At 37.5% G+C, this 72,089-nt stretch overlaps 1 protein-coding gene across 1 annotated transcript; it reads right to left on the bottom strand.

The window, feature by feature from the left end:
* Nucleotides 1-28,170: 28,170 nt before the first annotated feature.
* Nucleotides 28,171-58,312, bottom strand: GNAT3 (G protein subunit alpha transducin 3). The gene is made up of 8 exons (XM_062598359.1): nt 58,195-58,312; nt 48,643-48,685; nt 43,402-43,543; nt 38,425-38,585; nt 34,306-34,434; nt 30,006-30,135; nt 29,649-29,802; nt 28,171-28,358 (listed from the first exon to the last, which is right to left on the bottom strand). The coding sequence occupies exons 1-8, from the start codon at nt 58,310-58,312 to the stop codon at nt 28,171-28,173; spliced, it is 1,065 nt and encodes a 354-aa protein (XP_062454343.1).
* Nucleotides 58,313-72,089: the final 13,777 nt, after the last annotated feature.

Here is a 72,089-nt window from a genome sequence, read left to right as displayed (position 1 = left end):
AAAGATTTCTTTAATTGAACTAAACATGTTTCATCAGTAATATTTGCAATCAGTAATGATACTGAAAATATATATGGTTAATTTTTTAGTATAATGGGCCAATTTTTTACTTTAACAGTAAGATCAATAGACAGCAAGTTATGGCTTCCTGGTTCTTTGCCCAACATTGGCTTGTGAGCTGTTTAGGACACTGAAGACATTGCTCTAAAGCACATCTGCCAACTAGAGTCCCCTTTTTCACTAGAGTGAAAAAATTAGAGCTGTGGGTTAGCTAAGTGCATAGTTTTCTAACCACATTTCCTCTCTGCCCCAATTTGCGCTTGAAATGACCCTTCCATTTGAAGAAATAGAAGAGAAGGGTAGAAAATAGTAGAAAATAGCTTATCCAGCTACACACAAAAGCAAGATGGTCTACTTATATTATCTGCTTCTATGTAAGCTTCTTTGGGTAAGAGACTCTTGGTCTTTTTTTGTTGTATTTTATTGATTCAGATACATTCATGATTTCATAATATAAATAAGGAGGAACTTGATTTTTGTGGGCCACAGGGATAGAAAGCTTTATGTGCCTTCCCCTCTATTGCAAAGTGCATGCCAACTAATCAGTGAACTACAGCATTAATTTTTATCTCCTTAATTTTAAAGGCCAGAAATGCATCTGTGTGATGGTTAACATTCTCATTTACTTTTCCACTTTCTGTTAAATTAAACAGCTCTTCAGCTCTGAGCTTTGAAAGGCTGAAGGGCTTCTCTGAGCATGTGCTCTGCTCAAGGCCACATTGGAATCTATAGCTTTTGCCAACAACATACTACAAGTGAGTCTTGTAAAGAAGTGCTTTCATGCTAGTTTTTTTTTCCATTCTGAAAACATTAACAATATTGGCTATTTTGAATAAAAAGAAGTGAAAGAAGAAAGAGCTATTTTTGACTTGATGGAAGTCTGAATTATCTGGATATTTTCTACTCAGTAAAGTTAAATGAAATTCCTCCCAAACTCTGTATATGCCTAGAAGAATTTAAGATATATTTAAGTTACTGATAGAAAATAGATTAGTCCTGTAAAGCTTTCAGATATACTAAAAAAAACAAGTTCTGCAGTAGATAATTTCATTTCATTTAGAACATGTCATTGCATACAGTAGGGTGCAGAAAGAACTGCAGATAACTAATGGCTTAATGGTGAAAGTAAAGTGATTCACTGATTGAAGCAGTGAAGTAAAAATCCTATTTTTAATGAATTAAAAATCTACAAGTTTGTTGACCTATAGATGTGAACATTTCTCTTTTAATGCAGAGTGGTAGCTCTAGTAGCAATCAAAGGCAATCCTACAAACGACTGAGGAGGAATGTCTATTATTACAGTTGTTAGGAGGTATGACAAAGCACTGTTTCTTTCTCATTAAAATGGGATGCTAGTCTGAAATCTAAGCATACTAACCATCAAAAAATAAGATTAGTTGGAGAATGAGTCATGCTGATTAGCAGGCCTATAACCAAAGGTTCTTTTAAAAGTCTATTTTGTCTCTGTGCTGATGTCAAGTTCTTGCATAGAAAAAAAAAGCAGTGGAGTTAAAATCAAAGGGTATTTTAAAATTTCCAAAATTAGTGTTCCATTTGTTTCTTTGCAGCTTTCAAGATATATTTGTTTGATAATGTAGATAATCAAACGAACACAACTTCTATTTCAATCATCTACTCCACGGGAAGACCCACTGATTATGCATTCACACTCTCTGCATGCAATAATTAACATTCTCACCCTGCTCAGCTTCCTTGTTTTCCCATAGTCTCCTTCTCCTAATACAGTTTCCTTGCCCTCACTCTGCATGCAATAATCCTAACCCCTTTTAGAAATTTAGTTGCTTCTCTCACAGTCACAGCTAAAATATATACAAGTAATCCATATGCTGTGACTCAATTCTTCTCAGTCCAAAAGAAAGTTTCTAGAATAGTTAGATGGACAAGACTCCTTCAGCTGCTTGAAGAGTATTTCACTAACTCATTTGAAAATAGGTGAACTTGAAGACTTCTATCAAAGTTTTTTTAGCTCCATCTACCATTTTTAAAAGTTTTTTAAAGTTTTTTTTACCTCCATCTACCCTTTCCCCAGTACAAGAGAGACATGGAGCTACTGGAGAGAGTCCAGTGTAGGGCTACAAAGGTGATCAAAGGGCTGGAGCCTCTGCCCTATGAGGAACATCTGTGAGAGTTGGGCCTCTTTAGGCTGGGGAAGAGAAGACTGAGGGGGAATCCTATCGAAGTGTGTAAGTACCTGAAGGGATGGGGACAAACTCTTTTCAGTAGTGCCCAGAGACAGGACAAGAGGCAATGGGCAAAAATTGAAACACAGGAGGTTCTGCCTCAATATGAGGAGGAATTTCTTCCCTGTGAGAGTGACGGAGCACTGGCACAGGTTGCCCAGAGAGGTTGTGGAGTCTCCTTCTCTGGAGATATTCAAGGCCCGCCTGGATGGAACCCTGTCTAACATGCTCTAGGTGACCCTGCTTGAGTAGGGAGGTTGGACTAGGTGATCTCCAGAGGTCCCTTCCAACCTTACTGATTCTATGATTCTGTGATTATCTCTAACCTCTGAAATGACACCACAGCCCTCCCCATATGCTAGCATGATGAGCCACATGGAGATGAGTAATTTTCTCACATTCATTACTAGCTATTGATATGCTTTCTAATTGTTAGTAGACTAAAAGTGGGTAAAATCACTGACGGCTTCTGTGAGAAGCAGTTAACTTCTACATTTCAAAAATTAGAAAGGAGAAAATCCCATTTACCTGCTGCACTTTTCCTGGATAACACTGCCTTCAGTAGTCTGTTTTCCTTTGAAAACCACAGAATTAGTGATATTGTTATGTTTAACTCTCTAATATGTTGGCATTAGACCTGCCTTCCAATAATCATTAGACCTGAGAGATGATCTGTGAAAGATATTTGGTAGAAGAGGCTCTGGAGGTATCTCGGGAGGTAAGACTCTAATCAGGTAGATCTCCTGATATGATTAGGAACCTTAATGTCTTTAGCTGAATCAATGAATTTGGTGAACCAATAATAGATTTGGGGAGCTATTGCTTTATGACTAAACAGCAGAACATGAGAGACATGTTCTATTATTATTAGCACAATCAGACAAAGAAAGGTGAAGTTTACGGATAAGGAGATTTGAATTAGCAAAGACAATTTGCTAAAAAACATCTTGTTTTGAAAGTTAGCTGGTAAGAGATATCATAAGTTCATATAATCATAGAAGACATGGTTTGATAATTGAATGGATGGTCTGGAAGCTCAGCAAAATATGCAGAAAGCTGATAGTTTCTATATCTTTTATTTATTGCTCACTGTAATATGATTCTATGGACAAGTGGTTCGTCAAGGACAAGGCTATTCCATGAAGGTTTGCTGGTGGAGATGCAGGTAGAATCTGAATGGCTGTCTCCTAAATTAGACCACACTACAGACCTGGTTAGGAAGTAAGCACCTTTCTCTCCCAAACAGTAATGTGTAAGCATGAATATTCAAATATCTAGTTACTTAGGGTTACATTAAGCAGAGAACTACTCACTAAGTTTGTGCTAGAAAGTTGGCAGATAACAGCACAAAACAGGCACATGCCTGTCTACTCAGGGCAACTGTTAAGAGATCACTAACTTCCATGTATCATATCTTCTAGTTAGGATCATTATAAAAGCTAAGTGGTCTGTACCTTTTTTGTGGTGTTAATAGGGATAGCTGAGCACAGAAAGACTGAAAAGTGATCAGTTTGCTTGGCTCAAGTTAATATGCATCTTTCTCTCTTAGGCCTAAGAGGGCACAAAGTATATCTAAAGCTACAACTTCTATTTTTAGCATCTTTAGGAAAGTATCTTTGTTTCTTGACACTGAAAGGGATCCCTATGAGGAAACTGAGAATTGGTATCTCTCAGTCCATAAAGTATGCAAAATTGCTACGAAATATAGTGGAATGTGGAGGCTTCTATGGACCGAGTAATATTTTCCACTAGCACCAAAAATCATACTTCTGAAATATGTATTACACTGTCTGCCATCTTTGTTCACTTGCTTTGCTTAGGGACCTTTAAGATAGCTGTCTTGCAAATTTGGCTGCACTGATGCCTTCTGCCATGGTGAAAGACCCTATTGTATCTGAAAAAGATTTGCCTTTCCAAATGAAGAATTGTGCTTAAATGGGTTACCTTTCAAACCCATAGAATGTTACAGGATATCTGCTGATCTTGCCTTGCTTTGCTCCAAGTGACTTTGTTTAGTCAAGGAAAAGATTTAGACTGTGACCTTTTCCCTCTCTAGTATTTACTGATGTTTTTGATTTTATTCTTTGATAAGAATAAAAAGTCCCCATACCTTTGAAGGGAGATGGGAATTAAGATATGGTTCGAATTTTCTTCTCTCACATAGAAATAAAAAAGAGTAAGAGCGTTATTCTTCTTGTATCTCTAGTGGGCAACTCAGAATCTGGACTAGAGCAAAATAAAATAATCAGAATACCATGACATCTTATTTCCTAGCTGAAATGGAAGAAGAATGATAAAGCAGCTGTACTCCTGTCCAAAAAGCAACATTTATACCTTCTGAAGGCATTTCCATGTTCCTTTGGTATACTTTCTACATATACTACATAGTGTACACATTACAGCTTGAAATTCTAGAAGAGACTGAAGATGGAGTATTCAAGAACCTTTTACATAAATTCTCATACAGGTCCTTCCATAGGTCAGAGAGCCAAAATAGCATGTCAGGAACTATTTAATTTCAGTAGCTCTTCGGTTAGGAGAAAATGTTAAATGCTTCAGAAGGGGGGCATTAGTTAAGTCAGGTTATTGAAAATCTTTCTTCAAAGAATGCAGTATAGATATACAGCCTAAGTGAATGTTACCAGAATTACAACCTCTGTGTCCTGTGGCACCATTCATGTCATTGTAGCTATTCAAGTGAAGTGTGCTCCTATTTCTTTTCATCTACAAATAGGAAAAACGGCACTATACTAAAAGGCTTGGTTCTGTGAATGAGGAATAAAGTGTGCAAGTCCTTGTACTCTGAGATCCAAATATAAAAGTTTGCAAAGGGAATTCACATTTGGAAATCCAATGTTTATATTAAAGTCATGAATTACCATTTTAATATTCAATAGTAGTATTGTTTTCAGTAGGCGTCTACAAATCACTGAACAAAGAGTTAAAGAAGGACTTTCTAAATGAAGCTGGTCATAAAAGAGGGAAAGTTTTTCTGCAGTGGTGTGTATCAAGAGCAGTTGCCAGCAGAGACCATTTTGATACTTAGCTGTATATTCATACTACAAATTCTTAGGGTTTTATTTTTGTTTTAGTAGTTGGAGGTCATGAAATATACAAATGTGAAAAAATTCCATTATGAGGTACTCTACAGCTGAGTCAAAAAAAGAGATGATAGCATCAGATTCTGGGAAATAAACAACAGAAAAACAACACCAAAAGGCTGTTGTTTATCTTTTAGAAGTATGTAACAAGCAGTGTTTCATACCTGTGTATGAAATTACAATGTCTATCTTTTCAGATAAAGTAATTAGCGTATATGTGTGTGTGTGTGTGTGTGTGTGTGTGTATGTGTGTGTGTATATACATAAATATATTTAAACATATAAAAAGTTTAAAGGATATATGCATATAAAAGAAGCATTATAGCCATATGGTGTGTATCACTTTGCAGTAGACCGTACTTTTAATGCTTTTCTGACTCACCAACAATTCCTAGGACAGAAACATTGTGTCTCCCATCAGTAAACAGGGAATGTGTATGACTTGAACAGCACCAAAATAAAGTAGCAGAGGTTTCATGGTCACAATAGAAATGTTTCAAGCACAGCATATTTTAGAACCTGGTATTAATAGCTGAACTCTTATTCATTAATTTTAGGCCTGTAGAAAGGAAAGTGGAACCACTTATCTTAGTAGGGCTGCTTGATCTGTAAAGTGCTGAGCTTAAGATTCTTTCATTGACTTTAGTCTTAACACCGGAATAGCTATTCCAGATCAGACCAGCATCTATCTATACTACCAGCCTGTCTCCAATACTGTGAATTTAACCTTGAGATAAGCTCAGAAATAGAGCTATAGAAGACAACAACAGGATTGACACGGCCCAGGGAAAGCTTTCTTCCAGCCTTTCACACCTGGAGATGGAGTGTTCCCCTAATGAAGGAATTATCAGATCTGTCTCAGACTTTGGTTGTTTTGGATTATTTTTAAAAAATCACTGCCAATGATATTGTTTTTCACAAAACTACCTAAATTTTTCAAACTGTAAGGTATCTTTTTACATGCAATTGTAGTTGACTGTGCTCCCCTCGTGCCCATTCAGAACACCCAAGTAAAAAAGCCAATCTGAGGTCTGGAAAATGCTTGAATACAGCCCATTCGCTGATGACTGTAAGCTAATGAGCCATTCTAAAGAATTTTTCCATCTGAAACACGATGCATATTATGACAGGCCAGAATACAGATTACCCCCTTCTTCCTTGTGCCTGTCTGACCACAGAGATATAACTTTATGTCATTTTAGACCTCTGAAACACGCTGTCTTTACTCCTTTTTATATTGTTTGAATGTTCCAACTTTTACTTTCAATTAATCCCTTGCTAGTTTTGAGATTGTTTCTGAAGAGTGATTTTTTCCCCCTTCTTCTTATAAAGCAGACTAAGCAGAAGTTTTTACTTTGCTATCTGTACCTGTATTTTTCTTTTGGAGGAGGGGGAGTATATGTTTTTGCATGTATAGTTTGGAGAGCATGGAAAATATGAATGTGAAAAAAAATCCATTATGATGTACTTTCTCTTATTCATCATGTTCCTTCAGTAGCCAATATCCTATTCATCATGTTCCTTCAGTAGCCAATATCCAGCTTTTTATACACAAGGTATTTTGGAAAGAATACTATCCCAGTATTCTGACATAGAATTACATCTTATGTGTTGATGGTACCAGCAGTCAGTTAATAGAGGGTTTGTCTTTTTAAGTGCATTGAATTGAAAGTAAGGCTGGATCACTTTTTTGTTTCCATTGCCATTTTTTCCAGATTCAGAATCAAATAGATTTAAACAAAGCAAACAAACAAACAAAAATATCCCCTACCCAGATGAAGCTTTCAAGTTTCTTGAGAAGAAAATTATAGAAAGTCCTTGATGCCTACAAAAACACAGAGGTCTTTGGGACTTCAGACAACTGAAATTCTGACAAGTGAAATGGAAAGACAGAGGTCAGACCTTGAGAGCTGCAGAAGCTTGGAAAGAATCTGGTTGCTAGGAGGCAGTTTATTTTTTATATTTACTTTATAAAAATCTATTTAAAAGATTTTTAAGAATTTTATATAAAATATGTTCTTAATTTCCAGTTATTTTGACTACATGCTCTGCTTTTATTCATTTAAAATGATATTGTATGTAGTATTAGCTGCTCTTCTATTTTGTAAATGTTGTGTAGTTGAACATCTATACTACTATGCTATATAACACATCAGAGACTATCCCTGCAAATTCAAGTTTATTCATCCCATGGGTCATCCCATGTAAACCAAAAGGAAAGTCCCCCAATGTGAGAAGTTAGGCACATGCTTGAATTTTCTTCAGAAATCTATTTGCTTTTATGTTAGAGGCCAAGGAGAGAACTCTGCTATCAGCAAATTCAGTATAAATCCAGAATAACTCTCCTAAATCCTCTGGAATCATCTGGTATTTACACACCAATATACAGGGAATTGAACTTCACTAATGGCCACAGCAGGAGGAATCCCATGCTGTGCTACAACGAGCGGAAGGACTGGACTATACCCAGGTAGCTGGCTGGGTAGCAGGCCCCTTGAATCTGCTCTACATATCCAACACAACTCAGGGGCCACTCAGGATGAGAAAAGCTAGCAGAGTGTACCCAAAGTATCTTCTGCTTAAAAAAAAATACAGTAGTACCAAAATCCCCACAAAACTGTGTGAAAATAAAAGAAAAAAACATGAATATACTTGAAATATTTTTATGAAAGTTTGAATTCATATTCTTCTTGCTATAGTCTTGCTGTAAAGTGACACCAGCAATTGAATCAGACTATATAGCTGCACGTTTGCCATCATGCCCAGAATATTCCCTTAGGGCAACCCTGTTTGTGTGATATAACTAAGAGCCTCAAAGTATGACTGATGGCTATCTGTCCAGAACACCTTTCAGATGTTAAGGATATGTTACTGTGACTGAAAAGAGGAAAAATAGCTTTTCAGCCTAAAAACTTCTGCCCTGAGAAAGAGTCCAGCAGTTCAGCCAGAGGAAATGAGAGAAAAAGTTACAGTGATCTAATATTCCTGTTATGTTATGATTATCTGCAGAGCTCTGGCTCTGCAGTCTTTCTCTCTTTCTCTTGCTCTAATCTATGTAGGTATTTCTATTATACCTCTCACCATAGCATCTGACTGCCTTACAAGCAAGAAGAAATACCACCTCCTTTTTTCCTCCATCAGCAAAATATAGGCTTTATCTCAGTTAGGACGGAGTCTCCAAAAATGTTAGTGTGCAGAAAAGGAGAACATGAAGAATTATCATAGATTTATCATATGCGCTTTGTTCTCCAGTCTGTTTTCTATTCTGTTTATGTACTGTGTTGGGTTTCTCTGTGATAATAAGAACAAGTTGATGACTGCAGTATTAATAGGGTGTTTAAATAATGAGTAGTTCTTTAAGTATAGAGACAAGGTTAAATGCAATGCAGCAATTCAAAAAGTCCTTTTGATAAAGTGGTAACTCCACCCAGAAGAAAATTGTCTGCTTTACTTTTTATACAAAGAGTACAGAAGTATAAGATATTGAACTATAATACCTTCAGTACTAGGCCTGCCTTACATATGATTTTATCATATATTGTCTTTGTAGAAAGACAGAGACCTACTACAAGTCACAAAACAATCACAAGTTATTGTGTAATAGAATCACAGAATCATAGAATCGATAAGGTTGGAAGGGACCTCTGGAGATCACCTAGCCCAAACCGCCTGCTCAAGCAGGGTCACCCAGAACACGTTAGACAGGGTTCCATCCAGGCGGACCTTGAATATCTCCACAGCCTCTCTGGGCAACCTGTGCCAGTGCTCTGTCACTCTCACAGGGAAGAAATTCCTCCTCATACTGAGACAGAACTTCCTGTGGTTCAATTTCTGCCCATTGCCTCTTGTCCTGTCACATGGGACAACTGGAAAGAGTTTGTCCCCATCCCCTTGACACCCTCCCTTCAAGTACTTGTACGCATTGATAAGATCCGCCCCCCCCCTCAGTCTTCTCTTCCCCAGGCTGAACAGGCCCAGCTCTCGCAGCTGTTCCTCATAGGGCAGGTGCTCCAGCCTTCTGATCATCTTCGTAGCCTTACGCTGGACTCTCTCCAGGAGCTCCATGTCTCTCTTGTACTGGGGAGCCCAGAACTGGACGCAGTACTCAAGATGAGGCCTCCCCAGGGCTGAGTGGAGGGGCAGGATCACCTCCCTCAACCTGCTGGCAATGCTCTTCCTAATGCACCCCAGGAGACCATTGGCCTTCCTGGCCACAAGGGCTCATTGCTGGCTCATCCTCAATTTGTCATCCATCCACTCCCAGGTCCTTCTCTGAAGAGCTGCCTTCCAGCAGGTCAGTCCCTACCCTGCACTGGTGCATAGGGTTCTGGCTCCCCAGGTGCAGGACCTTAGATGCAGTTGTGATTTGTATATTTAAAAACTCATAGAAAGAGGTTCACATTGTAAGTTATGCCGTCCTGAGAGGAATTTAATTAAAATTTCAAACCATCCACCCTCATTCTGCCACTGACTAGGGAAGCAGAGTAGAGCTCACTCTACCCACAGTTCACATGGAATGAACCTATCTGCTGGCAATGCTTTGCTTGCACTTTCACTGAGCACAGGGAGAGACAAAGAGGTAAAGGCCTTTATAATTTTAAGAACTTTTGCTTTACCTTCATCCTTCATACAGTTATTTAAATTGCCATACAGTATACTTCAAGAATGAGACAGGAAGAAGCTTGTTCACTTCTTTGTGCTTTTTTTTTTTTCCAGAACAGTGCTTTGATGCCTTCTTTGCGTTGAAAATACTTATAGCAAAGCTGTGTCTCATGTCAGGGTTCCTATTCTACTCAGAGGATGTAATTTTGCTTTGTAAATTGGTCTCTCATCTTGAATGAGTGAATAAGCATCCTGGTAGATGTCAATTAGATGAACTTCTGTATCCCAAGTAGAACTGCTGTGAGGAATTTTGATGTACTGATTTTGCATTTGAATATGCTTTCAACAGTCAATCTAAAACACATTGTAAAATCAGATTGATCTCTCCAGACTTTCTCTAATAAAAAAGATTCAAGTTATGTTTAGACATTTCGTTTGGACAGGTTCAGAGCAAAACATTTTGATTTTTGTTTTCGAATAGTTTAGTTCCTAAGTTTCTTTAACTATCCAAATATAATATCTTAAAAAGTCAGTGTGAAAGTATTTCAGTTTTGACAAAAGTAAACATTGAGAATGACTTGAGATTTTTGTTTATCTGCTTTTGAAACTTATCTTCAAGGAAAAAATCTGGAACAGTGATTCCTATCAGAATGCAGTCAAACATTAAAATCCTGAAATTCTTTTGAAATCTTACTTCCATTCTCACAGCTCATCTGCAGTGGGAAAGGCCCTGGTTGCTTAAAATGTTGCCAGCTGCAATAGCCTTAATAAGGAATTTGAAAACATTTTTGATAGACACTGCCTTTGTTAATGGCAGCACTGGATATAGTTACAGACAGGAATAGCACTGAGTACTGGCATCAATCAGAAGCACTTCCAGCTCAGACTGTCAGTCTATATAACATTTAGAACCAGTTCCACACACTTTATGTTATATGTAGTGTCCTTGAAACTGCTGAGATCTGCACTAGGTTTTCTGGTTTACTGGAATGCTAAACTAGGCTTTTACTGCTTCCTCATATCTGAAGTTGATGTTAAGAGAATTCTAAGCAGACCTAGGGAATCTAATTTTCAGGAGGAGATGTCAGTCTTCTACTAGCATGTAAGACGGGTACACACTTATAAAAACCTGTTCCGCTGCCTCTTAAACCTCCAAGGCACTAGTGAAAGCAATTCATCCCTTCATCTTGACTTTGGACTGGATATCCCTCTTTCACCTACTGGACAACAGATATACCAGTCTTGTACTTTAAAAATACATTTTCCTCAGCTCCCTGGAGTGACAGTCTGGTGCTACTGATGCACTGCTTCATTTTTATTAATTTTTACTTGTACATATAACACCTGGATGCAATTTTTGGATGCAGTTTTCAGAGAAGATAAAAGGTGCTGCACTTCCCTCAAAACTACTTACAAATTGTGAATTCTGGTTAGATTTAAAATAACAGATTCATTAGTGGTGGGCGTTACAGCATGAGGGCAAGCAGTGGTCCCTGCTGTATGATAAGAGATCATATCAGTTGGCTGCATTGAGGTTACAATGTTACCCAAGAAATCATTCTCATGTAGTTCCTTAAGTCTAAAATAAAATGCTATGTCAGTGAGAGGCATTGATTCCAGCATGTTTATCCACATGGTGGATCAAAAAGAAATCACTACAGGAAAAAGAGCTTGTGAGTGTATATATAGTTTCTTAATCTTTAAAGTAGCAGTGGTAATAGTTACTGTGCTTCACTGAAAGACAGCGAGAGCAGGAGAGACTTTCTCTTATTTCCTCAGCAGGCTGCGCTACACCAATCATTTTCTAATGATTTCCCAACACAACCAACCTTCTTTTTCTAATGTTAGAACTGAGGAGTCCTGTTTTTTCCTGTGAAAATATTTGGTTAATAGTGTTGTTTCATGCAACCCTGATCAGAATAAATATAACTGAACTTAAAATTAGCAACCCGAGGCCCAGCTGAAGGAGCCACTCTAACTCCTGCTGTGAATGAGAGTGGCCTTATCTTATGGCAGTCTGTAACGAGCAACTAAAAGACTGCTCTGCAATGCCAAATGTCCTGAGAATGATGTCCTTCTCAGACATCATGTGTACATACATGATGTCTGAGACAACATACCCTCGGTGTCCTTCATATCCTTTACTCCTGCTCCAGCATCTTTTCTTGGATGGAGTTTGCAAGAGATACTGCAAGTAACACAGGCCTTGAGGTGTTGTATTGCTTCCACTGCCTCTTACAGCACCTGTGTGCAATCTGAAGAGTTGAGGAGGACAGAAAAAATGTCTTTGCTTTTTGCCCTTTCTCTTGAAGGGGATTATTTCTTCAGTCCCCACCTTTACAATTCCTTCCATACTTTGTCGTGCATTACTTTGTAGTTGAAAAGAAGATGAATTTACCAGCCTGTAAGTCTGTACCATGCTTGCCCACCACCCTGGGAATTTGTTACTGAGTTTGTCTGGGATAAAGCTGGACTCACCAAATACTGAAGTGCTTTGAATTGGAAGACTTACTGCACTGGATAATTTTTCCAAGATGGGAAAACAGCGGCGGAAGAAAACTATCTTAGGTGTTTCTTGTAGGATTCTGATTTTCCCACAGTAAAGAGGCATCAGTAAAGATTCTTTGCACAGTAAAGATTCTTTGCACAGTAAAGATTCTTTAAATTAAACTGTAGGCTGCACATCAGACATCATTGTTTCCATAGGATTTCCAAATCTGTGTCCAAAACTGGTGATTTTATCCCTGGGCTTGGATAATAAACCAGAACATTTCTTTGGGACTCTCACTAAATGTACCTCTAAGATAGTAAATGTTTTTGTAGACAGTCAATAAAAGACAGTTAATAATATGAAGGGAGGAAGATCTATGTAAACATGATGTCTCAAAGGGCCACCAGTTTCCAGGACTAAAGACAGTCCTTACTCCTTCCACACCCTCCCAGCTACCAGATCACATCTAATCTGTGAAGGAGATCTCTACATTTTTAGCACTCTTTATATAAAGATCAATGCACACAAATACAGACCTGTGGCTGTTTATAATGGTAGTTAGACAAACCTACAAACAATGTCTCATAATAGCCCAAGTTCACAAGAAAGCCTAGTCTTGAGGGAGCCAGAGGAGAAACATGAGTCTGTGTTGTTCTTCATAAATATTAAGACCACAGCCTTAAATAGGAAGTTCTAAGGCAAATAAACAGTCTTGTCTCTTTAAAAGGCTGCCTCACAATTTTTGGAGTGTAAAATTTAACTATTCTAGTTTAGGAAAAGCACTTGAAACACTTTGGCTGCAGTTAAGAAAAAAATTTCAAACCATTATGAGTTTTAAGTTTTGCACTGCTTATGTTGCTGGGTTAGCAGCATCTTAATTGTGCTGTAATTTCTGCGACTGTAGAAAATGGGTTTTACAGTTCAGAATTGTTTGAGAGAAAATATCTATTACTATAGAGGGTTCGGAACTCTTTTCCCCCGGGAAGGCTCAGTGTAAAGGAAAATATCAAGAGCAACCCATAACTTTTCATATTTTCATATAAAGATGCTTGAACGTATGCACACACACACATTTTGGCATGCTACTGTGTTCTGACTTATGTGAGATGACTCTCTGTGCTTCATCTTGTAGGCCAAGATGTTTTAGCTAGTTCTTTTCCAGACAGAGATGGCCTAACATATAGATCTCACTTCGGATAGCCTGCTGAGAGATCAAAGGTAGAAATATAGTTTCCAAATCCTCTGTGTAATCAATACTAAGATCCAGGCACATTCAGGATTATCGAAGACATCTTACCCACAGGAGAATTAGAAAATGGCAAAAGAAAAAAAATCCTTTCCAGAAGGTTAAAAAAACCTTTGGGTTGCTTGTCACAAAGTGTGAGGGGAAAACCACCAACCTATAGCTCTACTTGAGCTTTTTTTTATGGCTGGTATTGCTGACTTGGACCCTTCCTCATACAGCTGGAAGGGTTATCTGTCAATAATTGTTTAGCATTTTGAAAACATGAAATGGTGATTTGATGCAGTCCCACTGGAGGCCACAGGCTTGTGTGGGAGAAGCTGAGGGCAAGATCTGGCCTCATCACATTGCATGTTTTTTCCTTCATCAAACACAATTGCCTGAATGTAGAATGTTTCACTGCAAAGCACCTTGCTCTGAGGAAGAAAGGGAAGACAATGAGCCTAGGAAAGAAAAATTCTATCTTGATTCAGTATTAGCAGTACAGAATCTTTCCTATTCATGAGGAACCCTCTGTTTTAGTGGTTATCTCAGCCTGCCAGATAAAACAGTCATTATTAATCTAATTTCACAGCGCTGATTACATTAACACTGTTCTTTTGTATTGCACCATACTATACAACATTGAAACCTTGAGGAGGTAGAAGCTAAACAGTGAAGCTAACAAGACGAATCCATTAATGCATAAGTGAAAAAATCTGATATGTGCGTGCTGCAATTTGAGCAGGAAAGATCCACTTCTTTAATAAACTATTTAGAGAGAGAAAGAGAAAGAGAACAGGATGAACCTTTCAGAAATCTGATGCTACAAGTAAGCTTTTTCTTGGCTAACATTTTTTTCAGTTATGACAGCTCTGAGTCAAATCCAGATGAAAGCAGCTGCTTCCCTAGAACGGGCTGTAGCTTTTCCTGACTTCTGTCTTAGTTTTATGTCTGCCAGAATTCGATATATGAACTTTCACTGAAAGTATATGTAAGCCTTTTCTTTTTCAGTTATGAAAATATTCTTGCAATCATCTCTAAAGCTACCACATCTTTCATCTCCTCAGAAATATGTTCTCTGCAGTACTTACTTTCAACTATTCTCCTCTTTGTAAATACTCAATGTAGTGATTTTAGAGCTACTTTGATTGGATATGTAAATTACATGATATATTGCTGTTCCCTGTCTTTAGGTGGATGTTATGTGATTTTAGTGTTAACATTATATATTAAAAAAAAAGGGAAAATATCCAAGCATACTCAAACTTATGGCACTTTTTTTATTTTCACAAATCCTATACACTGTTCTTTTTAGAGAACCCATTTACCAGGTGAATATATTTCAGGGCCTAATTCTAGTAAGTGCTGTATACTTGTAGCAAAGTGCAAGAAGTAGCATTGTTCATCTTCATAAACATGCCACCTAGCAAGCGAGACCTGGCTTTTCAGTATTACACTCTTCTGCAGAGAGGTGTCTGGCTATCATTTAAGTCTAGAAAAGTCAATTTGTTTCCTAGCAAAACCGTTTCTACAGCATTTCCTGTTAATCGCATTGAGCTCCTTCTGCAGCATACTTGCTTTTGCAATCTCACTCTGACTTGCCCTCTCCCTTTGTAGGGAACTTCACCACTCTACTTGGAGGAGTGACTTTGCTTCAGGAGCTGCCTGTCTGTGTCTAAATCCCTTTGCCCTGTGTAAATAGTGAGACAGAAGCATTTCCCAACACTCAGGTCTGGATGTCTGCATGAGCTACCTGATTGCACTGCAATGTGAGCTGTCACCTTATTTTGCATGCTTAAGAACGAGGAATCTAAAATCAGAGGCAATCTTTTAATATGGTGTACTTTAAAATCAGTAAGTCTGTTTTTGCATTTTGCTTTCTGCCTCCTACTCCTTCACAATCCATCTGTTGGCTCTGTACCAGCAGTCAGAACCACATGACTTGCACTACAGGATGAAATGACTTTAAATGGCAACGTGGCTCAAGCACAGCATTAACATCTCAGCAGCAGGCAGTGCGAGATTAATGTCACAATTAGCAAGTGGATGTTTGATATCTTAACCTCAAGGATTCATTGCTCTTGTAAATCTGTCAGGGCTCAGCTGGGTGTTCTGTTGTTACAGATCACAGAGATAATGTAAACAGCCATTTACTGGGGCCTGGTGGAACCAGAAGGTTTCTGTTTGCATGAACAAGCTTTTCAAGAGGTAGAAATCTTCTTATAATATAAACACCAAACTATATATATGCAGAGATTGTTTTATGGATGAAAATCTAATAAACCTAAACTCAGTAAACAGACTATAAAAGCAATTCCATACTAAATACTGAAATGCCAAAACAGCAGTTCTTTCATATTTGTTAGCTGAGGGATGGTAATTCTAAGCAAATATTGTGAGCAGAATTCCTCAGTTTCTGTCAGCCTAAATAAACGCATAACTGAGGACAGCCAAAAATCAGGCACTATCTCCTATGCTGATCCTGATTAAGGAGGACTAGGATAAAGCATGTAGCCCTGATCTTGAGACAGCTTTATGATTCCCAATGGTGAGTTAGTGCCTATAGGCCCCATGGAGTACCTACACTGAGCAGAGAGTAACATCTTGCAGTATCTAGCCCTTAACTATGGGGGTGCTACTGCTCTCTGCTGGTGCAAAGTCAGAGCTATTAGAACATTTCTGAGAATGTCCTGCTGATGCAGATCATTCCAAAAGCACACAAACTGACACTGAGAAAATGAGTGCTGTTCATTAGAGCTGTGAAGAGAAAGGATATTTCCCATCAGTGAAGGTTCCGAGATTTTCAGCATTTGTCTTTGCCTGTGTTTGTAACAGATGTTGGAAGTTCTTCACATGTGAAAAGGGAAATTCTGACATCCATCAAAATGTTTCATCTCAACAAAACCAACAGGCTTTGTCTCAGTTTTGAAACTTTTAAAGTCATAACATGCACAATTATAAAAATAAAAATGGTTTTCCAAGAGGACAAATAGGTATATCTTAGTCTGGGAATGTACCTGTCCTTCCTTTCATTCCCTTTCCTTTGACTCTTCCTAATTTCACCTTGTATCTCTAGTTTCTGTTGTCTGAAGCCCTGTATCTGTTATAAAGTATTCCAAGTATTTTATCTGCCTCTTGCAGATTTTCAGAAGAAGTTTTATTTAGAATTTAAGATTACATATAATACAAAAGTGGTTATAAATGAGCTGTTAGATGTAAATAATAACTTGTTTCGTCCAAGTAAGTTTATTTTATTAAAATCTAGCTTTCATATTATAAAAAGCTAATAGGAAAACACAAATGTTGCTAGTATCACTGCTTACAATCTCTATTTAAATACTGGTTTATTTTTTAAAAGAGAGAAACAAATGGCCCTTGTTTTTCTAACTATTCTCTATTCTAAACACTGAACTGAGGCACCTAGATTAAACCATTAGGCACACTACTCAACAGGGTTTTTACATTGATCCATGTAAAATAAAAGCAAGGAAACAGGAAAGAGAATAAACTTAGGTATTGACATGCACATACACATAAAAATCCAGTGGAAATTCTCAGAGACAACATATATACTAACTGCTAATTGCTATTCTATTACTAATACAATATATAGTGAACATCAATTTTAAGTAGAACTGCTAAATGAGGTTTATATTGGCTTTCCAATAATAGCCCAATAAGAGAAAAAAAAAACAGAGTTATTAGATCAACCTAACCATGAGGAAAAAATACCTCGGAATACATCATGTTATTGACATTGAACAAAGCAGTTCATTAACTTTTAATTCATGGTGAGCTTGATCAAAACTCAATGGCATGACATGATCCATTTATAACTGCAGCTGATGTCTTGCAGATGATGAAAACTGGGAAGAATGACTTATACATCAGAGAGTTGTGCTGCCAGAGGGACATCCATAGGCTGGAGAAATGGGTGGAGAGGAACCTCAGGAAGCTCAACAAAGGCAAATGCAAAATCCTGTACCTGGGAAGAATAAATTCCTGCACTAGTACAGGCTAGGGGACGACCTGCTGGAGTGCAGCTTTGCAGAGAAGGACCTGAGTGTAGACAAGTTAACCATGGGCCAGCGAAGTGTCCTTGGAGCAGAGGCAGCTAATGGTACCCTGGGCTGTATTAGGAACAGCATTGCCAGCAGGTAGAGGGAGGTGATCCTTCCCCTCTACTCAGCACTGGTGAGATCACACCTGGAGTGCTGGGTCCAGTGCTGGACTCCTCAATACAAGAAAGACATGGAACAAGTACAGCAAAGGGTACTAAAATGATTAAGGAATTGCAGCACCTTTCATATGGAGACAGGCATGAGACAGCTGGACAGTGTAGCCTGGAAAAGAATGGATCTGATGGGGGGGAGTGTCAAGAAGATGGAACCACACTCTTCTCAGTGGTGCCTAGTGACAGTATGAGAGGCAATGGGCACAAACCGAAACACAGGAAATTCCTTCTGAACATAAGAAAATACTTCTTTACTGTGAGGGTGGCTGAACACTGGAACAGGTTGCCCAGAATGGTTGTGGAATCTCCATCTTTGGGGATATCCAAAAACCTGACTGGATACAGTCCTGGGCAACCTAGCTGATCCTGCTTGAGCAGGGGAGTTGGACCAGGCAATCTCCAGAGGTCCCTCGCAATCTCAACTACTTTGTGTAGTTCTGTAATGTAGCTCACAAAATGGATAAATGCCTGTTTTAGAGGGAGAAAAATGTATTTAAGAAAAGTGAGAAACAAAGGTTCCCTTTTCACAAATCTCTATTTGTAAAATGAATGAATATGATGGGATGAGTCCTTTCTTCCCTTATTAGAAGGGCTTACAGGATGCATGGAATTAGGAAATGTTTTCTAGGTTACCTGTGATCTAGAAAAAACAGAAACATTTTTATATTTCTTACTTCAAAGTCATGTGCTGTGCAGACTAGTCGCTAGTACCTCATACCTCTGAGGGAATACGTAGGCTACAAATAAATACTTACAAGCTAATCTGTCCTCAATTCCTCCAAACCCACAATAGCAAGGTATCTTGGATTTTACTATGAGTGCATGGACAACTTCTTGTTAGGTGAAATGATCAGAGCAGGGCAGTTTTGTCCCATCCTAAGAAACCCCACGGATATGCCTATCTTTTTCCTTTTGATACAGAGGATGCCTACATGCTTGGTGAGAGCAAGATGCTTAAATTTAAGATGGTAACTGCTAGATGCAGTTGCCCCTCTGGTGACAAGAACTTAAATTACTCGGCATTCCACACAAACTCTTACTGACTTTACTTTTAGAAAATAAAGTAACTATTTTTATATTAGTTAAAATACTATTAAAAAACCTTCAAAACATTCAAAATTATTTATATGATGCAAAGAACAACAGGTCACATGTTAGAACCTGAACTATTAGCACAGGGTTTGATAAGAGGGATGAACTGATCTCCCTTTGGAGTACAGCAATCATAACAGCACATAAGTTGCAGAAATATCCTAATCTCTGCTATGCTTCTCCCTTATAAAGCAAGTAGGGTATCAGTCAATCTCATTCCTCTCTATGTATCCACTGTCACAGATACAGCCACAGAATAGTGCTGCTAGGTAGCAAATTGTAATTTTGTATCTCTGAGGCAAGATCACATACAGATGCATTAATTGTCTGTATCATTTTATTGTACAGATTTTTGCTGTTTTGTGGGCAAGATTTGTGCTCCTGGATAAATACAATTAGAAATTTTGATCAGTGGGTGTTCAGCATGTAACTGCCCTTGGGTCTTGAATGATCCTTCTCATGCACTTCCTCATAATTTGTTTTCTTTTTAATGGACTGTACCAAGCATAAGAAGCTTGTTCATCATCTGAGTCTCAGTCTCCTGTGATGTATATGCTACTCTTATGCTTTTGAAATGCTATAGAAAGGGCTGTATTTATGGCTGGTTTTCTCCCATGTTACAGAAATGGTTTAGGACATGTAACTCTCCTTACAGATATATATTATAAGAAGTGTATTTTATCTTCTCTGAGAGGCTTACAACCTTTATTGACATTAATAAGATTTATATGTCCTAGTGGACTAAGAAATGGACTGCAGAGTATTTAATTCAATTTATTAGAATGAGTGGCTGACTCAGAGTTGAGAGGGAGCATGACCTTTTGACATCTGCTGTTTGCTCCTACGATCAATGTAGAAAAACTCTTTGTAATTCCCAAGCAGAAAAATGTTCCTTGTTTGTTTCTTGAGTGGCATCTGTGGCCATGCTGGCCCCCATACAGCAGCTTTAGTACAGCAGGGCAAAAAATGCAGAATAATACCACTGGTTTCAATGGGACTTTTCACATTCTCAGTGACTGATTATTTTGCTCTATCAGGTCTTGCAATCGTGTTTTATCTTCCAAAACAAAGCAGTGTAAAAGCAAGTACATCACAGAGTAACTTTTTTTTTTTTTTTTTTTTTTTTTTCTGACATTATTTATTGCCAGTTCGCAAGGGCAGAATAGAAGTTTTCCCTCTGTTATGATAAAAGGAGCCCAATACTGGTCTCTTCATCTCTTTGGATGCTTACTAGGATTAGATGCATGAAAATTTAAAAATGAATAGGGAGGCAGGAAAAACAAAGAAATAGTTAAAAGGGAAAGAAAGTAAGACTGACAGAAACCTATGTAAGGGAAATATAGACTGTTTGTAGATGTATCTTGTTCCGTAAGCAATCCATATGTCATGCTTCATGTCCTTTATGTAACAGAGGGATACAATGTCAGTACAATTTGTACACTGATGTCAACATGGTAAAAGTAGTGCAGTACATAAACAAAATGATCCCACACGACCAGCTGAGTCGGATTTCTAATTCAACACAGAGAGCTAAGATGACCTGTTCATTTCCTGACACAAAGGATGATGAGGTTCTGGGTGCCAGTTTCACACCAGAATATAAGTGAATCATTCAAACATTCATAGACTATCAAAATCACATTTACAGTATTGTAACAATAGTATCAACTAAAAATGACAATTTAATCGCAATGCACTGAGAGTCATGAGCCTTGAGCACTCCTTAAGTAGGTTAATGTTGCACACTGAAGACTCCTCAAAGTAAAGGAAATAATATTCTATGCAACATATTCCTTCTACTTTACTTTCTGGAAGAGTCTGTACCAAAATCAATGCTGAAGAAACTTAGGAAAAACTTAGGAAATGGAATTATGCAGAATCAGAATTGTAGTTCTTAAAAAGAGAAGCTTAAAAAGACTTATGAAGAGATGTGATTATCTCACTGGAATTCATAATTACTAGAAATTATCTGAAGTACAGGGACAGGGGTGAGATTACCAGTTGGATGCATGTCAACCCAGAAAGTGTGTCTATGCCACACATGCTGTGCTTAAAATCTTCTTATGAGCAAAGAGGGGACCACATCTTATATTTGAAGCCAAGATTTTATTGTTTGTCTAATTTAAAGATTCAACAGTATAACCAAAGTGCAGCAAACAATTAATGTTATTAGCCCGGACAGAGTCTACATTATCTATTTAATAAAAAATAAATCTCATCCAAGTTACACTAAAAAACCTTTCTAGTATCTATGGCTTTTTCTCTGGGTTCATCCACCCCTTCACTACTGCTCTGGGTCCTAATGTCAGTGGTTATAGTCTGTGGGAGGGGTGTTACAGGAAGTTGTCAACTTGACAGATTTGCTGGAAGCAGTGTGATGTTCATGGTAGGGGACTTTTCCTCTTCTTTGCAAGCCAGATGTGATGTTGATGGCTACTTCCTCCTTGCTCTAGGAGCCACTTGTTAAACATAAAAATGCTTGTCTGTGTATTCTGCACTCTGCTTTTTCTTCACTGGCTTGCAACTATGTTCCATTTGTCTTTATATGGTGGCGTTTGCATATGCAAACTCACTTGCTCTTTGTCCTTTTTTTTTAATCCCTAAAACTCCAGCTCCTAAGTCTGCAGTACTATCACTGGTGAGTGAGCCCTGGAGCCTCCAGTAACATCTTATGTCCAAACCTTCAAGATACTGCTATTGTACCATACCTTTACTTCTTTATGCATCAGTGGACTAGAGTCATAGACAGTTCATTCTCTACAGTAGAATTACTTGATATTCCTATTTATATCAAAACTTTTAGCAATAGGCATTACACCACACAATTATACAAAGCTACACAAAACTAAAACAAATGAGTAACAGCCACCTGGTCATTAGACAACTGCTGCTACAGCTGAACAAGCCAACAAAAAGCTCCAGCAAGCTGAGACAAGACCAGACAAAACCTGACAAGCCCTGAGACCTGTGTTAACTTAATACAAAGCCTGTGGCCTGTTACCAGCAATGGCAAGGCTGCATTTACTAGGATATGGTGATAAGAAGTGCACTATAAGAAGTAGAAGTGATAACAAGGAATCCAGGCTTTTATTATTTTCTTTTACAATTTAATGATTATTTTTGCTCCTTTGAAACGTATAGTACTTAGACTGAGAGTTAGAGTGACAGCTTCAAACTGTTGAAGGTGGCTTTTCTTTTTCTCATCATTCTCTGCTCATGGGATCAATATGATTTCTAGCTAAGAGAAGAACTGCAACGTGAATTACCATAATTCACAGTTATGATTTGGGAAGTTAAAGGCTCGGGAGCCCAGCTTCCTGCTGCATTCTAGAGCTTCCAGAACATCAGGAATACGGCTAATAATAATAATTGAAGGCACTTCCTCATTTTCCCATCATTCATGGATTGAGGGCTTAACCTGATTTTTAGCCTAGAGTAGGCTTATGGTGAGGAATATGTTTACTGCCTGGAACAGTGCATACTTGCATGCAGGTTCTTGCTGCAGCTTGGAGGTTATGCGTCTCCTCCTTTGCTCATTCCTTGTTGGCTCCTGCTATGTCACTTAAATCTAGCCTTTGGATTCAAGATATAATGAAGGTCACACATAGGACCTGGCAGAGTACAGGCTGAGAAGCCTTCATCCCACTGTGTCTTGCATGGCTTTTCAACTCGTAAGACATTATGTTTTTTCTTCAATTTCACTTTTCATTCTTTTGTTTTGTTTCTTGTACTAACATTGTCAATCATATTATTTGCTTTAGCATTCTGACTGAGAGCACTTTTGTTTATACTTATTTTTGCTTTCGTTTGAGCTCTTTCTCACTATGATGTTCTCTAAATAGTCTCATCAGAAGACTTTGTAGATCTCTAAAATCAAACTGCCTATTGTAGTCTGTGTATTAAGTCTTGTATGTATTGGCTTTATATCTTTGATAGAAAATAATTCTTCTGAAATCATTTTTAGTCCTCTAACTCTGAGAGACTTCCAATCCCCAGTACTGACTACCATTCCTGAGGATGTAATTTACTGTACTCAACACTAGCTCTATGATATGCCCTCTATAATGCACCATGATCTTGGTTATCCATGGCCATACTTTTCCAGAACTTAACCCTAGCTCAGATCCCAATCCAAATCAGAGGACAGGACAAAACTTGTGTGACAGGAACCATCAATGAATGAGGAAATAAAAAATATAATTTGGGTGATATGCACACTCTCTATTCTTATTCTGAGGGCCCTCGGACACACAGTGGAAACCTGGATTTCTAAAGCTGTGTTTTCCAAACTCTGATCTTTGCCCTGACTCTAACTCTATTCCTGTCCCTCAGACTACAGATATTCTCCTACTCTGCTGAGAGCAAATGAGTCCTGAAGTTCAGCCCCCCCACCCACCTAGAACAGCTGTTCCTTTTTTCCTGTTATTTAATGCTTTTCTTATGCAACATAGAGACAAATTTCTGGGAAGATTGTCTGGAAACCCATGGCTATCTTTTCTCTGAAAGTCATGTTTCTCCATCTGGCCTCAAAGATTTCTTTCTTCATAATAAGCCTTTTCCAACAAAAATGGGAAAAGTATTTCCCTCTGTGATAACTCATAGCCTGATAATGAAGTCATTTGCACAGCTTTTTGCAGTTTTGGATTAAAGTGTCTTTCATCTGGGAAGAGCTTAGAAATGGGTGTTCTTCCTCAGCAAATGCTCAGACTATCTGCTAAAATGCAAAAAGTACACAGTAGATAACATCGTTTTCCCTCTTCCTCCTCCCCCCAAACTACAGCCTCTTTACTGTAACCCTCCTCAAGCCTGAATTCTGGCTTTTCCTGGGAAGTTTGGCAGAGTTCAGGTGAACACTGGCCTAAAAGCAGGGTTAGGCATCAACGGTAAGTGCACGTTACTGCAGATCTGCTGCTGGTGACTGCGCATCGGTGCCCGAATTCAGATACTCAGTGACTCCACAAGTTGGGCAACACTTAATGAATCCAGGCACTTAACAGATTAGCCAGTCTTGAAGAGTGAGTGATCCTGCTTGCTGTCTGGGGCAATCAGTCTCTAGTGGGGTATAGGCTTACTGCAGTAACAGTTTTATTTAGGAATGTTATGTTCCTTTACTCTGCATTCATCTGAAGGACATTAGGTTTGGTGAGCGCACCACATTTGCACTCCAAGGCATTAAATCTTCTTCTAGCTCACAACTATTTCCAGAAAAATGAAAACAAAGACTCATCATCCTCCCCAGTGGGACTGCAGGCTCCCTCCCCGCCACCTCCTCCCCACCTCCTCGAGCGCACCCAGCCCCGCGGGTGCTTCACTTGCAGGCTCCCCGGGGGAGATGCAGGCTTTGGGAGGTACAACACATTTCCGCAGGGGAAGAAGAGATACATATTCTCTCTCTGTGAGGGAAGTAAGCTCGCCACCCTGCTGCAGGTCTTGCTGAAGTCAGGCACGGGCAGGCACCGCAGCCTGCGCCCATTTGTCCCGACGAGGGCTGCTTTTCTCCAGGAGCCCAGCGCGGGCTCTCACTCCCGCTACGCCTCTCCGGCAGGCGCAAGAAGAAACCAGACGAGGCTGCCGCGGGGCGGGCGACGCCGTCGCCGCCGGGGCGGGGCGGGACTTCCCGGCCCGCCCGGGCCCGCGGCGGCCGCCGTTGGGGACGGCGGTGCCGCTGCGCCCCCTGGCGGCCGCGGGCGGCGCGCGCCGCCGCCGTTAACGGCCGCCGGCGGGCGGGAGCGTGAGGCGCGGCCCGTCACTTGCTCTGCTTCTGAAATTGCTGTTACTCACCCTGAACTCTTTGGTGGGGTTCTGTTGGCTTATTGTACTTTAAATCGGCATTTCTACATATGCCCCCGAGCAGATGTAAAAATCCTGATGAGCCTATGTAGACTTTTTGGTAGTTAATATTCCCCGGATGTTGGTTGCTGCCTGCTGGCCACCGAGGTGCGAATCAGTATTCCGCAGTAGTTGTCGATGGCGTAAATTATGTCCCTTAAGCATAAAATTAAAATGATTATTTGGGATTTAGCCTCCTGTTTGTGTTGGTCTGGCCCTAGCAAATCTTCTAAGTGCATCTGCGAACAGAGCTGGGCCCACAAGCAATCCCCTCTGTGCAGCAGTCTGCTGCTGTGGTGAACGCTGGCTCCCTGGGAGGGAAGGCTCCTCGGAGCCTCAACCGGTTGGACTCGAAGTGAAGCTCTTCTTGTAGTAAATATAAATATGCCAATGAGTTTGCACAGAAGGCAAGATGAAGTGGGGCTTTTCTTTGTTTGTCAGCAAACAGCTCCATTTTGCACAAATTGATGTTAGGTGAAGATTGTAAAGATTGTGTCTTGATGTTTCTGCTCCAGGGAGAGCCCTGCTGCTGTCACCAGGAGACCTGGCATTGCAGGCAGTGCATCTCTCACCATACACTGATTTCAGCTTCAAAGGCTCTTGGGCCATGTTTGCTACCAGATCTTGTGCCTAACAGAGTTGGAACATCTACAGGACTTTCCACGTAGAGCAAAGCACTCCAGTTACACACTTTGAACCCTGCCCTGCCCTCACAGCTTCAGCCCTTTTGGCACAGGAACCCCAGTGACACCTCCCACCTTTACTCTCCGTGGAGGATGCAAGATAGAGCTCACACTGTCATTGATTTGCCAGGAACTCATGTTCAGAAAAAAAAAAAAAAAGAAAAGGGGAATCAGGCCAGTAGTCATGTATCTAGGTATTTTGTTTCTACCAGTGGCCATTTGAACTTCTTAAAAAGCAAAGTAAGAAAAAACATCCTGTACAGTTTAATATTTATTAACTTTCAGGCTACTGAGTAAAGTCCATCCAGTTTCTTAGCCTTTTGCTTGAAGTGTGTTAAGGGAACAAAGGAAAACAATAACGTGTTTGTTCATGGATGGATTATTTTTTTAAGATCTTGGCTTTTGTTATCACAGAGTGCCATCAAGCCATCCAGAAATTAATGATGATGCCATCACAGTTGATTTTAAAGAAGTTTATTGTGGAAGTGAATCTAGAAACATTAGGAGTGTAAATTTGTTATTTTCAATACAAACAAGGAATTAATCAAGTGAAGCATTACAGATCAGGAAGTAATAAAAATCTAGACAGTAGAAATTGTTGTTGATCATCTTTCTGGCTCAGGACTGTTCCATGCATAGCTCTAGCTAAGGCTTTGTGCATATGATTTTCAAAATCAAGTGAGGAGAGACTGGCCTTTAGTCTAGCAGGTGTGAATCAAGGTGCTATTGCATAAACCAAGGCCTATCAATGCTTCTGTTAAGTTTGTCTTATTATTACTGTACTTAAATTCTGACCATTTTTCACACTTTCTCCCTCTCATATACTATTTAATTTCTACAGGTATCTATACACAGTTCACATGCAGTTTAACCAATACCAGTATCAATCTCTTTAGTCTATCTTCAGTTGTCAAACATATTCTTGGTAGGAGGTAATAATTTTCCCCATTTATTTTGTCAGTTCCGATTCAGCTAAGATTGCCTGTCCTAGTCCCTTGTATCCACTTGGGGCATCTCATGTCTTCACACCATCGAAGTCATCCCCATTGCTGGAAATCCCATCCACTGGTTTAAACCATGATCAGAAATGCTTGCTGTTAAACAGCTGATGGGAAATGAGAGAAAGACTGGTGAAGCACATTAGGAGGCACTAGTGACAAGTTTTAAGTTTTAAAATTCAGCTACATTTTCCAAGATTGTGATATTAAATGGTTTTACAGTGGGGCTTTACCTCAGGATTTGTGCTGTTTACAGTGTTTAGCATCAACTTCCTAGTTCTGCTGAGAGACCAGCACAATGTCTTTACTTACGTGGAGGGCTTGCAAGATTCTGCTATTTAGTGGTGGACTAGGTTCCTTATTATAGTGTTTTCAATAATGAGCTTAACCAGAGTATGTTCAATGCATGGTGAAATTTACATTGAAATGTTGTAAAAAAATCACCTTATTTTATCATTGTTCAAATTTCAAAAGTGAGTCTTTTTTTCAAGGCCAAATTTCAAAAATCAGTACAATAATTTTATTAACCCCCATTTCATTTGAAATTGTTAAATATTTTCAGAGTTACAATCACAGTAAACCAGGTAGATAGAGTAAAAGTGGAGCAGTTCTTCATTAGAAAGTTCTTTGCAAAGAAAATGGCTCTCTGTAACAGAGCCTCAAGAATGTGTTTTTACCACTGGGCCTGATAGGTTTACATCTGATCTATACTGGTGAGGACGACTATTTCAGTCACAGAGCACCAGACAAGCTGTCCAGCAGTGAGACTATTAATTATTAAAAAAAGGTCATTAAGTATTAAAAAAATGTTTACACTTGCCCTTATGGCATATGCAGGAATTGATAGTTGCTGTAATATTTTTTTTCTCCCTTTCTCCCTTAGGTATATTTCCAAAAAATTGCCAGCCATCTGCCTACAACTAACCATTTTTTTTTCCAAACAGGATGGCAGCTCTTTGAAGAGAACATGAATTTTATACATGTGCAGTTTATGTGTATGTGTCCCTCAGCTCTTCTACCAGAACAGTATAATATAAGATGCAGATTTGCACTGTTCTCCATCATAAACCAGTTAAGCCTAGGGTTTGCTTCTGCTGAATTAATGTAATATCATTTTTAGTTGTGAGTGTAGCATGAAAACACAAAAGTAATGAGCTGACATTATCTAGTGATACTGTTTCTTTTTTATATTATGGCTTTTTAAAGCTTTAAATATAAATAAAACTCCACTATTGAATCTCTTTTATATGCTTCCCCCCCCCCCGCCCCCACTGGAGAATGTAGCATACTGAGTTATCCCCAGCTTCCTGAGAAGTGCTGTGTACCTTCAAGTTGTATGGATTTCAGTGAGGAATTCGCTTTGATTCCAGTAGGAATTATCAGTGGTTAGCATCTCTGTGAAGCAGGAACATGTTTTTTAATCTTATGACGTGTAGAAAGTCGTTAGTGTTCTGCAATGCTCAGGCTTCAATTGACAAAGCTAACTAAAGCCCAAAACTTCAACTGACACCTAACCAGAGCCTAATTAATATTGTTTCTTCCCTACCATTTTTACTACACATTTACTACACTACTATACTGTGTGTGTCAACATGCAGGATGAGAGAGGAAGTAGACAGAGATGAAGTAAAACTGGGAGCAAGGGATTGAATGGCTAGAAAAGCCCACAGTCTTTCAGATTTTCTTTGATTATGATGTCTGTGACCGCATCAAAAACAAACTTGACATTCTGCGTATCTGTGGCGCATGTCAGATGAGAATATATCGCCTTGTCCTTCCTTATGTTCAAGTCTAGGAACTGTTTCTTGATGTAATTTCCTGCATCTTCAAATGTATTTAGTCCTATTGAAGATAATAGTAAGAGACAGAGAAGAAACTTTTTAACTTGGATTTTCTCACAGTTACTAAGAAACAGGAGTTCTTTAGGACGTTAGCTTTAGGCCTTAGGCGTGAAAGCCTTATATGTAAACTGCCTTCCCAAATTTAAATTTCAGTGCCTAAACAGAAGGCCTCATTCTGAACTGAAATGCTCACAATTGAGTAAAACAGTGTGAAATAGTTAAGATTCTTAGAGAGCAGAATGTGAGAGAAACAGAAGAAAAAATACATACAGAAGTAGGGAGATAACAGGCAGGGTTGGTGCAAGGAGAAAAGTGATTAAGAAATAAAGAAGGAAAAATAAAAAAATTAGAGGCTTATATACCCAGTCAAAACTTTTTTGCACAGTTTTCCTGGTTTTCAGTAGTACTTCCTTAGCAACAGAAGCAACAAGTCTGAATACTGATGCGGATACAGTAATTCACTGTTGGTCCAGAGCAGGATGTGAATGAGATACTCGTTGCTGAGAGCCCTTGGTGACTCCTATTTCATTTTTGAAGCTTCAGCTAGTGTAAATTGACATAGCTGCACTGAGTGTAGCACATAATGATTGACCATCCCACTGAAACACTGCACAATTTTGAGTTGCTATGTTGACGTGTCCTAGAAAAGTGAGTGGGGGGCAGCTGTATTTAGGAAGTGTACACAACCCATCTTCTAATAATATATATATTTTTAAAGTGTATGTTATTCTGGACACTCTTCATAATAAATAGATTAGTTTAATACTAAAATACTGATAGCTTTTCTTTTTTCTCCAGGACTTTATGGCACACCTTTATATATTCTCTTGCATGAACTTGAAACTGCTGCTGTTTTCTATCTCCAGTAGATACTGTGACATATAAAAAGAGGCGGACTTCCTTTATAGAGTATACTACAATTAGATACAAAAAGACTTGGATTTAGGTATGGTTATGTGAGCAACTGGCTGCTGACTTAAACTGATAATGCTGTCTGCCTTCATCAAATCTAACTTTAGCTATCTAAATATTTTAGCCTTTCTCCTCCCTATATAAGCTAATGGAAAGAAAAAAAGCATCTATAAAGAGAATTCATCCCACCATAAAGTGCATCAAGAGCAGATGCGATAAACTGGATTCTGGCAATGTCTGTCCCATTCCATTCTTTTGAGAGAAAGGCTAGTGCTTGGACAAGATGAAATATCAGTGACCTGAGTCAAATTCACCACCTTCACTGCGTGGCTGACACCCATCATTTGAACGTATTTTCTTCTGGAAATCCCAGACTTACCATTGTACTCAGGAAAGCAGATATTGAGATGAACTTTTGTTATTTTCTCTTGAAAGAGGTCTTTTTTGTTTAGAAACAGCACAATTGAAGTGGCTGCAAAGCACTTGTGGTTGCAGATGCTGTTGAACAGATGAAGGCTTTCATGCATTCTGTTCTGTTGAGATGCAAAAGGTGAGCATGAGAGTCTGACAAATCTCCTCATATGTCATTTTTACTGTTATGTTCTTTTCTAGCAAGAACCAGTACAACATAATAGCCTTTAAATTGTTATCAGAGGAGAGGAATAATTCTGATATGCCATCAGAGAGTACATTAAAAGTTAGTAGCGAAAAGGGTTGTTTATCCCTTCTGACTCACCACTTCTTTATCTTCCACCAGAACCATGTCATAGGCACTGAGTGCAGCACAGAATATGATGCAAGTAACTCCCTCAAAGCAGTGAATCCACTTCTTTCTCTCTGATCGCTGTCCACCCACGTCAAACATCCTTTGCAGGAAAAATAACATATGGACAATGTAAAGCACTAACTAATAAGGATGCAGCCATGCAATCAATATGCAGAGTGCAACCAGAGATGAACGGCACTCAAGTATCCAGCTTTCCTGAATACTGGTCTACTTCCATCCCAACAGGTCAAGGAGAACTATGTATTATTTACAACATTACAGAGGGCACAAAATGCAAAGTAAAGGCTTAAATAAGTGCATATAGGAGATACTGTCAGGCAGCACTCCCTGTTGAGGGAGTGGGGCTCTGTGCAAAAGCTTGGTGCAGACTGAGCTAGTGCAGACTAGACCCTGTGGGCAAGGGTGTTTCAGGACAAAGTACATATATATTGACAAAAGTCTCACATCTCCTTAGTCATTGTCTGTTAGTATTGTTTGTAGAGAACTGACATGTTGATCAATATGACATGATTGGAAGCCAGTTACTAGTTAACCCACTAGTCATGTTTAATTGTCTGGCATAGATAAATATTTAGTTATCTGTTCAATGTCCTTATGTAATTGCTTAGATAGTTGTATAATCTGCAGGATGTGTTTGTGTATGTGAGTCTCTGCCTTATCAGTCTTGCTTAGTTGCATCAGCTGTTCAAACAATTCATGGAGAGCAGGAATCCATTCACCTGTAGAGAAGGAAATGCTGAGCCGTCCTCCTCTTTATTAATTTGTTTCAGTCTTTGCCAGAAGTTACCACCTCTGGGTAAAGTCATATGGATTTCTACCCATAGATAGATATCCATATCTATTTTTACAAATCTGTATTTCTGAGGGTCGAAAACAAACTGAGCATACCTAGTTTAGACCTTCAGTGCAATGGGAAGTTTGAGGCCCAGCAGAGCTGGATCTGTTGTCAAAGCTACCATTGTTCTTCTTAACACTAGCCTCAAGAACTCCCACTTATCTTTATGGCTCTTTAGTGATAAGGCTTTATTTTTCGCTATTCTTCTGACACAAAATCAGCAAAACCTGAGTATTTTTTTAAGTGCTTTAGAAAGGAGAAAAAACATGTAAAAAGCCAAATTTATGTCCCAGTTGGTCTTACACATTATGCAGCCAATTTTACCCTTACTTTTTGTGTTTTCTTGTGTACATAATGATTTTCTAGATATGGTATGTGTTGTTGAACTTAAACTCCAAAGCCTCCTAATCCCATGTTACCCTATCTTTTCCTTAAAAAAATACATTACTTCTTACACTTTGGATGTACATCCTACAGGATCTGAGAATTAAATGCAGCTCAAATTTTCTAGCAGTTCAAATCCTGAGATTCAGTATGAGAATAAGTTACTAATAAACAGACCAAGAGTAATTTGCTACTGAAACACCATTTTTGCAGTGCCTTAATTCTCTGTTTTTATTCACTGCTAATAATGCAGCTCATGGAAACAAAGGTTATTGTTTATGTTATTCTTCCTGCTTAGCAGATGTAAAGACCTTCCCAATAGTACTGATGAAATATTTCTGCAGTTGAGGAGATAGAGATTTTTTTTTTCTTGTACATTCATCAATTTGTCTGATCATTAGGTGTCTATGAATATGAGTTATTAGGAAATCAGGATGCTGTTGTTGAGTAGGATCCTGATATCGTTAATGGCATTCTTCCAAGCGTATCTCTACACTGAGTTCAGTAGGCCTACTGAAGAGTGAGGTCAGATGAGTAAAGCATCTTGGCTGAGATTAGTGCCCCAAAGTCATCTGGTATTATGTGCCTCCCTTGATTTGTGGTATAGAACTCTTAAAACAGGTTTCTAGGAAAAAAAATCTTCAAAATTTAGTTTCACAAGCACACATAGTCACATGAATCTATTTTCATTTTCTGCAACCTTTTTTGCATTGTCCTGTGAATAGTCATGAGAAGTCAGTTAAAATAGGACAAGATGAAGGCCAGAAGTGATGCTTACAGACATTTTTTATGTTAAGATAAGCTTGCTTAGCTCTTCTCATATAAGCCCAGAATTTAACTTACGTACATGTAAAACTGAAGTCACTCTCTGAAAAGTGTGAAGTGTAGTTTTGATATTATATTTTTCTTTTAGCAAAACATCCAAAGTTTGGCTTAGAAGCTCTGTATTTTCCCAACACTGCTCTTGGAAAATCTACCCATGGATAAGGCACTAATAGTATATGCATTTGTCTTAATGTTATATATAGTGAGACCTGAAGACTAAACTAAAACGTGCCTGATATCAGTAATTATTCCTAGCACATCAATGGAAGCTACAGCAAGAGAGGACTTATGAATATCATTTTTAAAATGTTGAATATGTTTTCATCTCTGAAACTCATAGTCAAAGTTATTAGTGAAGTAAGTTGAAAAGTACAGCAAAGTTAAATCATTTTAAACAACAAAGCAACCACTAAGAAGTTAACAAATAACAAACGATGTTGTCCATATAACAAAAATTAAACCTCTGGAGCAGTTTAGATTTTTGAATACAAAATGTTTTTCTGCCTGAATCAGTTTGAAAGACAGACAAGTGTTTACTTGAATGAGACTTTTTTTAAATCCATGTTTCATTTTGTGACCCTAAAACCTTGTTTAAGTACATCAAACCTTATTTAAGTACATCAACCAAAACTTGTTTTGAATATGGAAGTGTTCCTCTCTTTATAGATTTCCCTATGGCACTTATCAAAGTGAATGCAGAGTCATCAAAATACTTCAGCTGTTTTGCATTCCTCTAGCAATGCAAAGTAGCTGTAATTTGCTAGTTAAGATGGATTTATACTTGCTGTGCATCCCTGCAGCGGCTCAAAACCCTCAGACTGCTTGTAGTGATTTTGCCTAACATTACTTAAGTGCATAAAGACACCGATTAGTTTACTTATATGCACCACTGTGATGCATAACAGAGAGGACAAATACAGTGCTTTTTAGTATTTGTGGTGACATTAGGAATCTTTCTGTTGTCTATAGACACTCAAATAGGTAACAGTTCTCAGCTGTTCTGCATTTCAGTTGCTCCTAGGTGCTAACTCTAATATTAAGCTTGGTAGAATTTAGACCTTAGGGGATTTATAGTCTAATAATTTCCTCCTCCATTCCTATTCAGTGTTTTTCTGTGAAGGTACTCAGATTTCCAATGTATAAAGCTATCCAAAATATATTAACTGGAGAAAAAGAGTATAGCATCTGTGATGTTTTAATGTAGCATTTGTGTCCACAAGTATTGAATTTTCAGGAGTGATCACTATATTTATAGGGTGATAATTATTTATTTAATGGTTATATACTTCAGAATCTCATTTTGAAACTAATCTCTGTTGTTTCAAAGCATCTATTTGGTATGATACCACATGTGGAAAAAAAAACCCCACTGAAAATAAATACAAAAGTTTAATCCTGATGCCTCATATGTCCATTTATCTCTACAGACAGTTTTATGTCTAGACTACTTTCCTCAATATGCACTACAGCCTTTAAATTAAAGATTAGGTGAAAAGCAGAAATAAAGCAAAGTTAGAAAACACAGAAACTGACATAGTTCACTCAAATATGGTTTAATGTGGAAATAAATGGTTTTAATTGGATCACCAAACAAAAAAAATGGAGTATTTGAAAGTGTCAGTTATTTTCAACCAAATTTCTCAGAGACATTATTTTCAATATTTTTTTCTTTTTTGTATTTTGCTTTTTATCTTAAATGAGGATGAAGGCATGCATGCTAATACTGAAATTTCTCACGGGACAGGAATTGTAATTTTTTTTTGAAAATTGTAATGAATTACAGTGTTAAGAGCAGTTCCTTTCTTTCTCAAGAGACTGAAAGGTTGAGAGTACATGCAAATTAGTAGTCATCAAATGTTTTGCATGCTGTTAAGGACATTTAGGTAGGTACATTTCATAAATGTTGCAAATAATTATTCAAATGGAAGGATATAAATAATGCTTTTTAGACACTTACAAATGTAAAAACATCCCTTTAGATCGTGATATTGTGAGAGCTCTTAATAACAGTCCATTATATGCTTAAAGTTGGAATACTGATATTAAAATATCTTGCTCTTTGGTTGTTATGAAATATTAAATTAGAGTGGATTCACTGACATCACGATGGGTTTAGCAATATTATAATAGGTCAACCATATTGAAAAGAAAATATTTTAAAATAGCTAAAACCAGAGAAAACACTGTTAAATATGGCTTTCATACCTGAAGTTCAAATCCTTGAAGGAAAACTGAGTCTCTATAATCCCAGTTGTCGTCACTCGGGAGTGCAAAATATCTTGCTCACTAGGCACGTAATCTGGCATTGCTAACCTATCCAAGTCATTGAGATAGCTAAGGAGAGTAAGCAGAAATAGTAACCGGTGAATTTAAAAGGTGAATTGATCATTACATGGTTATTGATCCATTTATATTGAGCCACTTCTATATATTTTATGTGAATTATACATTTAAATCAAATAGTAATTGTTTTTTTATATGATCTAGATCTATGGTCAAGATCCATTTTTTTTTCTTGTATATAGAAGTGGTAATTTAGTTCTGTATAATAAACATGCTTCAGACGATTTGAGTTCAGAGAAATCATCTCCCTTAGAGATGCTAAGAAAGTATATTAGGCAGAAAGGGGAAAGGGTTTTTGTTCATTTGACTTGAAAATTGACACCACATGGGAAAAACTACAAACATCTCTTAGAAGCAGGTTTGCTAGAAATTATCTCAGCATATCAGACAATGCTACCAGTCTGTTGCAAAAAATTTATTTTTACTAAATGAAAAGAAAGAGCATGACAGTTTGGAGGAATTCACAAATAGGGGCTGTTTTACTTAGAACTATAATTTACAAGAGAAAAGCACATTATTTTTTACATTATTATTTAATATTTATTATATATTTAAAATATTTATTTTGCAATCATAACCAGAAGCTTCAATCAAGCTGAGGACCCTCTAGGTTAACATTTTTACACTCCCCAGGAAAACAGTTGGTTATCTTGTTTTATGTCCAATGAGACAGAAGCACACACAGATGAAAAGCCTTGCATAATCTCAGACTTGAAATTCTTGTGAAATGAGAAACTGAACCAGATCTTTGAATCCTGTCCTTGGCCACCATCAGCTCTTCTCCTGTCTCTTCTAGAGAAATGACTGAACAATGCCTATGAATCTTACCAGCTGAACTAGGAATTGGTGGAAAATGGTTATAATTTGGAAAAAGAAAAGATGATGTTGGAGTAACTTAGCATATATACATATTAACAACTGACATTCAAATACTGGGGAAAAAAAAGAAAAGAAAGAAGCCATATACAGTAGTTGAACCATTTTCAAGCCCTTTCAATGTCTCGGTTGGAACCTTTCCATTTGTAGTATGTCCCTTGTTTGCTTTTGACCAAAAAAAAAAAAAAAAAAAAAAAAAAAACCCACTAAGTCTTTGTAATGTTTTATAGGCTTTATACATTTTTTTTTCTTTTCTTACACTCTACTCAGCAGGAAGTTTTGGTGTACAGTTTAGCTAGAGAACTATCAAAACAAATCTCACAGCTCATCATCCTTGTCTGCAAAATTTAATATATCTGCAAGTAAAAAAAATAGTAAAAAGAAAGTACCAGAATCTTTCTGCATTAGATTAGTAAGCAAAATTTAGAAATGGGATTTTCATATTTTAAATTGAATAGTCTAAATCTACTCAGGAAGGAGTGCAGAAGCTGACCTCAGTAATTCAGTGTTCACCCATCATTTCACTCCAGTAAACAATCTATTTTTTTAAAACTGTAATGTAACTCTGGTTTTCTGAGCAGAGCCTGAAGCAGACTCATCTCAGCTTAACTCTGTGGGAGGCAGAAACCAAATAAATTTAGCAACTTATAAAACATGCAAGCACTAAAGTAAACACTTGTACATAAAATTCATTATAAACATCTACTAGCTTCGATTCACAAGTATCTAAATTCAGTCAACATGCCTGATTGTAATTGCCTAAGAATTAGTCCAAGTTAATTATAGTTAATGGAGCAAGAAGGGCATCTTCAGATTCTTTCCACAGCTTTAGACAAGTACAATGGCATGCTCTGCAGGTCTTCTTGCCACTGACACAAGAGGGAACACAAACTAGTAGACCAATTTAAACGTCTGATCTTTCCTTTGCTAAAGTTAGGTGACATGAGGCACCCTGAAAGGCAGGGCTGAGAAATCAAGAAGCACCGTATACTATTCGTAGTTACAGGAGAGTGAAGGCCACGATTTGTAATGCTGATTTTACTGCTTCCTTCATTTGCCCGATTGATTCACTTTGAAACTAGATCAATTAATGAATATAAGACAGAAATTCCAGCAAAATTTGACATACAGGAGAGTTACCGTTATTAAGAAGATCTCATTTTGCGGGGTAAAAACATACATAGAAAATACAGTCATCACAATTATTAGCAAGACTTAATAATGAAAAGACTCACAGAAGAATCTATTGACCTCAGAAGGTCAGAACTTACACGGTGTACAATACTCTGTGCAGGAGCAAGTAGAGCTATGATGATTCGTAAGAGCTAAGAAGCAGGCTTTTGGTTTTAGAAAACAATTCAGATGTAATGTTAGGTGGTTGATTGACTCTAAATGATTTTGAATGGATCACTATAAGCCCAATAATAATGGCAAAAATGAAGTTAATCTAAATAGTTCAGAACCAAGGGCTAGATTTTCAAAGATCATTTAGATACCTGAAGATGAAGGTAGGTGATTAGTGGGATTTTAAGAAGTAAAGCATATTACTCTGTTGCTCTTAATGGAACTGGTGAAATAAATGGTTGTTGGCTCCTCTAGAGTATGTACTAGCTTCCTTAAATCTACCTCAAATTAAAAATCATGACACTGGTAGGAAATTATTTTAGACTACTCTATTTTTCTTTTTAGACAATAAAAATTAATCTCCTTGACATACTGCGCACACAAAAATTTTGGCTAATAAGCAGGTAATCATTTTAGATTTTTACATTAGTTTCTTTATTTTATTTTATTTTATTTTATTTTCTATTTTTCCTTATAAATACTGATTTGCTATGGGTTTTTAGTCCTGACAATTGCAGTGTGGCCTTACAGACAATATGTGAAAGGAAACAGAAGATTGCTCTGTACTTCTGTTAGTTATTCCCTTAGGAATACAATGCTGCTATAAAATACTGCCAAATAAAGCACAAATCAACTCAGACTATATTTTCTAGTTACTTCTGTTCAGGGTCTTGCAGAAAGGTCTTCATTCTTATTTTGAAGATGTAAAGAGATTAGGAATTTTATAATTTTTTCCATGGTATATCACCTTTAATAACTAAAATGAATGACTTATTACTAGAGTCAGTTTGCCTGGCTCTTGCCCAGATTCTTATCATACCTCTCACTTCTAAATGCAAGTGGCACCTGACACCTTGTGCAATTTCCCTATACAGGTACCCTCTGCCGGTAGGAGGAGCTGTAGGAGCAGCAAAAATTCATATCGCAGCTGCTAGAAGAAAGAGATGAAGCTGACTTCACCTGGAACTACTCTTTTCCCCAGCAGAAGCAGAGCCTGACCTTTGCGCTCCAGAAAGTGAAGACCTAGATGACACCTTTCCTGTACCTCTTGTATGACCTTATAGAAGAAACTGCAGAGCAGAACCACCCAGAGGCTCTAACTTGTAAGAACGGCTAGAAAAGCAACCAAAATAGGAACTATATGATTACATTTAAATTGGAGGTGGTACCTCAATTGAATCCTAATTCTTTATGGAGTCAGAGCTGAGCAGCCCTAGTCCCCGACTTACGTCTCTGTCACCTCCTAGTCATAGAAAGGAAAATGAGGTGATGTGTTAGGACAGCAGATACAGCACCACTGACCGAGACCCTCTGGGACACTGAGATGGTAACTGCCCAGGATACACTACAGCATGCAGCCAGATTAGCTTAGAGGAGATTTTTCATAGCTTTGACCAGACCTATTAGAAGCTTGAAATCCACCAGTTAGACTTGAATTCAAACTACTACTCTAGGTAAAATTAAGCTGTTTCAATGCACTTTTTTGAATCATTTCATCAGAACTGGCTAGGGGTAGAAGACATTTTTTTGCAGTTTAAGCATACTCACAGAATGCAATATTTTTTGTTTTGCTGTTAAATGTTGTTAATTAAATGTTTCTTATAAACCCATCAGCAATAGGCCTAGCTCCTTTTCAGGTTAACATTGAATGTTTTTCATATACAGTTCTATATTTGAGGAAGTGTTCTAGATATAACAGTTTCTATACGGTTCATCATGGTAATTCCAAGGTGCTCTACACCTGTAATTTTTGTCACTTACTAAGCTGCTGAGTCGTTGAGCTGATATTCTGTTGCCCTTGCAAAGCAGGTCTGGATCCCTTGGTCATTCCACAGTTGTTTAATGAGGTCAACCAATTTGGAAGACATGGCACCACCATCCTCTAGAGTTGTTGCCATGGCACAGAGTTGTCTTTCATCTTCCTAAAGATAAATTTGAATAGATATTATGGAAACATACTGTGCCTCTCCATCTCCTTGAAGATGAGCTTGTTTTACAATGAATTGCAAGGGGGGAGATATTTCTGATTTTCACATTTTTTTTTCCATTTAGCTGTACTCACTATTGCGTGTAAACATAGATCATAATAGATTGTAGAATTGGTAAGAGACTTGTATCCCTTTTTTTTTTTTTTTTTTTGTGCATACAGGGTCTCAGTTTCATCTCACCACAGGTGTTCAGCAAAGGTTCAACCTGCAAGGAAGGCTTTTATTGTAAAAGAGAATAGTTATGTATCATAAGTAAATTAAAAATGATGCTTAAATATATTTTAAATATATTAAAGCAGAAATATATTCCTATTTTAAAAAAAATATATTTAGGAAAAAAATAACATTTGGACTTATTTAAAATCTTTTTGCTAGCTCTAGAGCACAATAAGAAATGTGGTAAAGTAAATTTAGCTAGTGAATGCGTTTCCTATCTGATTTCCTCTTTGAGGAAGAAGAAACTTGTAATTGAAAAGAATTCCAAATATTTTAAATGAATTATTCTCTAATTTCTTCCTTTTGCAGTCAACCCCAAAAGACTTCATTACATTAAAAATATTTCTTTTCAGTAGTTAATGGCTTAGAAAAGTATTTTAAATAAAGAGCATGATTAAAAATAGGGTCATTTGGTACACTCTTACAGCAGTGGATAATTACAGAAAATAATTGCTTCCTAGCCAGAAGTAGACAACTGAAGGGACTTTTAGTCAATAGTCTTACTAGTAGAAATATATTCTGACAGACACTATTTTGACATGAAGCGTGCTTTATTCAAAAACAGAAAACATCTCAATAATTTTTTTACAAATTCATATTAGGAATGTAATTTTTATTTATATTTCATTAGAAACTGCAGTTTCTGGAAATTTTGTAAAAGTCAGAAACTGACCAAAAATAAACACTACAAGTTTTTTAAAAATTGGGGGAATTTGTAAATGTTAGAACGGAGAAAAAAGGAAAAAAATTAGAAAAATACATTCATTTGAAAGAAAAAGGAGGAGGGCAATACATTAAACAAAATGTTTCCTTTTACATTAAACAAAATCAGCTCCATTCTATCAATCCTTGCTAGTTCAGTGCTCTGACCAAGAGAACTCACTCATACTTTCTTGTGTTTGTTCCTCCTTGCTCTCCACAAATGCTCTCCAGAGTGCACAGTTGTTCAGCTTCAAGATAAAAGTTGGAATGTGCTCAGGATATAACATATCATTTTAGGATTATAATCCTATGATGTTGGATTTTGAAAGCTGAGTAGCCTACGAGCCTTGAGCTCAGAGTGTCCTAGTTAATGAATTCATTGATTATTACTCAAAAGCTGATAATTGTGGATTTTTTTGCTTACGTAAAAAGGAAAGATAGTAGCAGGTTTAGTTTATTGTAATCCTGGTATATATAATGTTTTGATTATCTCCGGCATTTAGAGAGAATTCTAATGGTTTTCATAGCAAAAATAGACTGCAATAGATCTTTAGGAAGAAACTCCCTTCTTTCCAGAACAGATTTTGTTCAAATCACATTCTGAGAAACTTAAAGGCTTGCTAAGAAGTACTACAGGCAGCCCTGGAATGTGGAAGAATCTATTGCTTCTGTGCTGGTTTAGTCAATGCCTAAGTGACTTTAGGCAACTAAATCTGGACCTGAACTGGGCAAGAACAAAGTCTGGCAGAAATCAAGGCTCATATCAAAACCACACAAGAATGCCTCATGGCTTTACAGAAAATGTAAATTAACTTCATTTTTGGAAGAAGGGGCCATGTTTAGTTGCCAGTCAAGTGTATGTGACTGAAATTTCCACTTTCTTTAAAATTCATATCTAGGCTGTTCTTATGTGGTTCTGGGGCAAAAGAAGGCAGGCACTGCAAATATTTTATACAGGCGTAGTCAGCTGTTTTCCTCAAATGTTAGTGAGAGTAAGGGTAGGCTTGTGCTATAAATGATGAATTTAAAATAGCTGGGTTTTTTTTTGGATTTGGTTATGTTTGATGCCTAAAGATGATCTGAACTGTTTAAGACACATTTTCCCAGTTCTCAACGCTGTGAAATCCTAGAAGATCAGTTCTCTGAAACCAACATGGATTTCTGCAAAGAATTTTGTAGCCTACTTGCAGTGACCATTGCAACTTCAATTTTGTAAAAGTAAATGCATACAAGGAATAAAAAAGTTTATATCTATATTGCATAGTGGTAGACAACACATGGATATTCGTCAAACTGTCAACACTTTTTTTTTTCATGGACTTCCTTTCATATTTTAAATTTCATCTTGAAATTGTAGTCTTCAGATCATATTGCTGTCTACAATGTGGGTTAGAGCAGTCACCTTTTAGAAGTGGTTGATACTTGGTTGTTGTTTATGACCAAGAAGCAGCTCCATGGTCAGCTCGTAAACAATGACCACTCTGTACAAAAACTTGAAGTATGAAATTGCCTGAAGTTCTTAGTTTGGACATCTGGGAAAAAAGTTTTATGATTTTGATAATCTCTGTAACTATTTGTTCCAAGTGAAAAGAAAGTGCTGGGAGAAAGATTAAGTAAGGATTACCCAACCCTATGGACTCTGATCAAGCAGTTATCTCATATTGGACTAAAGAAGTGTGGATTCAGAACTTAGTGTTGCTGCCAGTCACTTATGTGTGCACTTGATGTGTTTTAAGACAAGATGATTTGGAAAAGCCAGCATGGATTTACCAAAGGCAAATCATGCCTGGCTAACCTGATGCCTGATTCTACAATGAGATGATTTGCTTTGTGAACAAGGAGAGAGATGTTGCATATCTTGGCTTCAGCAAGGCCTTTGACACATTCTCCTGCAATATCTATATAGCCACTGAATAAGTGGGCAATAAGGTTGATGAAAAATTTATTTGATCTTTGAGCTCGAAGAGTTGTGGTGATCAGCAGTACAGAGTCCAACTGGCACACAGTTACCAGTGGCATCCCTTAGGAGGTGATATCAGGGCGAATACTGTTTAATGTCTGTTTAGTGACTTCGATGGTAGGATAGAATGAACTTCCAGCAAGTTTGTAGAAGATACAAAATTGGAGGGAGTGGTTACCCTAGAGGGCAGGGCTGCTATTTAGAGAGACCTAAGCAGGCTGCAAATATGAGCTGACAGGATCCTTGTGAAATTGAGCAAAGGTGGTCAAAATCTGGAGTAGGGGCCCGTGCAGGCTATGATGTGAAATCTCTGTACTTGTCAAGATCAACTGAACAAGACCCTGAGCAATCTGATCTAAGTAGTCCAGCTCAAAGCAGGTTAGACCAGAAGATCTAAAAATTTCTCTTCCAACCTGAAATTTTTTTATGGTTTTACGATTTCTGTGGCTAAAGAAATAAGTTTGATAAGTTGGTATACCCTAAGTTTGTATTTGCTTATGATATCCCGAGGGAAAAATGACGAGTGAACAAATACAAACTTCTCAGAAGGTTGATAGGGCTGAGAAAGTGGGCTGAAGTACCTGAGAACAGGTAAAACATATATCAAATACAGAGGGTTAATGCAGAGTCTGGACCTAGTAGTGAATATTGGAGACTCTGAGCTAGGACCTGTGGCTAGATTCCCTAGGCCATGGTGCAATGACCATATGTCACTGTAATGAAATGTAAAGTGCTGTAACTGAAAGCGCATTTCATATAATTGGATGCGATTCACTTTAAAGGAAACCTCTATGGAACAGGCAGAATTTGCCAAAACTAGAACCAGTTAATAATCTGGATATTCTGATATTCTTTGAAAAACTTTCAGGAAGATCTGTATTACAAGCAATAGACTGATCATCACACAACAGAAAAATACATTTTTCCCTTTACTTCTGACCCTGTCGTTCCAGCTGATCACCCCGAGAGTTCTGCATGATAGCCAAAAGGTTCCTTATAGGAATGAGCTGGCACTGTCAGTTTACTTGTCAAAAGAAGCCAGAAGTTTTCTGTTCTGATGTGGACCATTCATATCTAATGCAACTATGTGATAGCTAACTTTGCTCAGGGAAACAAAAGATAGAATTAAAGAGCATCCCCAAACTTCTAGTCTCCCTGATTGAACTTCTGATTAAAACTGTTCCCTGACCACTGCATGGATCATCATATTTGAAACTTCTTAGTAAAATCTGCAAAGTGCTAGAATCAGTGTTACTGGCCACTTTAAAGAGGCTGGAGATAAAAGAAGGTATGGCTTTTTTACTGTGCACTAGCACACAGAATTGCTAATGACATAAGGAAGAACAAACTATACTTCTCTGCAGTGTCAATGACAGTGCTGCTTCCATATAGTAGAAGTCTCTGCCCTAAGAGCAATGCAAAACTTGACTGTTCCCAACATGTCTAAATGACCCTTCCTTTCATGACTCTGCCTCAATATTTATTCATAAAATGGAAATATTCATTAAATTTCCCAATAGCAATGAATAAATGGCCAAGAATCCATGAAAAGGCTTTTTTCTTTCATATGTCTTTGCAGGTTAAACCTTATCTTTTGTAACAGAAATGGTAATTTATGCATTAAGTGCATTAAATTATTGCAGAAATGCAAGTTTATACAAAGATTATATCTCAGGCATTAGTGCCTGATCTCTCAGGCATCAGTCTCGAGAAAATGAAAATAAAGAAGATCTTGTCAAAGGTATAACTCAAGTACTACTTAGTTTCCACTAAAATCCAATAAACACTGAACTCTCTTACTCTGTTCTACTAGTCTCTAATATTATATTACCCCCCAAAATCCTATTTCCAGAGAAAAGACATCATACTTACAATTCTAGCTGGGTTTTCATAACTGATCCCTAACACAGTCATTGCTTTCACAATAGACAGGATAGACTGCAATGCATTACTGTAAATCACAGGTCTGAACTCCATGCGTTCCTGGTATGTGAAACCATCTTTATGGATGATCCTGTTGTGAAAATAGAAAAAAAAAAAAAAAAAAAAAAAAAGGAAAGAAAAGAAAAGGTTTATGGTATGCACAAAATGAGAAAGTCAAGAAAAATTGGATTAGATGCTTCTGAGGTCTGTGTGAAAAACACAAGTTGAATCCATCTGGCCCTTGGAAAAGTATTCCTCAAAGGTAAGAGTAGATCTGCCTATTGTGCTGGCAGAATTAAGGAACAACAGTTTCTGTAGACTTATGTGGTTAGACTCGCAAAGCTGAGTTTTAACTCCCTAGTCTAAGTGAAAAGATACTTGTTTACCTGTGGGCCAGTAGAAGATAACCTATGGTATGTATCTAGCACAAATACCAGATCCATTTCTGTGGATGGGATGGCAGTGCAAGTTGCCTAGCTGCACTTAGGCCCCTACTCTTTTTGTTATGGGGAATCTGTTAGGTTAGTCCTGGGTTCTCACTTTGTTTATTTAGCCAATCTCATTTTTAACCTGAATCTTATCTAGACTAGAAGAACTACTGCAATTATATTTATACACTGTGACATACTTCCTCAAGAAATTATTTCATTTTTCGTGTTTCTTTGTAAGTCAGCTTCAATATGTAATAAAAAATTCCAGTTACTGAAAGGTGTCCAGAGAGTTTGTTGCAAATTCCAAATCATGGATGAAGAAATTAATAAGTTCAATTAATATAATTCTGAGAGATGGATTATAATTTCATAGTCTTTCCTGGCTGGGGAATAACATATGGTTAAAATGCTCCAAGATCAATATACAGATTTTACCATGACTCAGAGAGATCTCTTTTTTCATTCGTTGTGAAAAGGAAGAGAAATTAATCTGTTCTGGCATAGTTTACTTTCACTGAGCAGAGTACAAACTGCTTTGGCTGGGAAATACCTACCAGAACCAAGGCTCTATTCTTCCTCACCTCAGTTGTTCAATGGTGAAGGCCATATAATTAAGCAAATAATTCCTGAGGGGAGGGTTTTTCTGTTTGTTTTGTTTTGTTTTCTCTTGCCAGAGATACAGTCTGAATGGACTTATACAAGCAGAAGGTGGAGATGTGAAAGGATCTGACTGTTTAGCCCAGAACAAGTACACGCGTCTGTCATGGGGAGACCTTCCCTGCAAGGGGAAAAGTCAAACATATCAGAAAACAGTTCCCATGCAGTCCCCCAAAATTCTCCAAGAAAATCACAGTAGAATATGCATGAATCTTAATGTTTCTGTGACCCATATATGTCAGAAAAGTCAAAAGATATGTTCTCATTTCTGTAGGAGTAGCATCTGTAGCACTGTAGTAAAAAAATGTTCTTCATGTGTTTCCACAACTACTTTTTAGAACAGCCAAATGTGTAAATTCCTTTTTGAAACTCAGTTTTCTGAGTGCTGTTTTCTGCATGAATTCAAATGAATCTGAGAGACTCAAATGAAACCTTTTGAACTTGAGAGAAAGATTCAGGGGAGCTGTCTCTGTTTTGCAGTGTGGTATAATACTGCACATTTTTTTTTTTTTTTGCCATCATTTGAAACATCCAGATGTCATTGTGTCAGCAGTGGTTTGAATGAAATTACAGACTTGCTGGGTGGAGACACTTATTCTCTTGGGAGAAACTAATGTATCCACACAATAACGCACTGGCTATTTCTAGATTATCACTTGGAGTTAATCTGTGGCCTGTGTATCTAGTACCGTGTAGCCCAGAGCTTCCCAGTGATGTAGGTAATATCTCCTTTAACGGATCAGATTGCTTTTAATAGGAAATCAATTCAAGCCGTCATCAAGAAATGTTGAACCTTATACTGCTACTTAAGTATAAATTGCAAATACTGATACTTAAGTGTATTCTCCTCAGTCTTATCCTTCCTACCTGTAAAAGCAGGTGATTTTCTATAAATAGTGGCGAGAAATGCACAGAAACTCAACACCTCAGAACATGCAAACCTGAGCTTGGCTTAAATACGTTATGCATAGTGATGCAAGTAACAGGATCTATGTGGAAGACATGGTGTTTTGGATGTGATTGCAAAAATCTGGGATGAGAGAAAAAGAAAGGCCTCAACACTTACAATCCCCAAATCACTATTCTGTATGGTCTTTTTATACTTTCCTTTTGAAGAACAAAGGGAGGAAGAAAATAAAAATCCTGAAATAAAATTGGATTCTGTAATTACAGAATGAAAACTTGTTTTTCCTTGAGGCTTTGTATGCTTTTTTTTTTTTTTTTTTTTTTTTTTTAATGTCCTCTGGCAGAATGTATGGTAACCAGTCTGATAAATCAGTAGTGAATTTTGCCACTCTTTTTAAAGATACAACATTCTTAAGAAAAGATTTTGAAACAGTGATGTCATCTTGATATGGCTTTTTATCAATGGGGAATTTAATTACCTGATTGTCCCTGCAAAAATGTATTAAAAAAAAACACTAAAAAAACGCAAGCAGGTTGGTGAAGGAATGAGATATTAGATTACCAGTAATAATATCTACATTTTGTTTGTATTAGAGGAAAAAAATTTAGTCTTCTGGGCTTTTTTTCTCATGCAAGTGGGACTTCTCATCAGCTAAGTGAAGCTGGTTCAGGTATGATGAGTTAACAAATATTTATGCATTTCATGCTTTTCGTTTTTTGAGCTATTATAATTCTGAGCTCTATGAAATAAATTTGTACTGTTAATTTATGGCATAACAGAGAAATACTCAACTTGGCTTTAAGTAAGTTAGCTCACATGTTGGAAATGATCCACCTAGAAGCAGAGAGCTCTGTAGAAGCTTATTTTTCCCTTTTTGGTTTTCCTTCACAACCAACTTTGCTTTCCTAAAGCTCTGCAGCATAACTATATTTCAAGCATCATAAGATATTGTATAAAACTTAGTGGAAGGATTTAACTTTGATTAAAATCTTGAGTCTGGAAAGAATGACATTCATGAATTAGAAGAATATATTAATAGTGGTAAAAATAAACCTGATGAACTTATTTTGGTGGAAAATTGTATTTTCAGCAAAATCATCTTTTTTAAACAGTTTGGAGTCTTCTCTGAAAAATGTTATACTTTGCTTAAAAAAAACCTAAAATAGTATTCTTTACTGAAAGGTTCCCCTTTTTAGAAAAAGAAAAGGCCTTTATTCTGACTGAAAGTTGACATTTTCTATGAAAAGTGATAATTTCTATCCACAGTTTTCTTGGGGAATAATTCATATTTGCAGTTAGATTGACAGGTCATGTATGCACGGAGCTTTAGTGGTAACTCTTAGCTTTGCAGTTTTCTTCTCCTTCCTCCTGTTTAGGGTTATCAGCTTTCTTAAAATCCTCAATTTAGAAGGACATCTTTAATCTATTCCTACTTGGTGAGGTGTTCAGTACAGTTTAAATGGGCCTAAATATGTATTTCATTGTTTTGCTGAAGAGAGGCTCTCCTAATTTACGCTCAGAACAGAAATAAAATCATCCACCAATTAACCAGAACAAAAAAGTTGGCAAAATATTTGATAGACTCGACTGTGCCATTACTGAATCTATCTTATTAGAAAATGAGCTGGTTAAATAATAGAAAATTGCTCTTATGAAATAATATTTTTTACTTCACTCTTTAAAATTTGTTGGTGAAGATATGAAATAATCAGGAGAATTTAAATTAGGAATCATATGACCTATTTAGTAAAATATCCTATTTAATGTTTACATGGGATTAGAGCTTTGGTGCTTACAAAGTAGGGTCATGTTTAAACAATTACAATGACTGTGACTCTGCAGTTTCGTGATTTCTTTTTACATTTGTCCAGTTCTAGGAACAGACCTGAACACTGGCTGTGAAAATAAAGTTAGATAAAACAGTGATACAGTGAACAGCTTCCTTTTAGCAGCTTATGTAGTAAAGGAGGCTTTTTTTGTTGCCTGTCTAGGTATGATCTCTGGAATTCAAGTGGATTTTCTCCTTAAACCAGATACACAATCAATATTTTGGCTGCCCTTATGAATTTGGCATGTCTTTGAAGCTAAGCCATACAGGTGCGGACTGCAACCTATGTGCACCTTTTCCATGCCAAGATGCTTGCATCTACCACAAGTATTCTTGCACTAGACTTATATACAGTCATATCTTCCTAGCCAGATGCTCAGTCAGAATTTGAACAGATTCTTGCATTTGAGATACTCCAGCCTACTTTTACGCAGCTTGATTGTTGTATGAATGCTTTTTGGGGTGATTCTTTCCTTTGTAAATAAGTTCTCATGACTGCCACTACACCAGCTAGATAGTGGGTACCAGGTGTTCATTGTATAGATCTGTGGCTAAATATACTGTCATCTGGTCTGTGGGAAGCGTAAGAATAATCTTACTGGCCACAGGCAGCAGCTCAAATAGTATTGTGGAGACCAAGAAGGATCTACAGAGCTCAGCTTGGAAAAAATATTGGCTTGGCGCTATTCTTACAGAATGTGAATATTCAATATTTTCTCTTGAAATACAGTGAAATCAAATGAAACTGGTAGGGACCACATTAACATTGAACAAAGGGAGATAATTCGCATAATGTGTAATTAAACTGTGGAACTGCTTGCCATGTAATACTGTGGTTGTTATTAGTTTTAATGGGTTCCAGAAGAGATTCAGCAGAAATGTAGGAACAAATTATCTGAGGATTATTAAGCACAATGGTACTGTCTGGTTCAGGAAGGTGGATGAGTCACAGATCACCGGATACTGGCAGGGTACACGGGTGAAGTGTTACTGTGTGCTTGTTTATCTGTTCTCATAATCTTCCAGAAACATCCTCTATTAGCTACCACTGGAGACTGAATGCTAGTCTAGGAGGATCCAGAATGGCTGGTTGTCTTTGCACTTGTGTTCTCACTACAGTACTGTAACTTCTACGGAAAACAGTAAAATCAGAATTGGAGTAGTGCATGATTTGATCAGACAGATTTGATTACCGGATCAGCTGGGTGTCTTCAATCACTTTGTATTTGTTTTTATCTGGTTGAATGAGAACTTGATTTTAATGATGTTTCTTTGAATTTTATTCAAATAAATATAAATATTGTACATTAGTTACATAACTTATACTACAAATATCCAAATCCAACAACTGATATTCATATACTTACTTCATTTGCTTTACAATAGTGCTCTTTCCTGACTCTCCAGCACCTGCAGAAGGGGAATGTCAAGGAAATGTGATACATGAATAACCAGCAAGTATTTAAAATAACTCTGTGGCATATATGTGTGCATTTATGAAGAAACATACAGATGTTTTAGATCCTTCTTTTTACAACAATAATTCTTCCTTGTTTTAATTCAAAGACTTAAAATGAACGAAGTCTTGATACAAATATTAATTCTGAAAGGAAAGGAACATTTTAAACGCATATTTAGTCAATTAAAAGAAAAAATATATGCTCTTTTTAATTATTAAAAAAGTAAAATATGAGTCACAGTTTGATTTCATCCCTGTCAGCTAGGCAGTTTGGTCAGGAAGACGTGGAAAAGTTTGATTCAGTGAACAAAATATAGCTTCTGATAGTGTGTGTGAATGGATTCTGATAGTGTGTGTGAATTATCATACACCTTTTGTAAGCCAAAATAACCAGTTCCATTCTCTTTAGTGAGTTTCTTTAAAGAGCTGGAAAATGGAATACAGATATTTGTACGTGCTGTAGCTCATGATGCAGAAGCAGCACATGAGCAAATAACACTGGTATTTTGCCACTTCTACCTCACGGTCATCTGCTCTAAAGTAGTGTGGGCAGAGATGGGAAACCCACATAGTCTTGCAGTAGACTCAACTTGGGAATGATTCTGCAGTAAACCTCTGTACTTGTCAGAGATACAGTCATTTAATTGAACAGTCAATTACAGAACGAGGGCTTCAATTTGGTCGGATATGGAATTAAGTACAGTGACTTTGGCCTTCCTGCCTGTTGCAGTGAGTGATAAGCTCAGCACAATCCTTTTCCTTTGGAAATCAGTGTGAGTGGCTATCAGAGGGCTGCAGTGAAGGCAGTGAGGAATGTGACCCAGATTTGGAAAGCACCTTACAAGAAGATTTAATTTTGTATATGAATCTATGAGACAGTGTTCTTCATTGCCGACTATCATTTACCTTATTGGACAAAGGATCAGATACAAAATCTGGGATATACTATTCTATCCGCAGGCTTTTCAATGAATGGAATGAACTCATTACCAACTTTCTAAACAGATTTTGTAAAGCTGATATTTAAATGACAGAGATTAATTTAGGCAGATGCATCACAACAAAGAGCAAAACATAAGCAAATCATTTTCTAAATCCTATGATGTGAACAGCAGAGTATGCTAGAGAAAAACACCAGGTCTATGCAAAGTGGGCTGCTGCTGCCATCTGCCATGGTTTAGAAAAAATGACCACTTTGTCAACAGTGGCTTTGCATTTGCAGCTTGTAAATTTGCTATATCACTCATTATCCTCCCAATACCTTCTGAAGAGCTTGGTAAAGCCCATCAGCAAGGCAGCCTTTGCTAGATTTTTTTATAGGTTCTGAAACTGCAGACATTTACCTCATGGAAAGGTGCCAGAAAACATAATATCCAAGTGAACCTCTCTTCCAGATTAGAAAGACAAAGTTGAAATAGAATAGGAGGAAAACTTGTATCTTATGGGTACATTTTTCTGCTGTAGAAAACCTCTGCCTTAATTGAAATAACAAACAACACACAAATTTTGACTTTGCTCCAGAGTATCATGTCAGCTGTAGCTATATTTGCACCCCAGGAAACTGGTCAGAAACAATTTACTTTGCACCTGCTTCCTTTCTTCCTCCCCCATCATGTGCAGTCTCCTTCTCTGGCCAAAACATCAGGCTGAGAGCGGCAGGGACGGCATCGCGTTTCTATCTCTCTCCGCATCCTTCCACTCCAGGGAACAGCCGCAAATCTACAGAGGACCCAGCACCATTATGGCCTGTAAATGACTGCCCAGAGAGCGGGAAGCCTTTGCTCGCTCCCTCAGGAGGCAGCAAAAGAGCAATTATAAGCTAGCACAGATTTTTATGAATAAAATACAGGGGATAGCACTATATCCGGGACTTAGACCAAACTCAGTCCTGTCCTGAAGCTTGGAAAATTTAGTTAACTTTTGAAAATCTCTGTGTCTCGCTTGATTCATATGTATATAGCACAGCCTGACAGGAACCAGTGCTAATATACCATAGCTTGTATTTTATATAGTTAAGATCTTCCAGCTATTTCAAATGTTATTTCTGATTTGTATCTTTATATTTGGATGTAAAGTTTACTGGAGATGGACACCTCAGAAGTAAAGGCACAGAAACATCAGTGTATGCCTGAAATTCTGGCCCTGATCCCGGGAGCTGAAAGATGTTATCACTGCCCCTAATCTCAGCTGGAGATGGTCAGCATATCTCAGCACTGATTGCACTCCAAATACAACTTCCTCTGTTAAAATTTTGTAGTAAAGTAAGCAAATTTTTGATCTTTGATAAACTTTGATAAACTGAGGAACTAAAAAAGAAAAGGTTTGTCAGATTATCCAAATCAATCCTCTGAGTAGATGATAAAACTAAAATTTAGACTTGAGAGTGCCTTGCTCTCAGATCCACATTCAGTTCATCAGATATGAGTACATAGGGAATTCCAAGCCATACCTTGTGCAGGAGCTCTTCCACTTTGTATGCCCCATAACCTACACGGCTGGGCTGCAGAGAGAATCTGACCTACAGTCCCATGATTATGGCATTCCCCAGAGCTTCCAGAATGCCACAAATACATGAATGCTGTCTATTGTCTGAGAATAAAATAAGCATTTTTCATTGGGATAAATATTCATTAAAATTGTATCTGAGTATAAGTTCAAGGAAGGGTTATAGTGCCTAGTGCTTTTGTGGAATGAAGAGTTAAGAGGTCAAGTCTGCACAGACATTCAGATTCCTGAACTACTTTTGAACCATCTCTGAACCAAACTTGTGACTCTATCCAAGTCCAATTACATGCTTTTAGTTCTGCTTAAATGAGTGGCTAAAAATAACTGGTTTCTTAAAGATATGCTAGATCAGCATGTGACATCTTTTCCAATTCTTTCCTTAAAAACTATTTCAACTAGGAATTCTCAACAATGATGCATCTTGGAGACACTGTGGTTTCTTTTAGGCTGATTTACACAATGATTGTTGAAAATGGTGGGAGATTTTTTGTTAAATATTTGTCCTTAAGTCACATATCTTTAAATGCTAAATATAAGCTTGATTGGATTTACTTTGCTTACCAAGTGATATATTTTTGAATTCATATAATTATCCATTTTTTGTATTATTTTTCAGTTTTAATGATTGTTAATGAACATTATCCTTTAAAATTACTGGAGAACCAAATTAATTCTTTATGAAACTGAATCTGCAGAAATTAATGGAAAATCTTTAGTTCAGTCTTTATAGCAACACTGTTCTGCTGTGTTTAGCCATTTGTATATAAACACATTACACTCACCAACTGAATGTTATTAAGTAGTTAGAAAATAATTTAAATATGTTTTAAATAATATTAAACAACATGAAGGGGAGCTAACAGCAATGGTGTTTCAAAGTTTCCAGGTAACTCTAGTTTCCAGACAAATTCTACTTAAGTCCAAAACAGTAAGATATAGATATTAACATAGTCATCTGCCTGTGCTGTTAGAGGTGCGGAGATATTGCAGGAAAAGATGTGAAAAGATTTGCAGTGTAGATACCTAACATGTGGATATGCTCTAGAGTCAACAGAGAGAAACAGGCAATGCCAGAGAGTGGTTCATCCACCTACCACCTGAATCATCATCTGAAAGTACCCTTTTCTCTCCACTGACTACAGGGGTAAGGGCAACTGGACTCTTAACTTTGTTATCTCAGTGAGATGGTTAAAATTGTATGGTATGAAACCACCACCAGCTCTTAGAGTATATTTACAAGTGAACACTATTCTAATGCAGCTCATGTATATGGCATGAATAGACTTATTTGTAAACTTACATATATCTTTATAAATTCTTGTAAAGCCCTTAAATTCACATAGCTGGTGAAAATTGCCTTCCTTCAAAATTACTGTGTTACCATCCCAAATGCAAGTAATGCTAATTGTGGTTCATTTCGCCTAATTTCAGTTGGCTAAAATTAGTTATCTAGACCGAGGTTTTATCTTGACTTTTCTAGAGCCACAAAGGGATAAAGATACCTAAGAGACTTGTGAAGGCAGGCCTTTTGAGGGGGGCCTCACTGCCACCACCAACTATGTAGCAAGCTCAGGTGAGTAGTGTAGTCTCACACCTGACACTCACACCTGACATTGAGAAAGCTAAATTTAAGTGGGATTAGTTCAATTTTTACAGTACAATCTTTGGATGAGCTAACAGGATACTAAAAGTGTTACTTGCTAATGGAGTTGTAACTCAAGTTAATTTTTATATAAAAGCAAGTCAAAGATGATCCAAAGCAATTGTGCTAAATCTGTATAAGCAGTCAAAATGCAATGTGTAACCGACTTTTCTGCCCAGAAAAACAAGGCACCAGAAGTGTTGTCCAGAAAAACAAGGCACCAGAAGTGTTGTTCCCGTGTATGCCTTGACGTGTTTAGAGCTAAACTTATCAAGCCTCTCTCTTAAGTAAACTCATTCACAAACAAAGCATTCCTGAGTGAATTGTCCTAAAGATATCTAGGGAATATATCTCTTTTCTTTAACGAAGCAGCATGAGGGAAAACAGTGGTAGTGGCACTGACCACCTTTTTCTCTAAGCTTACACGAGCTGGAAAATATATAAACGACTGTTTACACTCCCAGTTTGGCTCGCTTCCCATTTTTCTTCTTAGCTTTATTGCCTTGCCCACACCCTAGTTAGCTCCAACATTTCTTCCTGGAGATCACTAAATAATTTCCATCAGGACAAAAACAGCCGACATACTGTTTGCTGCCACATCCGCTCCAGAGTGAAACTTCAAAGTAACGTGAAGCTTGCTGTGGGACAGGCATGCCGCACGTAAGAGCGAGCAGTGTGCCTCCGCGCATATCTGTGTGTGCTCGGGCCGTGTTCCCGGGCATGCCACAGCTGCCTTCAGCGCTGCGTTGTAAAAACACCGATCTAGCAAAGCGCAACCTGGCTCTCTCGAGGATATTTTGAACTTTAAAACAACAACAGCAACAACGACAACAAATCCCAAGTCCATTGTGCTTCAAGGCATGTAGAGGTTACAGAAAAGGCTCAAGAAAAGGAGCTATGTGGTGGAGATGCAGGCAATCAGCTGCAAAAACCCATCCCTGCACAGGGCGCGCACGAGCTGATTGCCTGCCCTGGGACGGACTAGCAGCTGTGGTGCACACCACAGAACATGCAGACAGAGCAGAATTAGGGATAAGACTGGAGAAGGCCTCAAAAGTTAATGAAAATCTCTTGAATTTGAAGGAGACAAACCTTCAAACCTCAGTTATAACTTAACTCTCCTATTTTTCTAAGCAGAATTTCTTTGAATAGTTGTGGAAAGAGAGAGCAAGCCCCTTTCAAGATTAGCATCTGTTGAGCTGTTGAAGAAGGCTTTTTTTTTTTTAATAAGTTGCCCTTCTCTGTCAGAGAAAGAGCTATTACCTCTTCATAAGTATTATTTATATAGAAATAAATGTTTGGTTTAGGAAAATTCCCAGAAGTAAAGGTAGGTAAACAATAAAAAAAAATGCCCATTACCTGAATATTTTGTTTGAAATCTGTCGCAAAATTCACTGACTAACACAGTAACATGCAGGAAAGGAAAATCTTCAAATTAAAAATCAGGAAAGGTTTCACATGTCTGTCTGAGTCTTTCCTACAGCATTCAAAGCTCTAGAAATGTGAACTAGTCTGGAAATTACAAGAAAGCTATCTTTCTGGTCATATTACCAACCTGAATAAACTTTCTCCATGGGAAAAAGAAACTAGAAAGAAGATGTAAATGCTGTATTAATGCTCTGCCTTCTTGAGGGAACTTCATCCTTAAATGCTTAAATGCCCCCTGTAAAAATATTCAGTGTATTCCAACTGATAGGATTATTGGGCAAATTATGGACTCTGAGTCCTCTCTTTGTTTGCAGTGCAGGTGCTAATAACAGGAACTTAAGCCTACTTCAGAACTATGCTAAGTGAGTAGGATTTGATTCATGCAACAGGTTTTAAATGTCTACACTGTAAACACCTGTATTCAAGACTAGTCATGAGAGCCTCTTACAGTCAGTGGAGAAAAATACTTGCTTCTAAGACACAATTTTTGTCACCCTGAAATAAGTCTTTAAATGAAATTGGGTGAGTTGTGCTCTAAAAGTGAGCGTTTCTCAGTAAAGGGAGCCAAGGGTGACCAGCTCTGATGAAGGTGTTTGATTTCTTTGTGAAAAGAATCTCACCCCTGGAAAGTGTAGGCAATGAGGCCATGGAATAATACTTTGAAAAGAAGAAAGTTCAAAGTCTTAATGATTATCTAAACTGAAGCTAAGTTGTTATTACCGTGAAACGGCACAGTTCTTAGAGTACTGTTAGTATCAGCTGTTTTTGCAGTGTTTCAGATGTGTATTGTACTTTATGGACAAACAGATTGCAGGCTGGCTTCCCACAACACATACATGCAATGTGACACAGATATGATTCTGAACTATGCTTTTTGATACAAACGAAATAAAACTTTACCCTTGGAGTTTGCTCCAGACTCATAAAAGCAATCAGATTTTTTGGAAGTACAGATATGTAAGGGATAGATTTGTGGACAAGGCAGGGAACTGGTCAGTCTTTTAGCATAGGCACACCTAGCACAGAGGACTTAAACCTTCTGGCGCCTGGACAATTTGTGAAGAACATCAGAAAATTACATTTTCCTGTTGTTCCTTCTCCATGAGCTTGTTATATAAATAGCAAACTATCAGCTCATCAGGGATAATATGTTTGCCCACATCGTGAAACTTGAACATGATTGAATGTCATGTCTTTAGTTTCCTTATATAATTTCATTTTTATAAAGTAACTTATTGAAGAACACTGAGAGACCAGGCTAGATATTAAATTGTCCTCTCAGAAAGTGGATAGAATAGCTTTTAAAAAAAAATATTTTAATCATAAAAACATTATGATCAAACAGAAAAACTTATAATATACATATACAGTTTTTTTCTGAGTACTTTCTACCATTTTGCCTACTGCAAAAGAAACAATGGCGACATTTAGTCCATAAGATGGAGGCAACATATGGTCTGAATGAACAGAAATCTATTTGTCTGTAAATCTTTTCCTGAGAATCTCAGCATAATCACAATTAGAATAGATCTTAATATATTGACTTCCTTTTCATTTATAGGACATAAATTCAACATTCTTCAAAAGCCTGTTCATACACATGGCTATGTTTACATTTCCTAGTGCTTAAATTCAGTCTCATTCAGTGCTTAAACTGTAGTATTTTCTGGTGCTGGTGGTGGTGGTTTTTTTTTAAGTGGAATTATTTCTAAGATCACCTCATAGTTATGGAAAGATAGCAGGCTCAGACCAGAATAATCTAAAATTTGGAAAATTTCCAACTTTGAACCTAGACCTGAATGCAGTGGATTTAATCCTCCCCTACCTGGCCATTTCATTGGTTGACTGTGGAAAGGGATATATGGTGCTTGGCACAGCAGCTGTGATTCCAGGTGTTCAAACAGGCACGCTCACTCTCAGGGGCAGAATAGCTTTGCACTAGGCTCAAAACAGACTTATGTTTTATTCATCTTTTTTCTAAGGCCAAGCAAATGCAAGGTCTTAAGTCTATAAGTCTATAAGTCTATATTCTTTTTCTCTCTAATACACTTTTTTATCGGATGTTTGGTTCCTTGTGATCTATGTCAAAACAGTTGCCGAGAAGAAAAACTTCTAAAATATTGACAAACTTGAATTTTTAATGTGTATAACGTGAATAAAAATGATATTGTAGAAATATATAACATAAAGAAATTTTTAAAGTATTTCAAATTCTGCTGTTTGCGTTGTCTCATGAAAGAGTACTTGTATATTTGATGAAACTGAGATATGTCAATTTTTAAATGAATGAAATAGAATTCTATTTTATATAGCTTGCAATTAATCTCAAAGCATATTACCAAAGGTGTCTTGAGACTAAAATATTAATAGGGTCAATAAAGATTGATTGCATACATTAAGAAAAATATTCGAAGTTCTTAATACAAAATACATACATATTTTTCTGGGAGAGGTACTTTAGTTTGTGTCCTGGTGCAACACAACCTCCAGGACAACCACCAAGACATAACGTTTTGAGGAACAAAATTTATTCTTGAACTGCTTACGGAATTTTTTTTTGCATCTGCTTAATGAACCAGTATTGGGTGAGGCCAGAGGCAGGACATTGGAATAGATGGACCTCAGTTCTAACTCAGTATGCTGATTCCTTTTTCTAAGAACATATAGAAAGTATATAATAGTATACTATTCCTGTATTTGACTGACTTAAGCCTGTCTCAATAAGGGCAATAACTTGTATCAATGAGGCACATAAGATTTTCATGTTCTCCACAAAACTGAACAACTTTGTAAACTGCAATCTGAATATTGATGGTAGATAAAATATATGAAATTGTTATTTTCCTGTTATTATTTAAGAAACTTACACAATTGTATTTATCTTTTCTCTCTTTTTTTACCAATAATAGTTAGATTGTTAGTAGATGTAAATAGATACTTTGCATAAAATACAAGACAGAGTTAAGCTGAATTACTCTCACTAAGGGATCTAGCTGTCTCAGCAAATGTCAGTTTGCTGAAAAATGAAGAAAAAATAAAACATTTCAATCAAAGACAATTTTATCTATTTATTTTGTGAAACAAACGTAAATTCTAATAGCAGACATCATATTGTTAGAAGAAAGGTATAGAAAGTAGCAGTATTATGCTCATTGATAGTTCTCATTGTCTAAGCAATATAACAAAAAGGAAAAAATAATATATATTCTTTATTTTTCTCTTACACAAACTGCCTGTTAAAAAGTAGTTCTTAATATGGATTAGAAATAGCAGTCTGTGAGAATGTTCATCTACATTCATTTCGTTTCATCACCTTCCATTCCTCTATCCACAATATAATTTTTATACATTGAGAAAAGCTCTGCTAAGTCACTTCTTGCTTTTGTAAAAAGTGAAATGAAAGAGTTTGAAAGCAAACATTTTCAACAGGTGATGACACCTATGTATTTTCTATTTAACCAGTTCCTTTGCTTAATCCTCCTGCAAATGAATACATATAGCACCAAAGAAGGGAAAGGGAAGAGAAGAGGGAGAAGAGAAGAGGTGGAAGCAAAGAAGAACACACATTTTGCATAAGAAAACAGCAGAATATATAGTCTAACAGTATTTCTTATTCATCAAGATCAAGGATTTATAGTATTTAAAATTGAATATACTTAACAACATGACTATTTTCAACCTATTCCTTCTGTATTAATTGATTGTCTGCAACTTTGTGATTTAAAAGTGTTCAAAACCAGAAAACATTTTGTGTATGTATTATGAGACTATCTTTTTCAAATAAAATAGTAAAAGATGGGAAATTCCCTGTACTGAAACATAATTTCAGTGCAAAATAACCCCTCAATGGAAAAAATAGTGTCAACAATTTCTATTCTTTTTTACCCAGCAATAGGAGTTTGACTGTCCTGGCTTCCCTCTCTGCATCTTCCTGGAGTTTCTTCTCCAGTTCTCTGGATCTCCTAGCCGACTCCTTGCTCTCTGAACTGGCTCCACTGCCCATCTTGAGGTGTTAAATAAAAGTTCTTCTTTGTCCCAGCTGGGTTGCTTCTGATTAGGCTAGTTACTTTAATTCAGAAGGAGGACAGCTTGTGTGTTGAGAAAATCTAAAACTCCCATTCAACCTCTGCATTCAATCTTCAGACCAAATGGTCCCTTTCCATCTGTCACATGGCCTGGAGATGCTGCAATTCAGGATTTGTATAGGGGCATAAAATTGCACTGTTATGATGTCATAGAATTAAAATGATACAGTCTACAAAACCAAGATATAGCTAGTCCTACGTCCTTGTTCAGGCAGGTTCCACTCTCATGTGCTTCAGAGAAATATGCAGAAAGTCTTGGAACAATAAAGTTGGAAATAACTCAGCTCAAGAAAAAATTTTGGCTTGTGAATCACTGTGTTTATCCTGAAGCAAAAAAGGTTTCCATGCCTTCAAAGTTTCTGCATATATTCCTTTTTTCTTTCTCAGTGGTCATAGCTCTGAATATATGTATTCTCTATTTTAAAATGACCAGATTTGGATTTATATAACTGAGATGCCAGTTTTTATTTTAAATAATTTACATGCAAAAGGTTTGCATGTTCTGCATTTTCATGATATTACAGCAAGTTAATTTATTTTCTTATAATGATTACAGGTACTTCATTTCAATTGTACCATCTGTGTGATACCTTTGTATGGCTATTCCTTGGCCATAACATTTTTCCATTTTTCTGTAATTTCATTAGCAGCAATTGGCTTTGGCTGAGAGCACCATACTCCTTTTTGTGTAAGAAAGGATACAGGTCAGAGTATCCCCACGGATATGATAATTTTCTCTTAGTGTATTCCTAATGCAATGGTAATACAGAATTATTTTATGGTAGACACATTGCTTGGCAAGCATTGTCAGCAGTGTACTGAGAAATTATGCTTTATTATAATCCACATCTAGTTACAGTGGGCAAGAGAAGAATTATTATCAAGACTGAAAGGTTCAAAACACTTTCTTTTTGGTCCCTTCTCTTCACATTAGGAATTTCAATAAGATAAATCTTACCGGTGTGCAATATTGTAATTAATAAATATTGACTATTAACAGTTAACAATGCTCAGACTTTATAATATGTAAGCTTTATAAAGTTTAGCCTGGGAATAATGGTTAAAGGAAACGTAAGCATACAGATCATTTTGAGTGACCTTAGATGTATTTCTAGGCCAGAAGAGAATTGAGGAAGAAGAACAGAGGCAAAGTGATTGCCTCATTCCAGCCTATAAAAAAACAAATTTTCTTACAGCTGGACCCCAGCTGTAATAGGAAGGCAACTAGCACTGCATAAGGGGAAAATGGGGGGGGGAGTGGAATAAAGATCAGCTGAATGATTATGAGCTATGTTCCGTTTGATCAGAAGCTGATCAGAGGACTGGAGCATCTGCCCTTTGAGGAGCAGCTGCGAGAGCTGGGTCTGTTCAGTCTGGAGAAGAGAAGACTGAGGGAGGATCTGATCAATGTGTATAAATATCTGAAGGGAGGGTGTCATGGGGATGGGACCGAACTCTTTTCAGTTGTCCCATGAGACAGGACAAGGGGCAATGGGCAGAAATTGAAGCACAGGAAGTTCCACCTGGACGTGAGGGAGAATTTCTTCCCTGTGAGAGTGACGGAGCACTGGAGCAGGTTGCCCAGAGAAGTTGTGGAGTCTCCTTCTCTGGAGATCTTCAAGGCCCGCTTGGATGCAAAGCTGGCTAACATGCTCTAGGTGACCCTGCTTGAGCAGGGAGGTTGGACTAGGTGATCTCCAGAGGTCCCTTCCAACTTCACCCATTCTGTGATTCTGTGATCAGGAATCAGGAACTCAGTCTTCTGAGGAAAGGAGAGGTCATTTCCTCTGCTAGTCTCATTCAATAGTGAGTATCTTCTCATACTTAAAAAGGACAACCAATATACTGCAATAAAGATCAGCGATTGTACTTCTTCTGTGTATGCTTTTTAATCAGTGGAGCAAGAAACCGTGTTTTCAGCCTTCTTGCTTCAGTTTGCCAGAGGTGAATAACCAGCACTTATTTCCAGCTGATATTTTACATATATATTTACATAGCAAGAATTTTTTGTTTTGTTTTGTTTAAACAGGCTGTTTTGTTAAGCTTGTATCCCTATTTTGTTTATTCTTTAAAACAGCAGGTAATAAGATCTTTATGCAGCCATACTAACAACTTGTTTCATTTGTTTAAATGATAAAAATAAGCATCATCAGAAGTGTTGTTTCAGTGCCAAATGTCTGTTTATCAAAACTGCATGTAGGTACAATGCAGCTCTGTGGTTCAGTAGACTTGAAAAGCAATTCTGTTTGAACATTACCTGACACTAACAGAATTTACAGATTAACTCATACAGCCACAAACCATGGAAAAAGAACATTATCTCCAGATACAGGGCCTGATTCACCACTGAGTTATTCCAGGCATAGGAGTCCATACGCTGTTATGGGATGCACCCATGAGTGCTGAGGGAGCTGGCTGGTGTCACTGCAATGCTGCTCTTCATTAGCTTTGAAATGCCATGGTGATCAGAAGAGCTTCCTGGGGACCGGAAGAAAGCAAATATTCTATCATCAAGAGATAAAGAAGGAGGATCTGGGAAATCACAGGCTGATCAGCCTCACCTTGATCCCTGGGAATGTAACAGAGCAATTAACCCTGGAGACCATTTCCAGACATTTGAAGGACAAGAAGGTGACTAGAAGGAGCCAGCATGGATTTATAAAGGGGAAACCATGCTTAACCAACTTGATAGCCTTCTATCATGAGATCACTGGCTTGGGGGATAAAGGGAGAGCTGTGAATGGTTTTTTTTAATTATTATTTTTATTTTTTTTCTTGCTGTGGTAAGGTTTTGGACACTGTCCTCCATAATATCCTTGTTGACAAACTGATGAAATGCAGGCTGAAAAAGTGGTCAGTGAGCTGGACTGAAAAATGACTGAACTGCTAGGCCCAGAAGGTTGTGGTCAGTGGCATGAAGTCCAGCTAGAGACCACTGGTGCCCTGCAGGGGTGAGTAGTGATGTCAATACTGTTTAACATCTTCATTAATGACCTGGATGATGTGACCAAATGCAACCTCAGCAAGTTAGGTGATCCTAAAAGCTAGGAGTCATGGCTGATACACCAGATAGTTGCACTGCCATTCGAAGGGAACTCAACAGGCTGGAGAAATGTGCAGAAAGGAACCTCATAAAGCTCAACAGAAGGAAGCGCAAAGTCCTGCACCTAGGCAGGATAACTCCAGGCACCAGAAGTTGAGGGACAACCAACTGGACAGCAGCTTTGTAGAGAAGGAGCTGAGGGTCGTGATGGACAAGCTGACCATGAGCTATCAATGTACCCTCATGGCAAAGAAGGCCAATGGTATCCTATACTGCATTAGGAGGAGCATTACCAGCAGGTGGAGAGAGATGATCCTTCCCCTCTACTCAGCCTTGGTGAGGCCACATTTGGAGTACTGTCTCCAGTTCTGGGCTTCCCAGTACAAGAAACGCATGGACTTATTTGAGCAAGTCCAGCAAAATGTCCTAAAGATGGTTAAGGGACTAGAGCATCTCTCATATGAGGAGAGGCTGAGAGAACATGAACTGTTCAGCCTGGAGAAGAGAAAGCTCGGGGGGGTCTTGTCAATGTTTATAAATATTTGAAGGGAGAGTGTAAAGAGAATGATGGTAGAGTCTTCTCAGTGGTATCCAGTGACAGAACAAAAGGGAAAAGGCACAACTGAAACACAAGAAACTCCACTTGAACACAAGAAAGCACTTCACTGTGATGGTGTTTGGGCATTGGAACAGGTCACCCAGAGGGGTTTTGGAATCTCCTTCCTTGGAGATATTCAAAACCAAGCTTGACACGGTCTTGAGCAACCTGTTGTAGCTGAACCTGCTTGAGCAGGGGATTGGACCAGATGATCTCTAGAGATCTCTTCCAACCCCAGCTACTTTGTGATTCTTTGTTTCTTTAACCCTATTTATTTTGATTTTAATTTTTGTAGTGCCAGACTAAAGCAATAATAAAGTATCTTCTATTCAGTTAGACTGGAAGAAAATGAGTGTAAATAAATCAAGATGAAAACTTTGAATCATTTTTTTCATCCACTTCTCCTAGGTAGAAAGTAACGGACGATCAAGTGTGTTTTTTATAGTATCAATTTCCTACCAGCCTTTGTTGCTATTATAACTACACACAGGAGTTGGCTTCATAAAATTAGATGTCTAGTACAAGCAGACTGTAATCAAAATGTGGATAGAAATAATCTGCAATATCTTTAACACCTACCCCTTTTGATTTGCTTACTCTTAACATCTAAAATCTAACTAAATAGTTTGTTGCAAAACATAGCAATCTGTTTCTGTTTTCATGGAAAGCCAAAGCAGGTTTGGGAGGATGAATAGGATTCTGTTCTGCTTTGGACATCATCATCAGCATCATTAGCTATATTCTGATCAAAGAACGTTCTTACTACTGATGGTCAAGCTAGAAACAATAGATATTGACTTATGAGGCTCAGAGAAAGCTACCATCTCGCTTAGGTGTGTTAAAATACTGTCACTGGGCGGGAATAAGTCTGGAAATGTTACTTTGAAATACAATCACACATTGAAAAATAAATTAGCTTCATGTCACTGGATGGAGTTGTTTCTGGTGATGCACTCTAGATGGCGCTGATATAAAAAGTGTACACTAAAGGCATTTTGCAGCTAGTAAGAAATTGTAAGAATTTCTGAAGGCTTTTTTAAAAGATCAGTTCAGAAGTTCTGATATGAACTTATTGATTCTAATTTCGAGTTTTGATTTTGGATAGGTTAATGATTCCTGGTCTTGAATTTTGGTTTGGCAAATAATACAGATCCATTTGTAGATTCTTTCAGTGAATTTTGAATCTTATTTTCCGTTTCTTCCAGAAACATTATACCCTACCCTGCTGAAAAAGGAGGGATAGTTTAGAAAATACACACCTACTGACTCTTTCTCTCTTGCTTTCTTACATTACAATCTGTTTGTCTTTTCCACATTTTCTTGATAATGAATGTTTTCCTTTTTCCCTGATAACATTTGGAGGAATAACACTGATGAACGAGGAGGAAGTTCTACTAAGAATAGAATTCTCTAAATATAGGAACTTTCAATACATTTCCTCAAGTGTACTCCTAAATGAAGGAAGCCTCAAAACCCTTCAGTACAATTCCTGTTACAATCAAAGGAAGCCCTTCAACTCTTTCAAATGATTGCTGAATTGCTTCTGATGCACAAGGGAAAAAAAAAAAAAAAAAAAAAGACAACTCCAAGGTTGTCTATTGGCCATTGGCAACATTTTAGTGAAAAAAAGCATTCCCCTTACACCCAGAACATTGACAAGTCTATATAGACTTTCGTAACTACTCATGTGCAAAGATCATCTTACTGAATGACAGAAATTCTAGAGACATCAAGAAACTGGTACAGATTCTATGCTATATACTCCCTATATGTTCTCAGTGGGCACTGATATTAGCTTAGATCTGTTAATACAGATGATGTTAATTGTTTTAACATGACACAAAATTAAAACTCTTGAATCCTGTTAAGAGTCAAAGTTTATTATCTCTGGCACTTGTCCATAGCCATGTGGCTACAATGTTTATGGATTTAAGGTACTTTCTCCACATATGGCTGCATTTCACTACATGAAGTTTGCAGTTTGGATTGTAGTCTACATTGCACAATGCAGACATACCTATGTTATTTGACTGTGATAAGTAGTATACTAGACATTTCAGGACATCAGTCCTTCTGTGAGCTTTTGAACTCTCATATCCAAAATAACAGGAATGTTAGAGATGCTTGCAAGAAGACAGTAGTGTTGACTGCAGAACTGGTAATCTAGCATAGCAATAACTGATAACAGGTGGGGAATCTTTGAGTAGTAGATTTATCACGGAGGGCTCTTAAAGCTGTCTTCTCAAGTGACACTGATCCTCTTCCAAGACATTGCGACTCAGTCATAAAACCAAAAATGTTGAAGCTTGAGTGTGACGTGATACCAGCAACAAAATGTCCAGGTAAGTATCTAGCTCCTTTTGAGAATCATCTCCATACATCTCAAGCCAAGGAGAATGATGCATCAATCTCAATAATAGTTGTACTATAGCACTGAGATATCTGACATAGATATATGACACATTCACCTAGCTGAATTATTCTTGTTATTCATCACTGTCTCAATGACAGAACCATATCTTTCAGACTCTTTGGCATCAAAATCTTGGATTTTTCCCTTTAGCATTGCTGCCGTCAATTCTATCAGTGCATATATGTGAAGTGCTTGATCTTGTTGATTCAAGGATTCTCAGAGCTTAAAACTTCCTCAGTTTCTTACTGGGGAATCCAATCACACTCTTTTGAGCATGCTGTCTTAAGGAACTTGTCTATCAATGTCAGCAATGCAGTGTTGACTATAAAATCTAATGGAGAGATGAGTGTTTAGATCTTACCATGCTACTACCTTCCATTAAATTATCTCATGTGTGTAAGATAATCCTCTCTGATTGTTTATCCTTTCAGCAGGGGAATATATTCAAATTTATAGTTGCAGATCAAGGACATTCTTCTGTTCTGCTCTGGATGAGTGGTAGTTCCATTTATGGATGTGTCCATTGTAAAGCGATGTCCTTTGAGTTCATTGACAAAGAAGGTTGAAATATTATGGAATGAAGGTCTATTCAGATATCTGTGCTGGAGGAGTTGAAGCAGAACACCCTGTAGTGGAAGTCAGGGTATACCTGAGAGATATATTGACTTATTACTCTACATCAATGAGAGTGCATTCTTTTCCTAATCCACCTTATCCCAGTCACACAAATAAGTAGTCTTATAATTAAATGATTTTAAATTAAAAAACAGGGTTTCCATAAGAAAGAGGCACTTTAAAGTGCCAGGTCACTTAGGGCCTTGAGAACTCCAGAAAAGTTTCATAATTTGTAGTTATGGTAAAATTTGCTGTGATTTCTATAATAAGGTAATATAAAAAATAGATTGGAAGGGATCTCTGGAGATCTCTAGTCTAATCCTCAGCTCAAAGCAGAGCTAATTTCAAAGTTACATCAAGTTTCTCAGGGCTTTGCCCTGTTAAATTATGATATATCCAAAGATGAAAATTCCAGAGCCTCTCTAGGCAACCTATTCCACTAATTAAACACTCTCACTGGGAAGATTTTTTCCATATATCTAGTTGAAATTTCCTTTGTTGGATCATGACAGTTGCCTCTTGTCCTTTCTCTGTGCACTTCTTAGGAAAGTCTGGCTACATCATCTTTCTAACCCTCTTTTTCATAATAGAAGACTACAATTAGATCCCCTCCTTAGCCTTCATTTCTCTTGACTGAACAAACTGAGCATCCTCATCCTAGGTGCCCCAGCCTCTGTTCTTCTTGAACCTTCACTTTGATGTCTCTTTTTTACAAGTGAGCCAAACACTACAAACATTTCTCTGGATATGTCATCCTGAGAGCTTGGTAGAGGGATTCCCTTGACCTGGTATCTATCTTTTAATGTAGTTCAGTATTGTGTTGGCCTTGATTGACTGCACACTGCTGTTCATATTAAGCTTGCTGCCCACTATGACTCATCTAGGTCATTTTCTGCAAGGCCACTTCCTAGTCAGACTCCATACCGTACTGTTGCACGGGGATATTCTGTTCTAGATTGAGGTATTTGCATTTGCCTTCGAATTTCATGAGGTTCATGTTGACCTGTTCCTCAAGTCCGTTGAAGAGGCTGTGAATGGCAGCCCTGCGCTATAGCATCCCAACCACTAACAAGCACTGTCCCATGCTCATGTTATGTAGAATGACCTGGAACAGTGCAAACACACTTGCAGATCAGTCTATATTTTATAGATGAAGAGTTAACAGGTTACTTGAGTCTTTTCAAGCACAACTGAAAGCATGTTCTTGTAGAAATGGAGCAGCATTTAAATCAGGGCAACTAGTATCGAGGACTTTCTAGATTTTACTAAGGAATCTAGAAATTCCCTAATCTTATTCCTATTTTGTACATGTTGCCTTTCTGTGTGTACCACATAATTCTGCAGCAGCTTAATTATTCTGGTATATAAAAGGTAGGCTTCTTGTAGACTGTCTGTAATTATCTGTATTTACTTGAGTTTCCATTTACTGATTAATCATGCTGTTTATCCTCTTACTTCCATAAGAAAAAAAAATAATCCAATCTACATAACTCTCCTCATGGTTTTTCAGAGATTAGGATAACTGAAACATAACTATTTCCACAGAGCAATGTATATGAAAGTACAAAGTGACCAGCTGGCTGTAGTGTTGTAGACACTGTTTCGGACGTCTATAAAATGAACTATCATGTGTTTTCCATGCTGTGGAATAGCAAAGTGGAGATGAGTAATAACCTGATAACTGATAAGCAAAAATGGATGTGCTTAGTGTAAGTTGAAATACTTTAATATGTTTCTCAATACTTTAAATATTTGTGCTTGCTTTTTTCTTACCACCTCAAAACTTTCATAAAACAAGAGCATTTTACAGATTCAAAGGCCTTATTAACTGTAGTCACGTGGAAAAAATATGTTTGTTGGGTCTTCAGCTCTGTGACTTCCTTTGTAAGTAGTATTATTCTTAAATTACATGCTCCTGAAGCTTTCCAAGTGGAAAAAAAAATAAATACAAAGGCTTTCATGGTGAGAATGGTATTGTTTCTATGGAAAACATTGAAATGCAAAGAATACATCAATACTTTAAATTCTCAGTTGAAAATTTTTTCTTTTTCTCAAAATATTAAAATACATAACATTTGGATTCTTCGCATTTTATTTGTTATGCTCTTTCCTGATCATTGTTTTTTCTTTTTTTTCTTCACTGGATATAAATAAGTGAATGGAGTCAAGGTTTTCCCTTCTGTTGTTTTTCTCATCTGTCTTCTCCTATCTAGGAAATATCGCTGAATGGCAGAAGAAAAAAAGAAATTCTGTCCCTTTACTCTATAATAATGTTACAGTGATGATACTGTAACATTTTCAAAGTTGAATACTTCTGTTGCATTAAGAAGAAAAAGAAATAAATAGGAAATAAATGAAGTCATACATTTTTATTGCATTCAGAGGTGAAAGAAAAGGAAGTAGGAGAGAGAAAAAAGCAACATTCAAAATATGATTTTTTTTGAAATAATGAAAAACAGTTACATTTTTAATCCTGTCAAATGGATTTTTTTCAAGTTATTGATACATCTAATCATTATTTTCCCTTTTTTACCAAATCTCAGAATCACTAGGAGTTGCATAAGCTATATACTCTAGGTTCAGTACACTCATTATCATTAGTCTATATTTACTACACTTGCTGATGCAATGGAATAAATGACATTGTGTGTGCAGATTATTGAGAGCTGGGTGGGGGCTAGCTGGCTGAGTATCAGTCCAGATAAGACTCACACAATTTTGGCATGTTTACACATATTTTGACTGAACATAGGCTACATTTGCTATGAACCTGTGTGAGTTTTGTGGCAGTAGATGCAGGGCTAAGCTACTAGCTCCGGATAAAGAACTGGTCATTCCAGAAGTTTATTATTTGATGTACAGGTGTGGCTTACCAGAAAAAAGGAATATCCAATGCAAAGTCTTAAAGAAAGCCCCAAAGCCTTCAGTTTCTCCTGGACCAATACTCTGATTGAAGGCCATGCCTACAGGATACCTATGATGTGTCTGAAAGAGCGATGAACTGCACTGAGCACTGATGTTTTCCCCTGATTTCTCACACAAAGACAGCAAATGACTCCGGGTGTGACCTTTCTGCTAAAACTAACGAGTGATCTCTGCTACAGTGAGTTTGAATCTTCTCTTGGCTTACTGATGGTTCACCTAAGAAAGTTAAAAGGCACAGCCAAAATGTGACATGTCGTAATGAATGAATTCAACCAGGTCTTTGAACTAATTCGTACATATTTCTCACTAGAGTATCTGACACTCTCTCCAGCTGGGTCATGCAAGAGTTGCATCTCATATTTTTGGAAATAATTTAGGGAATCTCAGAAAAAAATAAGGGATGCCTGATGTTTCTGCTAAAAGGATTTATTTTCTAGTACAGGGTGAACAGTCAACACAATACATTAAAAAAAAAAGATTTTAAAACAATGGGATAATATTTCGTCAACATCTCACTCTAAACATTTCCAGTTCCCAGTAGAGCTGTGTAGTAAGGCCTGCCAACTCCCACAGTGCCTCACACAGCCAAAAGAGAAGAAAGAGTAAAAGCACACAATTATAATTTGAGTTGTAAAACTCCTTAAATAGCAAACATTTTAACCTTTCCTTCTGGTGTCAAAAAAACATGAGAGGGAAAAAATATGGAAAAGGCTAAAACACATTTTCCCCAGCATCCTTGCACTCCTCCCCTTTGACTGTTCCAGCTAAACTAACAGACTTACCTTTCTGTAACGGCAGTCCCTTTGGCAGACATGGGCAGCTCATGGAGTAAGAGCAGCTTTGTACTGTAACCTAGCTATGTAGTGTATAGATAGCATTAGACTTCTGAATAATGAAGAACACCTGAAGGCATCTTCTGAGCCTGGAGAGGAATAATTTTTTATAGAAAATTCTTATGGAAATTATGGACATTTCTTTTTCATAGGAGTTGTTGCTATATTGTAATAATCCCTATGGAAAAGACTGTAGAAAGAGGTTGTTCTGCTACTGAGATAGTGCACTGCATCTAAAGAGATCTGTTTTAGTCTATGTGGATTCTTATATTATATATTAATGAAAGCTGAGTAATATCTGTTGCATGATATTAGTTCATTCATTCAGACCCCCGGTCATAATCACATCTAGAGAAGATCCTCATTTAGTAGGTTTTTAGAGATAACAACAAAATGTGATACTGCAAAAGAGAGAGAGATTTCCTGGGGAAATCAGTCTACAATATTGAAGTGATTCCAGGACAGCTCTATATGTAGATCTTCTGTAAGAAATATTGCTGTTCCAGAGTAGCAAAGCTGTCTGCATTATCTTTGTGGCCTGTAACCAGTTCAGCCTCTGACTGAGCCCAGTACCTTCTCATCTTGTTCTGTGGTCAGTTCTGATTGACTTTCAAATGTCTTCTACCAAGATGCCTGAAGTAATTTCAGTTTTGATGGTGTCCTGAACTAATATCAGCAGCATGATGTGCCTGAGCCTGACATATGCAGCATATGGAGCAAGTACTAGGACTTTTCACTCTTTTGGGATTGTAAGAATTATAATGTAAGTATTATAGTGCAAGAATTATAATTCATGTTCTTCTGTGTTGCTTATAAATCATTGTTGCAATTGATGCAACTCTACCTGACACTTCCCCCAGAAAAATATGTATTGTCCTGCAAAGAATTCAAGGGAAAATGGAAATTATCTCACCCTTCTCGGCTCCCACTCCCCTTAAAGAGGAACTTAAAAGATGAGCATTTCTTCCTGAGCTGAGCCTCCACCCCAAAAATGTTTTGTTCTTAAAGAGGGAAGGAAAAACAAAAACAAAATGTTTTTCTACTCTCCTGAATGGAATGAGCACAGCTCTCAGACTCCCTAGGTATTTGGGAAAGGAGATCCTGAGCAGATATATTAAGAACTCCACCCATATTCAATAAAAGTAGATGGGGAAAAAAGTAATCCTCAGATCTCACAAAAAATAGGGTTAGGACCTAGATGCAAAGGAAATGAAAGAACCTACAGGACTGACATTTTATGAATGTCAATAGTGTCTAAGTATTGTTCGATAGCACACCAGAACTGGGGAGGGGTCTCTGTCTTTCATCATGTCCAGGTTCAAATGCCTAAAAGGAAATGCAAACCTCATTTGATAATTATGGATTAACAAGTTGAGATGGGGAACACCCTCATACCTTCGGGCAACAAATAGTTTATGCCTTAAAGAATGATGTTTTTGTTACTCAAAGCCATATGCTCACCTCCAGAATTAAATATTATCATTCCAGTTGTATTCTCAAAGTTACAACTTTAAGCAAAATTCCTAGTCTCGTTAGGGCTTGTTTTCTTGGCATCTACAAATGCTTTGTACAAATGTCTCTATTTCTATTTTTCCTCTTTCCAGCATTTATTGTGTCTCAAAGTTAAGTCTGTCTGAGCCTGTCTGTAACTGAACAGTGAATCTGCATGTTTTTGGACAATGACTGCTTTCCCATTTGTTCATTTGAGCATTTTCCATATTAGAGACTTTGTCAAGGTGATGCGGTAGTTCTTTAAGATATTATGTGGGATAACTTGAATTATTTCAAGCTATCATGTCCCATATTCCAAACTTTTTCTTTATTTTGGCAATTCATTTTGTTTTTTTCATGATTATTAAATCTGTTACGGAAATGTTTTTATGGCATGTGGGGTAAAATTTCCTCCAGGAGTCATTGTCACTCCAATCCCTTATTTTAAAGTGTTGTGCAGCAGTATCGTGTGATATTTCACACAGCTTTGTCAGGCTATTTATTTATCTGCTTGTCCTCTGCTCCTCCAGAGTGGCTCTGACAGAAAGTCTTCTCTAGCCTGAGGCCATGTGTCCTGTCCTTTGTGATTGCAGCTCCAAGGAGGGGGACCCACATACTGTCACCCTGTCACGGTCCTGCCGGCTGAGTAGTCACACCTCCTGCGTTAGTGCTGGGCTTTGCTTAGGCCTTCACTTTCATTTGCACCTGCTCAGTTTTTAAGTCCCTCTAAATTGCAGATACTGGCTATATTCCAATGGTCGAAATCAACCTCCTCACGAATATTGAACTCTATATTCTGTTCAGATTTCCACTTCATACTTAAGCCATTCCTTACGTATCTGATATATCTTAGCAGTGCCACTTGCCTTCTCAGATGACCCAGCTTTCCTGGAATATCTTGTGGCATGTGGCAGAGAGAAATAAATCTTCTTATTCAATATTTGCCCCCGATTGTCTGAATTGTTGTTGAATTTATAGGCAGCCACTATAATATTAAATTTAAGAATGCCTGGCAGTTATTCTGGAATGGGATCATATACGCTAGCAAACTGTTGGAACATTCGCAGTCGTGAATTTGATGTGTTTCTGATTTTTCCTGGATAGTTCTTGGATCCTGGAATTTTAATTCTTAGCAGCTAAAACTGAGACCACAGAAGGCAGATAACTTACAATCATCTCCTTCTTCTGGAGGCTTTGGCAGTTTATTAACATGGACTTGAGGTGCATTTCATAACATCCTTCTTGATTTGTGGGGAATGCTTGTGGTTAACATCTTGAAAAGTAAATGCTGCCTTCAGATGTGAACAAGTAATGATGAGCTTTCTGGTCTCTCTTCCCCCCCTGCTATTCTGTTGAAATAGTCTGTCTCTGGCATTTCAAAGCTACCGTGTCCACAACTTGCTTTTTTTTGCTCAAGCTGCTGATCAACCACCTGCTTAGTAGCATTTGACCTTATATAGTAAGGACAAATCCTGAAAATGTCTTGCCACTTCCAAGATCCAAGACTGAAAAGAGTTTTGGGGAAAAGGACACCAAATAAAAAGGGGAAAGAGATGGTCCATCACTGTGAACGTGGATCTGTAGTTTGAGCAATACTGGCCTTTTCCTTCCTTTTTATGTATCACAGATGGCCCAGTGACCAAAGGTAGAGATGTTATTAGTGACTATCTAGTTGTATGAAAATCAATGGAGGAAGACTTTTAGAAGAATCCTGAGAGACATATGCAAAGACAGAAGAGAATATTTCTATGATATGTATGTACTTTGGAAAATGCTC

This window comes from Rhea pennata, chromosome 1 (genome assembly GCF_028389875.1).
Source record: "Rhea pennata isolate bPtePen1 chromosome 1, bPtePen1.pri, whole genome shotgun sequence".
NCBI classification, from domain to species: Eukaryota; Metazoa; Chordata; class Aves; order Rheiformes; family Rheidae; genus Rhea; species Rhea pennata.
The sequence above is the reverse complement of the archived record's forward strand: the minus strand, read 5'-3'. Positions and strand labels throughout refer to the sequence as shown.

What these genes read in the sequence shown, in the direction of transcription:
- GNAT3 (XM_062598359.1), bottom strand. Translation starts at nt 58,312, where the DNA reads ATGGGCAGTGGAGCCAGTTCAGAGAGCAAGGAGTCGGCTAGGAGATCC. An exon ending in ATGAAAACCCAGCTAGAATT is followed by an intron (nt 38,586 to 43,401) that starts GTAAGTATGATG and finishes ATTTATCTTTAG; the next exon opens with GAAGATGAAAGACAACTCTG. An exon ending in CTCAACGACTCAGCAGCTTA is followed by an intron (nt 34,435 to 38,424) that starts GTAAGTGACAAA and finishes TACTCTCCTTAG; the next exon opens with CTATCTCAATGACTTGGATA.